The sequence below is a fragment of the Leuresthes tenuis genome, unplaced genomic scaffold (assembly GCF_036924035.1).
Source record: "Leuresthes tenuis unplaced genomic scaffold, fLeuTen1.0.hap1 SCAF_24, whole genome shotgun sequence".
NCBI classification, from domain to species: Eukaryota; Metazoa; Chordata; class Actinopteri; order Atheriniformes; family Atherinopsidae; genus Leuresthes; species Leuresthes tenuis.
Window position 1 is genome coordinate 21,807,628 of NW_027325378.1, and position 72,089 is coordinate 21,879,716.

Below are 72,089 nucleotides of genomic sequence, written 5' to 3' on the forward strand. Positions count from 1 at the left end.
ATGCAGAGGCCACAGCCTCGCAAACAAACTTTAATAATCTATTATCAAAATCCCCTGAATTTCAAATATAAAAATACAGATATTAATGTAACTCTGGCGAGACTGAAACTGATTAAGCAGAAATACAGTGTCAGTGAGCTGTCACAGCAGCCAGCTGGAGCGGAGCTCTCCACAGAGCCCATGCGTCTTTTGCACGCTGTCATCATATGCAAAAGTAATAATTGCAATTACAGATATCACGGCTACTGCACAGGACACAGTTGCGAGCACTCTGCCTTGCCTTGCCAATAGGAGAAGAGAGAAATGACAGCATAGAACGTATAAAACACAACAAAATTCAGTAAAAACGTTTATTCATGTTATTCACGTGATTTATGAGTACTCACTCCAATTTTTGGAAGCGTGGATGGGCTTTGCGCATTTGGCACAAACACACAGCCGCAACGGTTGTAGCTTTATACAGCCTGTTGATATCTTAAGGACCTAACTGGTCACACAATGTCATGTAGAGATTGTTTTTACATGACATTACAGCTGAACATATAGCTTTCATCCACAAACCAACGTGGGAGAGCCCGAAGACGCATGTGCCAGACGCACATAGGCATGCGTAAAACCAATTTTGACCACTTCATACTGTTTATTTGCTTTCTTTTAGTTAACTTTCGTTTCTTTTGGATTCTTGTGCGTGTTATGGAGCCGTTTTGGTCCATGTTTGTAAGCCTTTTTTTCCTGGATTAAATTTTCGGAAGTTGAAACAAGTGGCATTGGAGTGTGTGATTGAAAACCACCGCGGACTGCTTCTCCTCCTCCAGTTGCCGAGACTTTGTGTTTTTAATAACGCTTGTCTATAAACATGTGTTAAACATATAAATTGCATGAACAGAAAGAAGGGACTCACCTGTTGAGTAACACACATTTCCTTATACGGAAAGCCTTGTCGGAATGGTGGGACATTTGAACGTCAGAATAGCGGGATGTCGCAATGGTGGGATGTCGGAATGGTGGGACGTTTGCATGTCGGAATGGTGGTATGTCGGAATGGTGGGATGTCGGAATAGCGGGATGTCGGAATGGCGGGATTTCGGAATGGGTGTTGCCACCCCCTTCATCATATACACTTTTATTTATACATCACCTTCCACCATGAAGCGTTGTCCCTTTTTGTTTCTCTCTTTGTTCTTAAAATGCTGTTATGCATGTCTAAACCAATCCATTAAATTAGATCATTTTGGCAGTAAAGCGATCTACAATGTGCTTGGTCGCAAAGCTGCTCATCTGTGGTAAACAGCTCTTCAGAAAGGCATTCTTCAATTGATTTCACTAATTCTATGTAATAATTTTGTGATTTCCTACAAAACTACACTTCTTCTCCCATCTGTCTGAGTATTTAATATTGTCTGGGTCCCGTTAAAACATGTATTTTTCCCATCTAATTCCTTGTTTGCTTTAAAACAAGTATTCCCCATTTTCTATCCCTTCAGTAGCCAACCAGTTTGTATGGAGTACACTGGAGCAACTTGACTGATCAGTAAAACACTGCTTTTGTTGTCACCGCAAGGCTTCCCCCGTCGGTTGTTTCACTGAGACACTACTGAGTAACTATAACTCAACACAGTTTATACACATAACATTCCTATACATACTAACAAACAAACAAACAATTATTTATCGCAATTTTTTCATCTCTGTTTGAACGTACACCCAGGTAAATATTCCTGTAGTCTTCTCATACCGACTATGGACCCATTCATTGTTTAACTTCACTGTTTTGCAAATCCTAATTGAATATTACACATTGACATTGAACTTTACTTGATAAGCAGGTCTTCATTGCATTCAGCAGCCTATATGTGAGCATCTATGTGTAAGCTGTTCTTCTTTGCATTTATCAGCAGCAAGCAATTCTTCATTGCACATGCATATGAAAATAGTAAAACAATTCCAATGCGTTAGCGAAACCTTCTATATCAGGAGTGTCCATCATGATGCTGGGAATAGAACCTCTTTCCCAGAATAGTTCAACCTTCATTACTCAACTGATCATAACTCCGCAATGAGCACATTTCAAAGTATCATTCCTCTACATATATTCAAAAATCTATGTGTAAATGTTTAATATTTCTTATATTTGTTGATGTCATTCTGTGTGCATGTGGCCTGAACCCAATCTCTGTGTGGCAATTTTAATTTAAACAAGTTGAACTCTGCCTCTGATCATTTAAAAAAGGTGTGTACCAATATCAACCTTTCTCAGGTAATTACTGATCCTACAAAACCAAAGAGATCCTTCAAGGTTGTCCCTGATTGGCTCAATCTTAACAAATCAAAGGTAGAAAATCCGCAGTATCTGAACTTGGTGTTAGTTATCACTGCTCAATAGCCTGTATCAGAATTGCAAAAATGAAAACATTAGGTCCACGCTTGGTATCCAGATCCTGAAACATCTCCATGAGCAGGCTTTTTTTTAACTGATCTGTTGAATAGTTATATGACACTGTTAAAATCCCAGATGAAGATCTAGCACTTGACCATTTTTGTAAATCTTCTAATTCCATAGTTGATAAACACGCCCCTTTTAAAAAGTATAGAACTTAGAACAGGTCTATCCCTGGCTTTCGGCAGAACTGTCTTCTTTACTTTTTTTTCCCCTTGTCCTGTTCAGCATTATGTCAGAAGAATTGTAGTCTGAATACCTTTGATGCCAAACAGATTTGTTTTGCCAAGGGAAGTTTTATAAATGTAAAGCTCCCCTTGATGCCCATTTATTTATTTCTGTTTACAATATATGACATGAACTGAACTGAACCGGACCGGGGGACAAGGAAAGAAGAAGAGGAAAGAAGAGGAAACAGAACAAAAATAGAAACAAAAACCAGACAACCAGCTGCTACACCTGTAAAAAACAAAACAGACAACAATCCATGGCCTATGAGGGGAATCCAGCCTTAGCGCCACCAGGAGCACCTGAAAGCAGACAAGCAGAGAAAAAACAAACACACAAACAAACAAAAACAAGCACAAGAAGCGGCAATCGCATACAACACAGCTGTGGATATAGATGACCTGAGACGACATGATAATACATCAACTGCTTAGTGACCATGCTACTGGACTAATGAATGTGTGTGTGTGTGTGTGAGAACATGCAACACCCATGGCACAGGACCTACATGATAACCGTGCTTAGTTATGAGTGTATAAGCGTACAGGGCCACAATCCACAGCCCCCCCCCCAAGCAATCAGAAGCAGGCAGAGAGGGCCACAAGACCCAGGCCACCAGCAGCCCCCACAGAGCACAGAACCCAGGCAGCCCACCGCAGGGGCAACCACGCATCCACCCAGAAGACTGCAGAGGAAGCCCCCGGAAAGAGCCCCCATAAGCATAGGGCAGAGGCACTCCGGAAACCAGGGGTAACAGCCCACCGACCCCGCCAGGCCCCAGCCGCCCAGACATGGGCCGTGCACTGGACCTGGGCCCCAGGAGCCCGAGCGCCCCCAAACCCCCCGGCAGAGGCCCCACCCAATACCCAGGAGGGCCAAGCGCCCCAGACAGCCACAAAGTGGGTCAGCGCCTGCCCCAGCGCCCCTGGCCAAGTGCCCTGGGAGTCAAGACGTGCCCACAGGTGGGTGAAGTCGCGAGCAGTGGGGAGAGGCAACGCTGATGCCCCATCGGGAGAAACACAGGCAGGCCAGGCGACAGCAAGTCCCAGATCCAGGCCCAATCATTACCACACACACTTTCACGTCCCATACATCCACACATCCACACATCCTACCTCCCTCGACTCTGCTGGGGTGTAGTGCAGCGGGCACACCAGGAGGCCAGCAACCCCCCAGCCACCACAGACCCCGAACCAGCAGAACAATTAATTAATCCTCCTGGCCCCTCCTGCCCCGAGCAGACACCAGGAAGCAGGGGTGTGCGAAGAAGACCCCTCCCCTCACCCTTCTGGCTCTTCAATATTTTCTAATAGTGAGCAATTAAAATTGAGGGGCAGCCAAACTTGTAGAACTGGGAGCGCGGCCCTCTGGGCAGCCTACATACCCAAAGAGCCCCGCCCACCAGATGCCACTCAGTGTAACCACCCCCCAAGACCTAATGTGTGTGTGTGAGTGTGTTTGATAAGTAGTAATGTCTAAGGTGAAATTAAAACAGGGGCAGGGAACTGCAGAGTGCAACCAAAGGGGACCACCTACGTGGCCCCATCCACTACACCCCACCGAACACACACGCCCCCAAAACCCTTCATGTGTGAGTGTGTGCTGTGTACAGGAGCCAGAAGGGAGAGGGGTATGGGGATATATACCGGGGGAGCTACTCTCCCCCAGAGAGGGCAGCCAGGGACTGGCTGCAATAGGCATCCCCGCTACCTGGGAGCCAACAATGGGCAGGAGGGCCTGATGTCCACCAGGCTCGGGGCCTGCAGCGACCATATTCCGGGAGCTACTGTACCCCCAGAAGGTACCCATCCCGCCCCACCCCACTCAACCCAACCCCACCCAGGAGGACCTCAACAAAAAACAAACAAACAACATCAAAAAACAAACAAACAAACCACCCGGTCACACCAGTCGCAGCAGCCCGGGCCTGAGACCCACCATCACCCAGCAACCCACCATCACCACTATGTGATAAAACTAATCAGAGGGGACCAGAGAGAATGAAATCCAGCCAATTGATGTTTTGAGGAGGCAGACATTGTTTCCATGCTTATATAATCTAAAAGAAAATTTCTAAACTGGTTAATACACAATTGTTCTTCGCTTTCCAGTTCATGAGAATAGTTTTCTTTGCGATACATAACACTGTGACAACCATGTGTGCTGAGTTAATTTCCATGTTGATGTTGTCTAAGTCACCCAGTATGCACAGTGTGGGGCATGCAGGGATGCTACACTTTAGCCATGTTGATAGGTCCTCACAGACTTCAAGCCAGAACTTCTGGACAGGCGCAGAAAACCACAAAGCGTGTGGATAATCATCAGGTGTGTTATCTGTGCAATGTGAGCAGATGTTTGAGTGTGTTAGACCCATCCTGAACATCCTTTGTCCTGTATAGTGTGTTCTATGAAGGATTTTGTATTGTATGAGCTGTAAATTAGGATTTCGAGTCTTTATGAAGGTGTTCAAACATATTTGTGGTTAGAAGCTATGACCAGAACTGATGGATAAATCTGCCTCCCATTTTGAGGATGGAAGAGACATTGTGTCATCTATCTTAGACAATAATTTATATATTTTTGATAGTAGTTTTGGGGTACAGATGCTTAGAAATTCTGCTACCCTAGTCGGGGGTTGTAAGTCTGGTTGGTGGAGGATATATACATCCATCCATCCATCATCTGCCGCTTATCCGGGGGTCGGGTCGCGGGGGCAGGAGCTTGAGCAGAGAAACCCAGACGTCTCTGTCCCCGGCCACTTCCTCCAGCTCTTCCGGGGGGACCCCGAGGCGTTCCCAGGCCAGCCGAGAGACATAGTCTCTCCAACGTGTCCTGGGTCTCCCCCGGGGTCTCCTCCCAGTGGGACGTGCCCGGAACACCTCCCCAGGGAGGCGCCCAGGGGGCATCCTAACCAGATGCCCGAGCCACCTCATCTGACTCCTCTCAATGCGGAGCAGCAGCGGTTCTACTCCGAGCCCCTCCCGGATGACTGAGCTTCTCACCCTATCTCTAAGGGAGAGCCCAGACACCCTGCGGAGGAAACCCATTTCGGCCGCTTGTATTCGCGATCTTGTTCTTTCGGTCACTACCCACAACTCGTGACCATAGGTGAGGATGGGAACGTAGATTGACCAGTAAGTAGAGAGCTTCGCCTTCTGGCTCAGCTCCCTCTTCACAACGACGGGTCGGTGCAGAGCCTGCAACACTGCAGGCGCCGCACCGATCCGCCCGTCAATCTCCCGCTCCATTCGTCCGTCACTCGTGAACAAGACCCCGAGATACTTGAACTCCTCCTCTTGGGGAAGGATCTCATTCCCGACCCGGAGAGAGCATTCCACCCTTTTCCGGCTGAGAACCATAGTCTCGGATTTGGAGGTGCTGATTCTCATCCCAGCCGCTTCACACTCGGCTGTGAATCACTCCAGTGAGAGCTGAAGGTCACGGCCTGACGACGCTAACAGAACCACATCATCTGCAAAAAAGCAGAGACCCGATTCTGAGGTCGCCAAATGGGACACCCTCAACGCCCTGGCTCCGCCTAGAAATTCTGTCCATAAAAGTTAGGAACAGAATCGGTGACAAAGGGCAGCCCTGACGGAGTCCAACTCTCACCGGAAACGTATCCGACTTACTGCCGGCAATGCGGACCAAACTCTGGCACCGGTCATACAGAGACCGAACGGCCCCTATCAAGGGGTCCGGCACTCCATATTCCCGGAGCACCCCCCACAGGACTCCACGAGGGACACGGTCGAACGCTTTCTCCAAGTCCACAAAACACATGTAGACTGGTTGGGCGAACTCCCATGCACCCTCCAGGATCCTGCTGAGGGTATAGAGCTGGTCCACTGTTCCACGGCCAGGACGAAAGCCACACTGCATCTCCTGAATCCGAGGCTCGATTATCCGACGGATCCTCCTCTCCAATACCCCCGAATAGACCTTACCAGGGAGGCTGAGGAGTGTGATACCCCTATAGTTGGAACACACCCTCCGGTCCCCCTTTTATAAGAGGGGGACCACCACCCCAATCTGCCAGTCCAGAGGCACTGTCCCCGATGTCCACGCGATACTGCAGAGGCGTGTCAGCCAAGACAGCCCTACAACATCCAGAGCCTTGAGAAACTCAGGACGGACCTCTTCCACCCCCGGGGCCTTGCCACCGAGGAGCTTTTTAACCACCTCGGCAACCTCAGCCCCAGAAATGGGAGGCCCCGTCTCCGAGCTCTCCGACTCTGCCTCTTCCGAGCATGTGTTGGTAGGATTGAGGAGTTCCTCGAAGTACTCCCCCCACCGACTCACAACATCCCTAGTTGAGGTCAGCAAAGCCCCGTCCCCACTGTAAACAGTGTTGACTGTGAGCCGCTCCCCCCCCCCGAGACGCCGGATGGTGGACCAGAATCTTTTCGAGGCCGTCCGGAAATCGTTCTCCATGGTCTCACCGAACTCCTCCCAGGCCCGAGTTTTTGCCTCAGCAACCGCCGAAGCCGTGGCCCGTCTGGCCCGTCGGTACCTATCAGCTTCTTCCAGGGTCCCACTGGCCAAAAAGGCCCGATAGGACTCCTTCTTCAGCTTGACGGCTTCCCTCACCACTGGTGTCCACCAGCAGGTTCGAGGGTTGCCGCCACGACAGGCACCGACCACCTTACGGCCACAACTCCGACCAGCTGCCTCGGCAATGGAGTCACGGAACATGGCCCATTCGGACTCAATATCCCCCACCTCAAATATGGTTGAAGATCTGCCGGAGGTGGGAGTTAAAGCTCCTTCTGACGGGGGATTCTGACAAACGCTCCCAGCAGACCCTCACAATACGTTTGGGCCTGCCAGGTCTGATTGGCATCCTCCCCCACCAGCGGAGCCAACTCACCACCAGGTGGTGATCAGTTGACAGCTCCGCCCCTCTCTTCACCCGAGTGTCCAGGACATACGGCCGCAAGTCCGATGATACAACCACAAAGTCGATCATCGAACTGCGGCCAAGGGTGTCCTGGTGCCAAGTGCACATATGGACACCCTTATGCCTGAACATGGTGTTCGTTATGGACAGTCTATGACTGGCACAGAAGTCCAACAACATAACACCACTCTGATTCAGATTGGGGGGGCCGTTCCTCCCAATCACACCCCTCCAGGTCTCACTGTCATTGCCCACGTGAGCATTGAAGTCCCCCAGCAGAATGAGGGAGTCTCCGGTAGGAGCATTCTCCAGTGCCTCCCCCAGAGACTCCAAAAAGGGTAGGTACTCTGAACTGCTGTTTGGCGCATAGGCACAAACAACAGTCAGGACTCGTCCCCCCACCCAAGGCGGAGGGAGGCTACCCTCTCGTTCACTGGGGTAAACCCCAATGTACTGGCACACAGCCGGGGGGCAATAAGTATGCCCACACCTGCTCTGCGCCTCTCACCACGGGCAACTCCAGAGTGGAAGAGAGTCCAACCCCTCTCAAGAGTACTGGTTCCAGATCCCAAGCCGTGCGTCGAGGTGAGTCCGACTATATCTAACGGTCTGATGAAGTTTCAACAATAAACAACAAACTTTGTATTATGAGAAAGAACCAGACTCATTCTTCAGGAATCCGAAAATAAGCTCTATTTTACGAGTTATGCACGAATTCGGATTCTCCTATAAAACGAATTCCTTAACTCAAACCAAGTTAAGACTGCTTTGTCCTTCATATTTATTCATGTCTAATCAAGTTTCAATGATAAACAACGTTGTACTTTGTAGAATGAGAAAGAACTTCTTCAGCAATAAGCATCTCTCGACAAATGACGAAATACAGATTTTGCTATAAAATTAATTGCTATCAGCCTGACTTAAAACTGTTTGTCTTCCTTATTTATCCACTTCAAATCAAGTTTCAACAATTAAAAAAATTTTGTAGTTTGAGAAAGAACAACTTAAACTTGAGCAATTAGTATAAAAAGAGGGTGGGCAAAGGTGCGAATGTCAAACCATACATGATCAAAACAGGGAGCGGAGGTGTTTGGCTGAGACAAGGTGTGAATGTCCACCCATAATTAATGAAAAGCGGGCAACAAGTAGGTTCGAATGCCCAACCATACATCATCAAAAGCAGGAGTGGATATGTTCGGCTACAAGAAGGTTTGAACGTCTGACCATAGTTTGTAAAAAGCGGGTAAGAAAAGGTTCGAATGCCCGAACATACACCATCAAAGGAGGGAGCGGAGGTGTTCCGCTGTAAGAAGGTGTGAATGTCCGACCATAGTGGGTAAAAAGCGGGTAAGAAAAGGTTAAAATACCCGACTGTACACAATCAATAGCGGGAGCGGAGTTGTTCGGCTACTAAAAGATGTGAAAGTCCGACTATGGTTTGTAAAAAGCGGGTAAGAAAAGGTTCAAATGCCTGACTATACACCATCAAAAGCGGGAGCGGAGGTGTTCCGCTGTAAGAAGGTGTAAATGTCCGACCATAGTTGGTAAAAAGCGGGTAAGAAAAGGTTAAAATACCCGACTGTACACAATCAATAGCGGGAGAGGAGGTGTTCAGCTGCAAGAAGGTGTGAATGTCCACCCATAATTACTGAAAAATGGGTAAGAAAAGGTGCGAATGCCCAACCATACATTATCAAAAGCAGGTGTGAATGTCAGATCATAATTTGCAAAAAGCTGATGAGAAAGGGTGAGAATGCCCGACTATACACCATCAAATGCGGGAGCGGAGTTGTTCGGCTGTGAGTAAGTGTGAATCTCCGACCATAATTGCTGAAAAATGTGTTAGAAAAGGTAAGAATGCCGGTCCATACATCATCAAAAGCGGGAGAGGTGGTGTTCAGCTGCAAGTAGGTGTGAATGTCCAGCCATAATTACTAACAAACGGGTAAGAAAAGGTAGTATTGCCAGACCATACATGATCAAAACAGGGAGCGGAGGTGGTTCAGCTGCAAGAAGGTGTGAATGTCCGACTAAAGTTCAAATATATTAACAAAAGCGGGAGGAGAGGTCTTCGGATGAGAGTGGTTGAGAATTTCCAACCATAATCTATAAAATGCGGTGAAAAAAAAGGTGTTATAGAACACTAAAAGGTGGAGCGGAAGTGTTCGGCTGCAAGAAGGTGTGAATGTCCGACTATATTTGGTGAAAAGCAGGTGAAGCAAGGTCTGAATGCCCAACCTTACATCATCAAAAGCGAGATCAGAGGTGTTTGGCTGCATGAAGGCCATAGTTTGCCAAAAGCGGGTAAGCTGCGAATGACCGACTAAATATCAACAAAAGGTCTTCGGATGCAAGTGGGTGTGAATATCCCACCATACAAGTATGGTGGAGAGGAAGCTGTGAACAGCCGACCATAGTTGGCAAAAAGCGGGTGAGAAAAGGTGCGAATGTCCAACCATACATGATCAAAACAGGGAGCGGAGGTGTTTGGCTGTGACAAGGTGTGAATGTCCGACCATAGTTGGTAAAAAGTGGGTAAGAAAAGGTTAAAATACCCGACTGTACACAATCAATAGCGGGAGCGGATGTGTTTGGCTACAAGAATGTGTGACAGTCCGACCATGGTTTGTAAAAAACGGGTAAGAAAAGGTGCGAATGCCCGACAATGTATGATCAAAAGAGGGAGCGGAGGTTTTCGGCTACAAGAAGGTTTGAATGTCCGACCATAGTTTGTAAAAAGCTGCTAAGAAAAGGTTCGAATGCCTGAATATATACCATCAAAAGCGGAAGCGGAGGTGTTCAGCTACAAGAAGGTGTGAAAGTTCAACCATGGTTTGTAAAAAGCTGCTAAGAAAAGGTTCGAATGCCCGAATATATACCATCAAAAGCTGAAGCGGAGGTGTTCGGCTGCAAGAAGGTGTGAACGTCCGACCAAAGTTTGCAAAAAGCAGTTAAGAAATGGTTGGAATGCCCGAATATATACCATCAAAAGCGGGAGCAGAGCTGTTCGACTGCAAGTAGGTGTGAATGTCCAGCCATAATTACTCACAAACGGGTAAGAAAAGGTAGTATTGCCAGACCATACATGATCAAAACAGGGAGCTGAGGTGGTTCAGCTGCAAGGTGTGAATGTCTGACTATAGTTTGTAAAAAGCGGGTAAGACAAGGTGCGAATGCCCGACAATGTATGATCAAAAGAGGGAGTGGAGGTCTTCGGCTGCAAGGTCTGAATGTCCAACCATAATTTCTAAAAACCGGGTAAGAAAAGGCTCGAAAGCCCGACTATACACAATCAAAAGCGGGAGCGGGAGGTTTTCAGCTGCAAATCCTTCACTCAAACCAAGTGAAAACTGCTTTGTCCTTCATATTTATCAATGTCTAGATTTACTTCAACAAAGAACAACATTGTATTTTGCAGTAGTAGAAAGAGCAACACTTGAAGGAACAGGAATCCGAGAATAAGCTTATTTTCATACGTTCTGCTTGATTTGGGATTTTGCTATAAAATTAATTCCTTCACTCAAACAAAGTGGAAACTGCTTTGTCCTTCATATTTATCAATGTCTATATCGATTTCAACAAAGAACAAGGCTGTATTTTGCAGTATAGGAAAGAGCAACACTGGAGGATCAGGAATCCGAGAATAAGCTTACTTTCATGAGTCCTGCACGATTTGGGATTTTCCTATAAAATGAATTGCTTTGCTCAAACCAAGTTAAAATTGCTTTGTCCTTCATAGTTATCCATGTCTAAAATGTATCAAGCATAAAGTTCCTCATATTACCCTGAATGAGAAAGAAGCATCCCTTTGGTTGAGCAATACGTTCCTTTTGCGGAGTTATGCATGATTTCGGATTTTGCTATACAATTCATTCCTTCACACCTTTTTTTTTCACCGCATTTTATAGATTATGGTTGGAAATTTCAACCACTCTAATCCGAAGACCTCTCCTCCCGCTTTTGTTAATATATTTGAACTTTAGTTGGACATTCACCCCTTTTTGCAGCTAAACCACCTCAGCTCCCTGTTTTGATCATGTATGGTCTGGCAATACTACATTTTCTTACCCGTTTGTGAGTAATTATGGCTGGATATTCACACCTACTTGCAGCTGAACACAATCTCTCTCGCTTTTAATTATGTTTGGATATTCGAACCTTTTCTTTACTGCTTTTTGCCAACTTTGGTCGGACGTTCACACCTTCTTGCAGCCGAACACCTCCGCATCCGCTTTTGATGGTATATATTCGGGCATTCGAACCTTTTCTTACCAGCTTTTTACAAACCATGGTTGGACTTTCACACCTTCTTGTAGCCGAACAACTCCGCTCCCCCTATTGATTGTGTACAGTCGGGTATTTTAACCTTTTCTTACCCACTTTTTACCAACTATGGTCGGACATTCACACCTTCTTACAGCGGAACACCTCCGCTCCCTCTTTTGATGGTGTATGTTTGGGCATTCGAACCTTTTCTTACCAACTTTTTACAAACGATGGTTGGACTTTCACACCTTCTTGTAGCCGAACAACTCCGCTCCCGCTATTGATTGTGTACAGTCGGGTATTTTAACCTTTCCTTACCCGCTTTTTACCAACTATGGTCGGACATTCACACCGTCTTACAGCGGAACATCTCCGCTCCCGCTTTTGATGGTGTATAGTCAAGCATTTGAACCTTTTCTTACCCGCTTTTTACAAACTATGGTCGGACATTCAAACCTTCTTGTAGCCGAAAACCTCTGCTCCCTCTTTTGATTATACATTGCCGGGCATTCGCACCTTATCTTACCCGCTTTTTACAAACTATAGTCAGACATTCACACCTTGGTGCTGAACCACCTCAGCTCCCTGTTTTGATCATGTATGGTCTGGCAATACTACCTTTTCTTACCCGTTTGTGAGTAATTATGGCTGGACATTCACACCTACTTGCAGTCGAACAGCTCTGCTCCCGCTTTTGATTATGTTTGGTTGGATATTCGAACCTTTTCTTAACTGCTTTTTACAAACTTTGGTCAGGTGTTCACACCTTCTTGCAGCCGAACACCTCCGCTTCCGCTTTTGATGGTATATATTCGGGCATTCGAACCTTTTCTTACCAGCTTTTTACAAACCATGGTTGGACTTTCACACCTTCTTGTAGCCGAACAACTCCGCTCCCCCTATTGATTGTGTACAGTCGGGTATTTTAACCTTTTCTTACCCACTTTTTACCAACTATGGTCGGACATTCACACCTTCTTACAGCGGAACACCTCCGCTCCCTCTTTTGATGGTGTATGTTTGGGCATTCGAACCTTTTCTTACCCGCTTTTTACAAACTATGCTCGGACATTCAAACCTTCTTGTAGCCGAACACATCCACTCCTTCTTTTGATGATGTATGCTTGGGCATTCAAACCTACTTTTTGCCCGCTTTTCATTAATTTTGGGTGGACATTCACACCTTGTCACAGCCAAACACCTCCGCTCCCTGTTTTGATCATGTATGGTTGGACATTTGCACCTTGTCTCACCCGCTTTTTGCAAACTATGGTCGGCTGTTCACAGTTTCCTCTCCACCATACTTGTATGGTGGGATGTTCACACCCAGTTGCATCCGAAGACCTCCGCCCCCACTTTTGTTGATATTTAGTTGGTCATTCGCAGCTTACCCGCTTTTGGCAAACTATGGCCTTCTTGCAGCCAAACACCTCTGATCTCGCTTTTGATAATGTAAGGTTGGGCATTCAGACCTTGCTTCACCTGCTTTTCACCAAATATAGTCGGACATTCACACCTTCTTGCAGCCGAACACTTCCGCTCCACCTTTTAGTGTTCTATCACACCTTTTTTTCACCGAATTTTATAGATTATGGTTGGAAATTCTCAACCACTCTCATCCGAAGACCTCTCCTCCCGCTTTTGTTAATATATTTGAACTTTAGTCGGACATTCACACCTTCTTGCAGCTGAACCACCTCCGCTCCCTGTTTTGATCATGTATGGTCTGGCAATACTACCTTTTCTTACCCGTTTGTGAGTAATTATGGCTGGACATTCACACCTACTTGCAGCCGAACACCACCTCTCTCGCTTTTGATGATGTATGGACCGGCATTCTTACCTTTTCTAACACATTTTTCAGAAATTACGGTCGGAGATTCACACCTACTCACAGCCGAACAACTCCGCTCCCGCATTTGATGGTGTGCAGTCGGACATTCTCACCCTTTCTCATCAGCTTTTTGCAAATTATGATCTGACATTCACACCTACTTGCAGTCGAAAAGCTATGCTCCCGCTTTTGATTATGTTTGGTTGGATATTCAAACCTTTTCTTAACTGCTTTTTACAAACTTTGGTTGGACGTTCACACCTTCTTGTAACCGAACACATCCACTCCTGCTTTTGATGATGTATGGTTGGGCATTCGCACCTTTTTTTTACCCATTTGTCCGGAATAATGGGTGGACATTCACACCTTCTTGCAGCTGAACACCTCCTCTCCCACTTATGATCATGTGCGGTTTGATTTTCGAAAATTTTCTTTCATGTTTTCTAGCAATTATTGATGGACATTTAGACCTTCTTGCAGCTGAACACCTCCGCTCCTGCTTTTGATCATACCTTGTCAGGCATTCGCACCATGTCTTACCCGCTTTTTACAAACTTTAGTCGAACATTTACACCTTTTTGCAGCCGAACACCACCTCTCTCGCTTTTGATGATGTATGGTCCGGCATTCTTTCCTTTTCTAACACATTTTTCAGCAATTATGGTCGGACATTCACACCTACTCAGAGCCGAACACCTCCGCTCCCGCATTTGATGGTGTATAGTCGGGCATTCTCACCCTTTCTCATCAGCTTTTTGCAAATTATGATCTGACATTCACACCTGCTTTTGATAATGTATGGTTGGGCATTCGCACCTTTTTTTACCCATTTTTCAGGAATTATGGGTGGACATTCACACCTTCTTGCAGCTGAACACCTCCTCTCCCGCTTATGATCATGTGCGGTTTAATATTCGAAAATTTTCATTCCTGTTTTAAAGCAATTATTGATGGACATTCAAACCTTCTTGTAGCCGAAAACATCCACTCCTGCTTTTGATGATGTATGGTTGGGCATTCGGACCCTTTTTTTACCCATTTTTCAGGAATTATGGGTAGACATTCAGAACTTCTTGCAGCCGAAAACCTCCGCTCACTCTTTTGATCATACATTGTCAGGCATTCGCACCTTGTCTTATCCGCTTTTTACAAACTTTAGTCGGACATTCACACCTTCTTGCAGCTGAACCACCTCCGCTCCCTGTTTTGATCATGTATGGTCTGGCAATACTACCTTTTCTTACCCGTTTGTGAGTAATTATGGCTGGACATTCACACCTACTTGCAGCCGAACACCACCTTTCTCGCTTTTGATGATGTATGGACCGGCATTCTTACCTTTTCTAACACATTTTTCAGCAATTATGGTCGGAGATTCACACCTACTCACAGCCGAAAAACCGTTCCCGCATTTGATGGTGTATAGTCAGGCATTCATACCTTTTCTTACCCGCTTTTTACAAACCATTTTTCAGTAATTATGGGTGGACATTCACACCTTCTTGCAGCTGAACACCTCCTCTCCCGCTTATGATCATGTGCGGTTTGATATTAGAAAATTTTCTTTCATGTTTTCTAGCAATTATTGATGGACATTCAGACCTTCTTGCAGCTGAACACCTCCGCTCCCTCTTTTGATCATACATTGTCGGGCATTCGCACCTTTTCTTACCCGCTTTTTACAAACCCTGGTCGGACTTTCACACCTTTTAGTAGCCGAACAACTCCGCTCCCGCTATTGATTGTGTACAGTCGGGTATTTTAACCTTTTCTTACCCGCTTTTTACCAACTATGGTCGGACATTCACACCTTCTTACAGCGGAACCCCTCCGCTCCCTCTTTTGATGGTGTATGTTCGGGCATTCAAACCTTTTCTTACCCGCTTTTTACAAACTATGGTCGGATATTCAAACCTTCTTGTAGCCGAACACATCCACTCCTGCTTTTGATGATGTATGGTTGGGCATTCGAACCTACTTGTTGCCCGCTTTTCATTAATTATGGGTGGACATTCACACCTTGTCGCAGCCAAACACCTCCGCTCACTGTTTTGATCATGTATGGTTTGACATTCGCACCTTCTCTCACCCGCTTTCTACTATGGTCGGCCATTCACAGCTTCCTCTACACCATACTTGTATGGTGGGATATTCACACCCACTTGCATCCGAAGACCTCCGCCCCCACTTTTGTTGATATTTAGTCGGTCATTCGCACCTTACCCGCTTTTGGCAAACTATGGCCTTCTTGCAGCCAAACACCTCTGATCTCGCTTTTGATGATGTAAGGTTGGGCATTCAGACGTTGCTTCACCTGCTTTTCACCAAATATAGTCGGACATTCACACCTTCTTGCAGCCGAACACTTCCGCTCCACCTTTTAGTGTTCTATGGGGTATTCACACCTTTTTTTTCACCGCATTTTATAGATTATGGTTGGAAATTCTCACCCACTCTCATCCGAAGATCTCTCCTTCCGCTTTTGTTAATATATAGTCGGGCATTCGAACCTTTTCTTACCCGCTTTTTACAAATTATGGTCGAACAGTCACACCTACTTGCAGCCGAATACTTCCGCTCCACCTTTTAGTGATGTATGGTTGGCATTTGCACCTTTTCTTACCCTCTTTTTATACTGATAGCTGAAGATTAAGTTGTTCTTTCTCAAACTACAAAATTTTTTTAATTTTTGAAATTTGATTTGAAGTGGATAAATAAGGAGGACAAACAGTTTTAAGTCAGGCTGATAGAAGGAATTAATTTTATAGCAAAATCTGTATTTCGTCATATGTCGAGAGATGCTTATTGCTGAAGAAGTTCTTTCTCATTCTACAAAGTACAACGTTGTTTATTGTTGAAACTTGATTAGACATGAATAAATATGAAGGACAAAGCAGTCTTAACTTGGTTTGAGTTAAGGAATTTGTTTTATAGGAGAATCCGAATTTGTGCATAACTCGTGAAATAGAGCTTATTTTCGGATTCCTGAAGAATAAGTCTGGTTCTTTCTCATAATACAAAGTTTGTTGTTTATTGTTGAAACTTCATCAGAAATGAAGAAATAAGAACAAACCGTTTTAAGTCAGTTTGATAGAAGTATTTCATTTTATAGCAAAATCTGTATTCCTTCATATCTCCTCGAGAGAAGCTAATTGCTGAAAATTAGGTCTGGTTCTTTTTCATACTACAAAATACAGTGTTGTTTATTGTTGAAACTAGATTAGAAGTAGATAAATATGAAGGACAAAGCAGTTTGAACTTGGTTTGAGAGAAGGAATTAATTTTATTGCAAAATCCGAATTCATGCATAACTCGTCAAATAGATAGTGATGTGTCGTTCGTGAGCGATTCGTTCGATATAAACTAATTTTTTATATGACTCGGGAGTAACGAGTTGTCTCAGTGAGTGATTCGTTCATTTTCATGCAGTACCCTTCCTCACCACATGGCAGGCGGCAGCTTCATAAGCTCAGTCAGCAGGACAGGAAACAGTATTGATTCGTTCACGACTCAACTCCTCGGGAGACGGGTCCTCGCACAGGAAACAGTATTGATTCGTTCATGACTCAACTCCTCGGCTGACGGGTCCTTGCACAGGAAACAGTATTGATTTGTTTACGACTCAACTCCTTGGGTCTTCGTTCATTTGTCACGTTTCAAATTATACATTTCATTTGACAGGCTGAAGAGCAGTAGGCACAACGGTTCATTCACAAACCGGATCATTAATCTCAAAGACTATTCTACCATCAACAACTTGGAAGCCACAATCGACTCTATAGATGCAGAAAAAGCATTTGATGGAGTGAACTGGAAACTTTTATTCGCAGCATTAAACAAATTCGGGTTTGGGTCACACTTCATCAACTGGATAAGGATATTATATAGCTCCCCAAATGCAAGTGTCAGGACAAATGATCAAACTTCTCCAAGCTTCAGTCTGCAGAGAGGTACAAGACAAGGTTGCCCACTTTCTCCCTCACTTTTTGCTATTTTCATCAAACCTTTAGCAGCTTCTATCAGACAAGATAGAAATATTAAAGGCATCCAATCCCAAAATATTGAGCATAAAATAAGTCTTTATGCTGGTGATGTATTACTTTTCCTTCAGAACTCACAGACGTCTCTCACTCACACGATCACACTCATAAATAAATTCTCAGCACTTTCTGACTACTCTATCAACTGGTCTAAGACCAAAGTCCTGCCCATTAACTGCAGGGTCCAGAATATACCTGTGATCACTTTACAGTCAGGAAATATTAGATATTTAGGCATAAACATTTCCTCCAGGCTCTCAGAGCTAACAAAGCTAAATTATGTGCAATTATTAAAGAGAGTAGAGGACGATCTCTCTCGTTGGAAGTCCTCACCTATATCACTTATGGGGAGAGTTACAACCATTAAAATGATGATACTACCAAATGTTAACTATTTGTTCTCAATGATCCCCATAAAACCATCTGCTACTTGGTTTAAGTCACTAGATTCATGCATCTCCAAATTTCTGTGGAAAAACAAACCACCACGTATTAGTTTAAAAACCCTATAGAAGACCAAGGACAGTGGTGGATTAGATTTACCTCATTTTCAGCACTATTCCTTAGCCAATAGGTTACAATATATATCAAAATGGTTTAAACCTTGTTGTTGTCACAGTTCCCAGAGACGTTGTAATTGTTGAGGATTCTATATTCACCCCCTCATTAGAGGCACGTGTTGCAGATTGATGACACTGAATCTTCTTCTCTGTTCATTGCTGGCATCATTCCCAGCATCGTAAGTGTTCGTGGCATTGTTAGCCTCTTCTTCTGGATCTTGATATCGAGCATCCTTTTGTATTTCTGGTTTGTCAGTCCTCTCTCTTCGTTCACCGGAGTCTTCGTCTCTTTGTCCTTGAGTTTGGTGATTTTTTCTTCTTTTGATGCCTTGAGACAGTGTGACAGGTGATACCACGTGGGAGATCCTTTAACTTGGACTGCTGTCCCTGTGCTGCGAAATGGCTGTGCTGCTCAAATGGTCTCTCCTTCATCATATACACAGTTATTTATACATCACCTTCCACCATGAAGCGTTGTCCCTTTTTGTTTCTCTCTTTGTTCTTAAAATGCTGTTATGCATGTCTAAACCAATCCATTAAATTAGATCATTTTGGCAGTAAAGCGATCTACAATGTGCTTGGTCGCAAAGCTGCTCATCTGTGGTAAACAGCTCTTCAGAAAGGCATTCTTCAATTGATTTCACTAATTTTATGTAATAATTTTGTGATTTCCTACAAAACTACACTTCTTCTCCCATCTGTCTGAGTATTTAATATTGTCTGGGTCCCGTTAAAACATGTATTTTTCCCATCTAATTCCTTGTTTGCTTTAAAACAAGTATTCCCCATTTTCTATCCCTTCAGTAGCCAACCAGTTTGTATGGAGTACACTGGAAAACTTGACTGATCAGTAAAACACTGCTTTTGTTGTCACCGCAAGGCTTCCCCCGTCGGTTGTTTCACTGAGACACCACTGAGTAACTATAACCCAACACAGTTTATACACATAACATTCATATACATACTAACAAACAAACAATTATTTATCGTAATTTTTTCATCTCTGTTTGAACGTACACCCAGGTAAATGTTCCTGTAGTCTTCTCATACCGACTATGGACCCATTCATTGTTTAACTTCACTGTTTTGCAAATCCTAATTGAATATTACACATTGACATTGAACTTTACTGGATAAGCAGGTCTTCATTGCATTCAGCAGCCTATATGTGAGCATCTATGTGTAAGCTGTTCTTCTTTGCATTTATTAGCAACAAGCAATTCTTCATTGCACATGCATATGAAAATAGTAAAACAATTCCAATGCGTTAGCGAAACCTTCTATATCAGGAGTGTCCATCATGATGCTGGGAATAGAACCTCTTTCCCAGAATAGTTCAACCTTCATTACTCAACTGAGCATAACTCCGCAATGAGCACATTTCAAAGTATCATTCCTCTACATGTATTCAAAAATCCATGTGTAAATGTTTAATATTTCTTATATTTGTTGAGGTCATTCTGTGTGCATGTGGCCTAAACCCAATCTCTGTGTGGCAATTTTAATTTAAACAAGTTGAACTCTGCCTCTGATCATTTAAAAAAGGTGTGTACCAATATCAACCTTTCTCAGGTAATTACTGATCCTACTAAACCAAACTTAAGAGATCCTTCAAGGTTGTCCCTGATTGGCTCAATCTTAACAAATCAAAGGTAGAAAATCCGCAGTATCTGAACTTGGTGTTAGTTATCACTGCTCAATAGCTTGTATCAGAATTGCAAAAATGAAAACATTAGGTCCACGGTTGGTATCCAGATCCTGAAACATCTCCATGAGCAGGCTTTTTTTTAACTGATCTGTTGAATAGTTCATGACACTGTTAAAATCCCAGATGAAGATCTAGCACTTGACCATTTTTGTAAATCTTCTAATTCTATAGTTGATAAACACGCCCCTTTTAAAAAGTATAGAACTTAGAACAGGTCTAGTCCCTGGCTTTCGGCAGAACTGTCTTCTTTACTTTTTTTTTTTTTTCCCCTTGTCCTGTTCAGCATTATGGCAGCAGAATTGTAGTCTGAATACCTTCGATGCCAAACAGATTTGCTTTGCCAAGGGAAGTTTTATAAATGTAAAGCTCCCCTTGATGCCCATTTATTTATTTCTGTTTACAATATATGACATGTAATAGAACTGAACCGGACCGGGGGACAAGGAAAGAAGAAGAGGAAAGAGAACAAAAATAGAAACAAAAACCAGACAACCAGCTGCTACACCTGTAAAAAACAAAACAGACAACAATCCATGGCCTCTGAGGGGATTCCAGCCTTAGCGCCACCAGGAGCACCTGAAAGCAGACAAGCAGAGAAAAAACAAACACACAAACAAACAAAAACAAGCACAAGAAGCGGCAATCGCATACAACACAGCTGTGGATATAGATGACCTGAGACGACATGATAATACATCAACTGCTTAGCGACCATGCTACTGGACTAATGAATGTGTGTGTGTGTGTGCGAGAACATGCAACACCCATGGCACAGGACCTACATGATAACCGTGCTTAGTTATGAGTGTATAAGCGTACAGGGCCACAATCCACAGCCCCCCCAAACAATCAGAAGCAGGCAGAGAGGGCCACAAGACCCAGGCCACCAGCAGCCCCCACAGAGCACAGAACCCAGGAAGCCCACCGCAGGGGCAACCATGCATTCACCCAGAAGACTGCAGAGGAATCCCCCGGAAAGAGCCCCCATAAGCATAGGGCAGAGGCCCTCCGGGAGCCTTTTCCTTCAGAACTCACAGACGTCTCTCACTCACACGATCACACTCATAAATAAATTCTCAGCACTTTCTGACTACTCTATCAACTGGTCTAAGACCAAAGTTCTGCCCATTAACTGCAGGGTCCAGAATATACCTGTGATCACTTTACAGTCAGGAAATATTAGATATTTAGGCATAAACATTTCCTCCAGGCTCTCAGAGCTAACAAAGCTAAATTATGTGCAATTATTAAAGAGAGTAGAGGACGATCTCTCTCGTTGGAAGTCCTCACCTATATCACTTATGGGGAGAGTTACAACCATTAAAATGATGATACTACCAAAAGTTAACTATTTGTTCTCAATGATCCCCATAAAACCATCTGCTACTTGGTTTAAGTCACTAGATTCATGCATCTCCAAATTTCTGTGGAAAAACAAACCACCACGTATTAGTTTAAAAACCCTATAGAAGACCAAGGACAGTGGTGGATTAGATTTACCTCATTTTCAGCACTATTCCTTAGCCAATAGGTTACAATATATATCAAAATGGTTTAAACCTTGTTGTTGTCACAGTTCCCAGAGACGTTGTAATTGTTGAGGATTCTATATTCACCCCCTCATTAGAGGCACGTGTTGCAGATTGATGACACTGAATCTTCTTCTCTGTTCATTGCTGGCATCATTCCCAGCATCGTAAGTGTTCGTGGCATTGTTAGCCTCTTCTTCTGGATCTTGATATCGAGCATCCTTTTGTATTTCTGGTTTGTCAGTCCTCTCTCTTCGTTCACCGGAGTCTTCGTCTCTTTGTCCTTGAGTTTGGTGATTTTTTCTTCTTTTGATGCCTTGAGACAGTGTGACAGGTGATACCACGTGGGAGATCCTTTAACTTGGACTGCTGTCCCTGTGCTGCGAAATGGCTGTGCTGCTCAAATGGTCTCTCCTTCATCATATACACAGTTATTTATACATCACCTTCCACCATGAAGCGTTGTCCCTTTTTGTTTCTCTCTTTGTTCTTAAAATGCTGTTATGCATGTCTAAACCAATCCATTAAATTAGATCATTTTGGCAGTAAAGCGATCTACAATGTGCTTGGTCGCAAAGCTGCTCATCTGTGGTAAACAGCTCTTCAGAAAGGCATTCTTCAATTGATTTCACTAATTTTATGTAATAATTTTGTGATTTGCTACAAAACTACACTTCTTCTCCCATCTGTCTGAGTATTTAATATTGTCTGGGTCCCGTTAAAACATGTATTTTTCCCATCTAATTCCTTGTTTGCTTTAAAACAAGTATTCCCCATTTTCTATCCCTTCAGTAGCCAACCAGTTTGTATGGAGTACACTGGAAAACTTGACTGATCAGTAAAACACTGCTTTTGTTGTCACCGCAAGGCTTCCCCCGTCGGTTGTTTCACTGAGACACCACTGAGTAACTATAACCCAACACAGTTTATACACATAACATTCATATACATACTAACAAACAAACAATTATTTATCGCAATTTTTTCATCTCTGTTTGAACGTACACCCAGGTAAATATTCCTGTAGTCTTCTCATACCGACTATGGACCCATTCATTGTTTAACTTCACTGTTTTGCAAATCCTAATTGAATATTACACATTGACATTGAACTTTACTGGATAAGCAGGTCTTCATTGCATTCAGCAGCCTATATGTGAGCATCTATGTGTAAGCTGTTCTTCTTTGCATTTATCAGCAACAAGCAATTCTTCATTGCACATGCATATGAAAATAGTAAAACAATTCCAATGCGTTAGCGAAACCTTCTATATCAGGAGTGTCCATTATGACGCTGGGAATAGAACCTCTTTCCCAGAATAGTTCAACCTTCATTACTCAACTGAGCATAACTCCGCAATGAGCACATTTCAAAGTATCATTCCTCTACATGTATTCAAAAATCCATGTGTAAATGTTTAATATTTCTTATATTTGTTGAGGTCTTTCTGTGTGCATGTGGCCTAAACCCAATCTCTGTGTGGCAATTTTAATTTAAACAAGTTGAACTCTGCCTCTGATCATTTAAAAAAGGTGTGTACCAATATCAACCTTTCTCAGGTAATTACTGATCCTACTAAACCAAACTTAAGAGATCCTTCAAGGTTGTCCCTGATTGGCTCAATCTTAACAAATCAAAGGTAGAAAATCCGCAGTATCTGAACTTGGTGTTAGTTATCACTGCTCAATAGCTTGTATCAGAATTGCAAAAATGAAAACATTAGGTCCACGGTTGGTATCCAGATCCTGAAACATCTCCATGAGCAGGCTTTTTTTTAACTGATCTGTTGAATAGTTCATGACACTGTTAAAATCCCAGATGAAGATCTAGCACTTGACCATTTTTGTAAATCTTCTAATTCTATAGTTGATAAACACGCCCCTTTTAAAAAGTATAGAACTTAGAACAGGTCTAGTCCCTGGCTTTCGGCAGAACTGTCTTCTTTACTTTTTTTTTTTTTTCCCCTTGTCCTGTTCAGCATTATGGCAGCAGAATTGTAGTCTGAATACCTTCGATGCCAAACAGATTTGCTTTGCCAAGGGAAGTTTTATAAATGTAAAGCTCCCCTTGATGCCCATTTATTTATTTCTGTTTACAATATATGACATGTAATAGAACTGAACCGGACCGGGGGACAAGGAAAGAAGAAGAGGAAAGAAGAGGAAAGAGAACAAAAATAGAAACAAAAACCAGACAACCAGCTGCTACACCTGTAAAAAACAAAACAGACAACAATCCATGGCCTCTGAGGGGATTCCAGGATTAGCGCCACCAGGAGCACCTGAAAGCAGACAAGCAGAGAAAAAACAAACACACAAACAAACAAAAACAAGCACAAGAAGCGGCAATCGCATACAACACAGCTATGGATATAGATGACCTGAGACGACATGATAATACATCAACTGCTTAGCGACCATGCTACTGGACTAATGAATGTGTGTGTGTGTGTGCGAGAACATGCAACACCCATGGCACAGGACCTACATGATAACCGTGCTTAGTTATGAGTGTATAAGCGTACAGGGCCACAATCCACTGCCCCCCCAAGCAATCAGAAGCAGGCAGAGAGGGCCACAAGACCCAGGCCACCAGCAGCCCCCACAGAGCACAGAACCCAGGAAGCCCACCGCAGGGGCAACCATGCATTCACCCAGAAGACTGCAGAGGAATCCCCCGGAAAGAGCCCCCATAAGCATAGGGCAGAGGCCCTCCGGGAGCCTTTTCCTTCAGAACTCACAGACGTCTCTCACTCACACGATCACACTCATAAATACATTCTCAGCACTTTCTGACTACTCTATCAACTGGTCTAAGACCAAAGTTCTGCCCATTAACTGCAGGGTCCAGAATATACCTGTGATCACTTTACAGTCAGGAAATATTAGATAATTAGGCATAAACATTTCCTCCAGGCTCTCAGAGCTAACAAAGCTAAATTATGTGCAATTATTAAAGAGAGTAGAGGACGATCTCTCTCGTTGGAAGTCCTCACCTATATCACTTATGGGGAGAGTTACAACCATTAAAATGATGATACTACCAAAAGTTAACTATTTGTTCTCAATGATCCCCATAAAACCATCTGCTACTTGGTTTAAGTCACTAGATTCATGCATCTCCAAATTTCTGTGGAAAAACAAACCACCACGTATTAGTTTAAAAACTCTATAGAAGACCAAGGACAGTGGTGGATTAGATTTACCTCATTTTCAGCACTATTCGTTAGCCAATAGGTTACAATATATATAAAAATGGTTTAAACCTTGTTGTTGTCACAGTTCCCAGAGACGTTGTAATTGTTGAGGATTCTATATTCACCCCCTCATTAGAGGCACGTGTTGCAGATTGATGACACTGAATCTTCTTCTCTGTTCATTGCTGGCATCATTCCCAGCATCGTAAGTGTTCGTGGCATTGTTAGCCTCTTCTTCTGGATCTTGATATCGAGCATCCTTTTGTATTTCTGGTTTGTCAGTCCTCTCTCTTCGTTCACCGGAGTCTTCGTCTCTTTGTCCTTGAGTTTGGTGATTTTTTTCTTCTTTTGATGCCTTGAGACAGTGTGACAGGTGATACCACGTGGGAGATCCTTTAACTTGGACTGCTGTCCCTGTGCTGCGAAATGGCTGTGCTGCTCAAATGGTCTCTCCTTCATCATATACACAGTTATTTATACATCACCTTCCACCATGAAGCGTTGTCCCTTTTTGTTTCTCTCTTTGTTCTTAAAATGCTGTTATGCATGTCTAAACCAATCCATTAAATTAGATCATTTTGGCAGTAAAGCGATCTACAATGTGCTTGGTCGCAAAGCTGCTCATCTGTGGTAAACAGCTCTTCAGAAAGGCATTCTTCAATTGATTTCACTAATTTTATGTAATAATTTTGTGATTTCCTACAAAACTACACTTCTTCTCCCATCTGTCTGAGTATTTAATATTGTCTGGGTCCCGTTAAAACATGTATTTTTCCCATCTAATTCCTTGTTTGCTTTAAAACAAGTATTCCCCATTTTCTATCCCTTCAGTAGCCAACCAGTTTGTATGGAGTACACTGGAAAACTTGACTGATCAGTAAAACACTGCTTTTGTTGTCACCGCAAGGCTTCCCCCGTCGGTTGTTTCACTGAGAAACCACTGAGTAACTATAACCCAACACAGTTTATACACATAACATTCATATACATACTAACAAACAAACAATTATTTATCGCAATTTTTTCATCTCTGTTTGAACGTACACCCAGGTAAATATTCCTGTAGTCTTCTCATACCGACTATGGACCCATTCATTGTTTAACTTCACTGTTTTGCAAATCCTAATTGAATATTACACATTGACATTGAACTTTACTGGATAAGCAGGTCTTCATTGCATTCAGCAGCCTATATGTGAGCATCTATGTGTAAGCTGTTCTTCTTTGCATTTATCAGCAACAAGCAATTCTTCATTGCACATGCATATGAAAATAGTAAAACAATTCCAATGCGTTAGCGAAACCTTCTATATCAGGAGTGTCCATCATGATGCTGGGAATAGAACCTCTTTCCCAGAATAGTTCAACCTTCATAACTCAACTGAGCATAACTCCGCAATGAGCACATTTCAAAGTATCATTCCTCTACATGTATTCAAAAATCCATGTGTAAATGTTTAATATTTCTTATATTTGTTGAGGTCATTCTGTGTGCATGTGGCCTAAACCCAATCTCTGTGTGGCAATTTTAATTTAAACAAGTTGAACTCTGCCTCTGATCATTTAAAAAAGGTGTGTACCAATATCAACCTTTCTCAGGTAATTACTGATCCTACTAAACCAAACTTAAGAGATCCTTCAAGGTTGTCCCTGATTGGCTCAATCTTAACAAATCAAAGGTAGAAAATCCGCAGTATCTGAACTTGGTGTTAGTTATCACTGCTCAATAGCTTGTATCAGAATTGCAAAAATGAAAACATTAGGTCCACGGTTGGTATCCAGATCCTGAAACATCTCCATGAGCAGGCTTTTTTTTAACTGATCTGTTGAATAGTTCATGACACTGTTAAAATCCCAGATGAAGATCTAGCACTTGACCATTTTTGTAAATCTTCTAATTCTATAGTTGATAAACACGCCCCTTTTAAAAAGTATAGAACTTAGAACAGGTCTAGTCCCTGGCTTTCGGCAGAACTGTCTTCTTTACTTTTTTTTTTTTTCCCCTTGTCCTGTTCAGCATTATGGCAGCAGAATTGTAGTCTGAATACCTTTGATGCCAAACAGATTTGCTTTGCCAAGGGAAGTTTTATAAATGTAAAGCTCCCCTTGATGCCCATTTATTTATTTCTGTTTACAATATATGACATGTAATAGAACTGAACCGGACCGGGGGACAAGGAAAGAAGAAGAGGAAAGAGAACAAAAATAGAAACAAAAACCAGACAACCAGCTGCTACACCTGTAAAAAACAAAACAGACAACAATCCATGGCCTCTGAGGGGATTCCAGCCTTAGCGCCACCAGGAGCACCTGAAAGCAGACAAGCAGAAAAAAAACAAACACACAAAGAAACAAAAACAAGCACAAGAAGCGGCAATCGCATACAACACAGCTGTGGATATAGATGACCTGAGACGACATGATAATACATCAACTGCTTAGCGACCATGCTACTGGACTAATGAATGTGTGTGTGTGTGTGCGAGAACATGCAACACCCATGGCACAGGACCTACATGATAACCGTGCTTAGTTATGAGTGTATAAGCGTACAGGGCCACAATCCACAGCCCCCCCAAGCAATCAGAAGCAGGCAGAGAGGGCCACAAGACCCAGGCCACCAGCAGCCCCCACAGAGCACAGAACCCAGGAAGCCCACCGCAGGGGCAACCACACATTCACCCAGAAGACTGCAGAGGAATCCCCCGGAAAGAGCCCCCATAAGCATAGGGCAGAGGCCCTCCGGGAGCCTTTTCCTTCAGAACTCACAGACGTCTCTCACTCACACGATCACACTCATAAATAAATTCTCAGCACTTTCTGACTACTCTATCAACTGGTCTAAGACCAAAGTTCTGCCCATTAACTGCAGGGTCCAGAATATACCTGTGATCACTTTACAGTCAGGAAATATTAGATATTTAGGCATAAACATTTCCTCCAGGCTCTCAGAGCTAACAAAGCTAAATTATGTGCAATTATTAAAGAGAGTAGAGGACGATCTCTCTCGTTGGAAGTCCTCACCTATATCACTTATGGGGAGAGTTACAACCATTAAAATGATGATACTACCAAAAGTTAACTATTTGTTCTCAATGATCCCCATAAAACCATCTGCTACTTGGTTTAAGTCACTAGATTCATGCATCTCCAAATTTCTGTGGAAAAACAAACCACCACGTATTAGTTTAAAAACCCTATAGAAGACCAAGGACAGTGGTGGATTAGATTTACCTCATTTTTAGCACTATTCCTTAGCCAATAGGTTATGTGAGTGGGGATAGCCTTATAAGGAAATATCATGTATAACCGGCTTGCTCATTTCTGTGCTTGCACAGCAGCTTTATAAGGAGATAGCTCTGAGAAAGACATGTTGTGAAACTAGGACCGCACTCACAACGGTCTTCTGAAAGTAACGCCTTATACAGGCACACACACGCACACACATAGAGGAAGAGACAAGATATTGACGCACACACATCTCATAAGGTGGAGACTGAACTCAAGTCTATATAACATCACACCCCTAGACAAAGACAGAGCTTTTCCGTACTTTGTGCTGTTCGCATGTGGTGTACTGAACTGCTCTCCGCACTTTGCAAACTGCGCAAATAAAACTGTGTTGATTCTTATATCGTCTCCTCTGTCTTCCTCCTTCACTGCATCAACGGACTCGGAAAGAGGTACAGGTTGACCTCAACAGAAGACTACAGGAATATTTACCTGGGTGTACGTTCAAACAGAGATGAAAAAAATTGCGATAAATAATTGTTTGTTTGTTAGTATGTATGTATATGAATGTTATGTGTATAAACTGTGTTGGGTTATAGTTACTCAGTGGTGTCTCAGTGAAACAACCGACGGGGGAAGCCTTGCGGTGACAACAAAAGCAGTGTTTTACTGATCAGTCAAATTTTCCAGTGTACTCCATACAAACTGGTTGGCTACTGAAGGGATAGAAAATGGGGAATACTTGTTTTAAAGCAAACAAGGAATTAGATGGGAAAAATACATGTTTTAACGGGACCCAGACAATATTAAATACTCAGACAGATGGGAGAAGAAGTGTAGTTTTGTAGGAAATCACAAAATTATTACATAAAATTAGTGAAATCAATTGAAGAATGCCTTTCTGAAGAGCTGTTTACCACAGATGAGCAGCTTTGCAACCAAGCACATTGTAGATCGCTTTACTGCCAAAATGATCTAATTTAATGGATTGGTTTAGACATGCATAACAGCATTTTAAGAACAAAGAGAGAAACAAAAAGGGACAACGCTTCATGGTGGAAGGTGATGTATAAATAACTGTGTATATGATGAAGGAGAGACCATTTGAGCAGCACAGCCATTTCGCAGCACAGGGACAGCAGTCCAAGTTAAAGGATCTCCCACGTGGTATCACCTGTCACACTGTCTCAAGGCATCAAAAGAAAAAAAAATCACCAAACTCAAGGACAAAGAGACGAAGACTCCGGTGAACGAAGAGAGAGGACTGACAAACCAGAAATACAAAAGGATGCTCGATATCAAGATCCAGAAGAAGAGGCTAACAATGCCACGAACACTTACGATGCTGGGAATGATGCCAGCAATGAACAGAGAAGAAGATTCAGTGTCATCAATCTGCAACACGTGCCTCTAATGAGGGGGTGAATATAGAATCCTCAACGATTACAACGTCTCTGGGAACTGTGACAAAAACAAGGTTTAAACCATTTTGATATATATTGTAACCTATTGGCTAAGGAATAGTGCTGAAAATGAGGTAAATCTAATCCACCATTGTCCTTGGTCTTCTGTAGGGTTTTTAAACTAATACGTGGTGGTTTGTTTTTCCACAGAAATTTGGAGATGCATGAATCTAGTTACTTAAACCAAGTAGCAGATGGTTTTATGGGGATCATTGAGAACAAATAGTTAACTTTTGGTAGTATCATCATTTTAATGGATGTAATTCTCCCCATAAGTGATATAGGTAAGGACTTCCAACGAGAGAGATCGTCCTCTACTGTCTTTAATAATTGCACATAATTTAGCTTTGTTAGCTCTGAGAGCCTGGAGGAAATGTTTATGCCTAAATATCTAATATTTCCTGACTGTAAAGTGATCGCAGGTATATTATGGACCCTACAGTTAATGGGCAGAACTGTGGTCTTAGACCAGTTGATAGAGTAGTCAGAAAGTGTTGAGAATTTATTTATGAGTGTGATCGTGTGAGTGAGAGACGTCTGTGAGTTCTGAAGGAAAAGTAATACATCATCAGCATAAAGACTCAGGTCATCTATATCCACAGCTGTGTTGTATTTGATTGCCGCTTCTTGTGCTTGTTTTTGTTTGTTTGTGTGTTTGTTTTTTCTCTGCTTGTCTGCTTTCAGGTGCTCCTGGTGGCGCTAAGGCTGGATTCCCCTCATAGGCCATGGATTGTTGTCTGTTTTGTTTTTTACAGGTGTAGCAGCTGGTTGTCTGGTTTTTGTTTCTATTTTTGTTCTGTTTCCTCTTCTTTCCTCTTCTTCTTTCCTTGTCCCCCGGTCCGGTTCAGTTCAGTTCATGTCATATATTGTAAACAGAAATAAATAAATGGGCATCAAGGGGAGCTTTACATTTATAAAACTTCCCTTGGCAAAACAAATCTGTTTGGCATCAAAGGTATTCAGACTACAATTCTTCTGACATAATGCTGAACAGGACAAGGGGAAAAAAAAGGAAAGAAGACAGTTCTGCCGAAAGCCAGGGATAGACCTGTTCTAAGTTCTATACTTTTTAAAAGGGGCGTGTTTATCAACTATGGAATTAGAAGATTTACAAAAATGGTCAAGTGCTAGATCTTCATCTGGGATTTTAACAGTGTCATATAACTATTCAACAGATCAGTTAAAAAAAAAGCCTGCTCATGGAGATGTTTCAGGATCTGGATACCAAGCGTGGACCTAATGTTTTCATTTTTGCAATTCTGATACAGGCTATTGAGCAGTGATAACTAACACCAAGTTCAGATACTGCGGATTTTCTACCTTTGATTTGTTAAGATTGAGCCAATCAGGGACAACCTTGAAGGATCTCTTTGGTTTTTTAGGATCTGTAATTACCTGAGAAAGGTTGATATTGGTACACACCTTTTTTAAATGATCAGAGGCAGAGTTCAACTTGTTTAAATTAAAATTGCCACACAGAGATTGGGTTTAGGCCACATGCACACAGAATGACATCAACAAATATAAGAAATATTAAACATTTACACATAGATTTTTGAATATATGTAGAGGAATGATACTTTGAAATGTGCTCATTGCGGAGTTATGATCAGTTGAGTAATGAAGGTTGAACTATTCTGGGAAAGAGGTTCTATTCCCAGCATCATGATGGACACTCCTGATATAGAAGGTTTCGCTAACGCATTGGAATTGTTTTACTATTTTCATATGCATGTGCAATGAAGAATTGCTTGCTGCTGATAAATGCAAAGAAGAACAGCTTACACATAGATGCTCACATATAGGCTGCTGAATGCAATGAAGACCTGCTTATCAAGTAAAGTTCAATGTCAATGTGTAATATTCAATTAGGATTTGCAAAACAGTGAAGTTAAACAATGAATGGGTCCATAGTCGGTATGAGAAGACTACAGGAATATTTACCTGGGTGTACGTTCAAACAGAGATGAGAAAATTGCGATAAATAATTGTTTGTTTGTTTGTTAGTATGTATATGAATGTTATGTGTATAAACTGTGTTGAGTTATAGTTACTCAGTAGTGTCTCAGTGAAACAACCGACGGGGGAAGCCTTGCGGTGACAACAAAAGCAGTGTTTTACTGATCAGTCAAGTTGCTCCAGTGTACTCCATACAAACTGGTTGGCTACTGAAGGGATAGAAAATGGGGAATACTTGTTTTAAAGCAAACAAGGAATTGGGAAAAATACATGTTTTAACGGGACCCAGACAATATTAAATACTCAGACAGATGGGAGAAGAAGTGTAGTTTTGTAGGAAATCACAAAATTATTACATAGAATTAGTGAAATCAATTGAAGAATGCCTTTCTGAAGAGCTGTTTACCACAGATGAGCAGCTTTGCGACCAAGCACATTGTAGATCGCTTTACTGCCAAAATGATCTAATTTAATGGATTGCTTTAGACATGCATAACAGCATTTTAAGAACAAAGAGAGAAACAGAAAGGGACAACGCTTCATGGTGGAAGGTGATGTATAAATAACTGTATATGATGAAGGGGGTGGCAACACCCATTCCGAAATCCCGCCATTCCGACATCCCGCTATTCCGACATCCCACCATTCCGACATCCCACCATTCCGACATACCACCATTCCGACATGCAAACGTCCCACCATTCCGACATCCCACCATTGCGACATCCCGCTATTCTGACGTTCAAATGTCCCACCATTCCGACAAGGCTTTCCGTATAAGGAAATGTGTGTTACTCAACAGGTGAGTCCCTTCTTTCTGTTCATGCAATTTATATGTTTAACACATGTTTATAGACAAGCGTTATTAAAAACACAAAGTCTCGGCAACTGGAGGAGGAGAAGCAGTCCGCGGTGGTTTTCAATCACACACTCCAATGCCACTTGTTTCAACTTCCGAAAATTTAATCCAGGAAAAAAAGGCTTACAAACATGGACCAAAACGGCTCCATAACACGCACAAGAATCCAAAAGAAACGAAAGTTAACTAAAAGAAAGCAAATAAACAGTATGAAGTGGTCAAAATTGGTTTTACGCATGCCTATGTGCGTCTGGCACATGCGTCTTCGGGCTCTCCCACGTTGGTTTGTGGATGAAAGCTATATGTTCAGCTGTAATGTCATGTAAAAACAATCTCTACATGACATTTACTCCCAGGTGTGACCAGTTAGGTCCTTAAGATATCAACAGGCTGTATAAAGCTACAACCGTTGCGGCTGTGTGTTTGTGCCAAATGCGCAAAACCCATCCGCGTTTCCCAAAATTGGAGTGAGTACTCATAAATCACGTGAATAACATGAATAAACGTTTTTACTGCATTTTGTTGTGTTTTATACGTTCTATGCTGTCATTTCTCTCTTCTCCTATTGGCAAGGCAAGGCAGAGTGCTCGCAACTGTGTCCTGTGCCGTAGCCGTGATATCTGTTATTGCAATTATTACTTTTGCATATGATGACAGCGTGCAAAAGACGCATGGGCTCTGTGGAGAGCTCCGCTCCAGCTGGCTGCTGTGACAGCTCACTGACAATGTATTTCTGCTTAATCAGTTTCAGTCTCGCCAGAGTTACATTAATATCTGTATTTTTATATTTGAAATTCAGGGGATTTTGATAATAGATTATTAAAGTTTGTTTGCGAGGCTGTGGCCTCTGCATGTGCAGAGCTTGTGCGCCAAACTTCAGGGCGTATTTGCGCCGGCATATCATTAGTGCAAAATGTTTTGGGTAAAAAATAGGCTATTAAAAGGAACTGTCGGAATGGCGGTATGTTAAAAAAAAAAAAACATACCGCCATTCCGACCATAGGAGGAAAAAAGTGTCGGAATGGTGGGACGTTTGATAAAAAATTAAGTGTCGCCATTCCGACAATTGGAGACCCATGACGGAATGGCGAGATGTCGGAATAGCAGCATGTAACCATGATGAAGGAGAGACCATTTGAGCAGCACAGCCATTTCGCAGCACAGGGACAGCAGTCCAAGTTAAAGGATCTCCCACGTGGTATCACCTGTCACACTGTCTCAAGGCATCAAAAGAAGAAAAAATCACCAAACTCAAGGACAAAGAGACGAAGACTCCGGTGAACGAAGAGAGAGGACTGACAAACCAGAAATACAAAAGGATGCTCGATATCAAGATCCAGAAGAAGAGGCTAACAATGCCACGAACACTTACGATGCTGGGAATGATGCCAGCAATGAACAGAGAAGAAGATTCAGTGTCATCAATCTGCAACACGTGCCTCTAATGAGGGGGTGAATATAGAATCCTCAACGATTACAACGTCTCTGGGAACTGTGACAAAAACAAGGTTTAAACCATTTTGATATATATTGTAACCTATTGGCTAAGGAATAGTGCTGAAAATGAGGTAAATCTAATCCACCATTGTCCTTGGTCTTCTGTAGGGTTTTTAAACTAATACGTGGTGGTTTGTTTTTCCACAGAAATTTGGAGATGCATGAATCTAGTTACTTAAACCAAGTAGCAGATGGTTTTATGGGGATCATTGAGAACAAATAGTTAACTTTTGGTAGTATCATCATTTTAATGGATGTAATTCTCCCCATAAGTGATATAGGTAAGGACTTCCAACGAGAGAGATCGTCCTCTACTGTCTTTAATAATTGCACATAATTTAGCTTTGTTAGCTCTGAGAGCCTGGAGGAAATGTTTATGCCTAAATATCTAATATTTCCTGACTGTAAAGTGATCGCAGGTATATTATGGACCCTGCAGTTAATGGGCAGAACTTTGGTCTTAGACCAGTTGATAGAGTAGTCAGAAAGTGCTGAGAATTTATTTATGAGTGTGATCGTGTGAGTGAGAGACGTCTGTGAGTTCTGAAGGAAAAGGCTCCCGGAGGGCCTCTGCCCTATGCTTATGGGGGCTCTTTCCGGGGGATTCCTCTGCAGTCTTCTGGGTGAATGCATGGTTGCCCCTGCGGTGGGCTTCCTGGGTTCTGTGCTCTGTGGGGGCTGCTGGTGGCCTGGGTCTTGTGGCCCTCTCTGCCTGCTTCTGATTGCTTGGGGGGGCAGTGGATTGTGGCCCTGTACGCTTATACACTCATAACTAAGCACGGTTATCATGTAGGTCCTGTGCCATGGGTGTTGCATGTTCTCGCACACACACACACACATTCATTAGTCCAGTAGCATGGTCGCTAAGCAGTTGATGTATTATCATATCGTCTCAGGTCATCTATATCCACAGCTGTGTTGTATGCGATTGCCGCTTCTTGTGCTTGTTTTTGTTTGTTTGTGTGTTTGTTTTTTCTCTGCTTGTCTGCTTTCAGGTGCTCCTGGTGGCGCTAAGCCTGGAATCCCCTCAGAGGCCATGGATTGTTGTCTGTTTTGTTTTTTACAGGTGTAGCAGCTGGTTGTCTGGTTTTTGTTTCTATTTTTGTTCTGTTTCCTCTTCTTTCCTCTTCTTCTTTCCTTGTCCCCCGGTCCGGTTCAGTTCAGTTCATGTCATATATTGTAAACAGAAATAAATAAATGGGCATCAAGGGGAGCTTTACATTTATAAAACTTCCCTTGGCAAAACAAATCTGTTTGGCATCAAAGGTATTCAGACTACAATTCTTCTGACATAATGCTGAACAGGACAAGGGGAAAAAAAAGTAAAGAAGACAGTTCTGCCGAAAGCCAGGGATAGACCTGTTCTAAGTTCTATACTTTTTAAAAGGGGCGTGTTTATCAACTATGGAATTAGAAGATTTACAAAAATGGTCAAGTGCTAGATCTTCATCTGGGATTTTAACAGTGTCATATAACTATTCAACAGATCAGTTAAAAAAAAGCCTGCTCATGGAGATGTTTCAGGATCTGGATACCAAGCGTGGACCTAATGTTTTCATTTTTGCAATTCTGATACAGGCTATTGAGCAGTGATAACTAACACCAAGTTCAGATACTGCGGATTTTCTACCTTTGATTTGTTAAGATTGAGCCAATCAGGGACAACCTTGAAGGATCTCTTTGGTTTTGTAGGATCTGTAATTACCTGAGAAAGGTTGATATTGGTACACACCTTTTTTAAATGATCAGAGGCAGAGTTCAACTTGTTTAAATTAAAATTGCCACACAGAGATTGGGTTTAGGCCACATGCACACAGAATGACCTCAACAAATATAAGAAATATTAAACATTTACACATGGATTTTTGAATACATGTAGAGGAATGATACTTTGAAATGTGCTCATTGCGGAGTTATGCTCAGTTGAGTAATGAAGGTTGAACTATTCTGGGAAAGAGGTTGTATTCCCAGCATCATGATGGACACTCCTGATATAGAAGGTTTCGCTAACGCATTGGAATTGTTTTACTATTTTCATATGCATGTGCAATGAAGAATGGCTTGTTGCTGATAAATGCAAAGAAGAACAGCTTACACATAGATGCTCACATATAGGCTGATGAATGCAATGAAGACCTGCTTATCCAGTAAAGTTCAATGTCAATGTGTAATATTCAATTAGGATTTGCAAAACAGTGAAGTTAAACAATGAATGGGTCCATAGTCGGTATGAGAAGACTACAGGAATATTTACCTGGGTGTACGTTCAAACAGATATGAAAAAATTGCGATAAATAATTGTTTGTTTGTTAGTATGTATATGAATGTTATGTGTATAAACTGTGTTGGGTTATAGTTACTCAGTAGTGTCTCAGTGAAACAACCGACGGGGGAAGCCTTGCGGTGACAACAAAAGCAGTGTTTTACTGATCAGTCAAGTTTTCCAGTGTACTCCATACAAACTGGTTGGCTACTGAAGGGATAGAAAATGGGGAATACTTGTTTTAAAGCAAACAAGGAATTAGATGGGAAAAATACATGTTTTAACGGGACCCAGACAATATTAAATACTCAGACAGATGGGAGAAGAAGTGTAGTTTTGTAGGAAATCACAAAATTATTACATAAAATTAGTGAAATCAATTGAAGAATGCCTTTCTGAAGAGCTGTTTACCACAGATGAGCAGCTTTGCAACCAAGCACATTGTAGATCGCTTTACTGCCAAAATGATCTAATTTAATGGATTGGTTTAGACATGCATAACAGCATTTTAAGAACAAAGAGAGAAACAAAAAGGGACAACGCTTCATGGTGGAAGGTGATGTATAAATAACTGTGTATATGATGAAGGAGAGACCATTTGAGCAGCACAGCCATTTCGCAGCACAGGGACAGCAGTCCAAGTTAAAGGATCTCCCACGTGGTATCACCTGTCACACTGTCTCAAGGCATCAAAAGAAGAAAAAATCACCAAACTCAAGGACAAAGAGACGAAGACTCCGGTGAACGAAGAGAGAGGACTGACAAACCAGAAATACAAAAGGATGCTCGATATCAAGATCCAGAAGAAGAGGCTAACAATGCCACGAACACTTACGATGCTGGGAATGATGCCAGCAATGAACAGAGAAGAAGATTCAGTGTCATCAATCTGCAACACGTGCCTCTAATGAGGGGGTGAATATAGAATCCTCAACAATTACAACGTCTCTGGGAACTGTGACAACAACAAGGTTTAAACCATTTTGATATATATTGTAACCTATTGTCTAAGGAATAGTGCTGAAAATGAGGTCAATCTAATCCACCACTGTCCTTGGTCTTCTGTAGGGTTTTTAAACTAATACGTGGTGGTTTGTTTTTCCACAGAAATTTGGAGATGCATGAATCTAGTGACTTAAACCAAGTAGCAGATGGTTTTATGGGGATCATTGAGAACAAATAGTTAACTTTTGGTAGTATCATCATTTTAATGGATGTAACTCTCCCCATAAGTGATATAGGTAAGGACTTCCAACGAGAGATCGTCCTCTACTGTCTTTAATAATTGCACATAATTTAGCTTTGTTAGCTCTGAGAGCCTGGAGGAAATGTTTATGCCTAAATATCTAATATTTCCTGACTGTAAAGTGATCGCAGGTATATTATGGACCCTACAGTTAATGGGCAGAACTGTGGTCTTAGACCAGTTGATAGAGTAGTCAGAAAGTGCTGAGAATTTATTTATGAGTGTGATCGTGTGACTGAGAGACGTCTGTGAGTTCTGAAGGAAAAGTAATACATCATCAGCATAAAGACTTATTTTATGCTCAATATTTTGGGATTAATTACTCACAAACGGGTAAGAAAAGGTAGTATTGCCAGACCATACATGATCAAAACAGGGAGCGGAGGTGGTTCAGCTGCAAGGTGTGAATGTCTGACTATAGTTTGTAAAAAGCGGGTAAGATAAGGTGCGAATGCCCGACAATGTATAATCAAAAGAGGGAGCGGAGGGTTTTGGCTACAAGAAGGTTTGAATATCCGACCATAGTTTGTAAAAAGCGGGTAAGAAAAGGTTACCATACATCATCAAAAGCAGGAGTGGATGTGTTCGGCTACAAGAAGATTTGAATGTCCATCAATAATTGCTTTAAAACATGAAAGAAAATTTTCGAATATCAAACCGCACATGATCATAAGCGGGAGAGGAGTTGTTCAGCTGCAAGAAGGTGTGAATGTCCACCCATAATTGCTGAAAAATGGGTAAGAAAAGGTGAAAATGCCCAACCACACATCATCAAAAGCAGGAGTGGATGTGTTCGGCTACAAGAAAGTTTGAATGTCCGACCATAGTTTGTAAAAAGCGGGTAAGAAAAGGTTCGAATGCCCGAACATAGACCATCAAAAGAGGGAGCGGAGGTGTTCCGCTGTAAGAAGGTATAAATGTCCGACCATAGTTGGTAAAAAACGGGTAAGAAAAGGTTAAAATACCCGACTGTACACAATCAATAGGGGGAGCGGAGTTGTTTGGCTACAAGAAGGTGTGAAAGTCCGACCACGGTTTGTAAAAAACGGGTAAGAAAAGGTTCGAATGCCCGAATATATACCATCAAAAGTGGAAGTGGATGTGTTCGGCTGCAAGAAGGTGTGAACGTCCGACCAAAGTTTGTAAAAAGCAGTTAAGAAAAGGTTCGAATATCCAACCAAACATAATCAAAAGCGGGAGCAGAGCTGTTCGACTGCAAGTAGGTGTGAATGTCAGATCATAATTTGCAAAAAGCTGATGAGAAAAGGTGAGAATGCCCGGCTATACACCATCAAATGCGGGAGCGGAAGTGTTCGGCTGTGAGTAGGTGTGAATGTCCAACCATAATTGCTGAAAAATGTGTTAGAAGAGACTAGAATGCCGGACAAGACATCATCAAATGCGGGAGCGGAGTTGTTCGGCTGTGAGTAGGTGTGAATCTCCGAGCATAGTTTGTAAAAAGGGGGTAAGAATAGGTTCGAATGCCCGAACATACACTATCAAAACAGGGAGCTGAGGTGGCTCAGCTGCAAGGTGTGAATGTCTGACTATAGTTTGTAAATAAGGTGCGAATGCCCAACAATGTATAATCAAAAGAGGGAGCGGAGGTTTTCGGCTACAAGAAGGTTTGAATGTCCGACCATAGTTTGTAAAAAGCGGGTAAGAAAAGGTTCAAATGCCTGACTATACACCATCAAAAGCGGGAGCAGAGGTGTTCCGCTGTAAGACGGTGTGAATGTCCGACCATATTTGGTAAAAAGCGGGTAAGAAAAGGTTAAAATACCCGACTGTACACAATCAATAGCGGGAGAGGAGGTGTTCAGCTGCAAGAAGGTGTGAATGTCCACCCATAATTACTGAAAAATGGGTAAGAAAAGGTGCGAATGCCAAACCATACATTATCAAAAGCAGGTGTGAATGTCAGATCATAATTTGCAAAAAGCTGATGAGAAAGGGTGAGAATGCCCGACTATACACCATCAAATGCGGGAGCGGAGTTGTTCGGCTGTGAGTAAGTGTGAATCTCCGACCATAATTGCTGAAAAATGTGTTAGAAAAGGTAAGAATGCCGGTCCATACATCATCAAAAGCGGGAGAGGTGGTGTTCGGCTGCAAGTAGGTGTGAATGTCCAGCCATAATTACTAACAAACGGGTAAGAAAAGGTAGTATTGCCAGACCATACATGATCAAAACAGGGAGCGGAGGTGGTTCAGCTGCAAGAAGGTGTGAATGTCCGACTAAAGTTCAAATATATTAACAAAAGCGGGAGGAGAGGTCTTCGGATGAGAGTGGTTGAGAATTTCCAACCATAATCTATAAAATGCGGTGAAAAAAAAGGTGTGATAGAACACTAAAAGGTGGAGCGGAAGTGTTCGGCTGCAAGAAGGTGTGAATGTCCGACTATATTTGGTGAAAAGCAGGTGAAGCAAGGTCTGAATGCCCAACCTTACATCATCAAAAGCGAGATCAGAGGTGTTTGGCTGCATGAAGGCCATAGTTTGCCAAAAGCGGGTAAGCTGCGAATGACCGACTAAATATCAACAAAAGGTCTTCGGATGCAAGTGGGTGTGAATATCCCACCATACAAGTATGGTGGAGAGGAAGCTGTGAACAGCCGACCATAGTTGGCAAAAAGCGGGTGAGAAAAGGTGCGAATGTCCAACCATACATGATCAAAACAGGGAGCGGAGGTGTTTGGCTGTGACAAGGTGTGAATGTCCACCCAAAATTAATGAAAAGCGGGCAACAAGTAGGTTTGAATGCCCAACCATACATCATCAAAAGCAGGAGTGGATGTGTTCGGCTAGAAGAAGGTTTGAATGTCCGACCATAGTTTGTAAAAAGCGGGTAAGAAAAGGTTCGAATGCCCAAACATAGACCATCAAAAGAGGGAGCGGAGGTGTTCCGCTGTAAGAAGGTGTAAATGTCCGACCATAGTTGGTAAAAAGCGGGTAAGAAAAGGTTAAAATACCCGACTGTACACAATCAATAGCGGGAGCGGAGTTGTTCGGCTACAAGAAGGTGTGAAAGTCCGACCACGGTTTGTAAAAAGCGGGTAAGAAAAGGTTCGAATGCCCGAATATATACCATCAAAAGTGGAAGTGGAGGTGTTCGGCTGCAAGAAGGTGTGAACGTCCGACCAAAGTTTGTAAAAAGCAGTTAAGAAAAGGTTCGAATATCCAACCAAACATAATCAAAAGCGGGAGCAGAGCTGTTCGACTGCAAGTAGGTGTGAATGTGAGATCATAATTTGCAAAAAGCTGATGAGAAAGGGTGAGAATGCCCGGCTATACACCATCAAATGCGGGAGCGGAAGTGTTCGGCTGTGAGTAGGTGTGAATGTCCGACCATAATTGCTGAAAAATGTGTTAGAAGAGACTAGAATGCCGGACAATACATCATCAAAAGCGGGAGAGGTGGTGTTCGGCTGCAAGTAGGTGTGAATGTCCAGCCATAATTACTCACAAATGGGTAAGAAAAGGTAGTATTGCCAGACCATACATGATCAAAACAGGGAGCGGAGGTGGTTCAGCTGCAAGGTGTGAATGTCTGACTAAAATTTGTAAAAAGCGGGTAAGACAAGGTGCGAATGCCCGACAATGTATGATCAAAAGAGGGAGCAGAGGTGTTCAGCTGCAAGAAGGTCTGAATGTCCACCAATAATTACTGAAAAATGGGTAAGAAAAGGTGCGAATGCCCAACCATACATCATCAAAAGCAGGAGTGGATGTGTTCGGCTACAAGAAGGTTTGAATGTCCGACCAAAGTTTGTAAAAAGCAGGTAAGAAAAGGTGAAAATACCCGACTGTACACAATCAAAAGAGGGAGCGGAGTTGTTCAGCAACAAAGAGTGAAAGTCTGACCATGGTTTGTAAAAAGTGGGTAAGAAAAGGTTTGTATGCCCGAATATACAACATCAAAAGCAGAAGCGGAGGTGTTCGGCTGCTTGAAAGTTTGAACGTCCTACCAAAGTTTGTAAAAAGCAGTTAAGAAAAGTTTCGAATATCCAACCAAACATATTCAAAAAGCGGGAACAGAGTGGTTCAGCTGCAAGAAGGTCTGAATGTCCATCAATAATTGCTTTAAAACATGAAAGAAAATTTTCGAATATCATCCGCACATGATCATAAGAAGGAGAGGTGTTCAGCTGCAAGAAGGTGTGAATGTCCACCCATAATTCCTGAAAAATGGGTAAAAAAAAGGTGCGAATGCCCAACCATACATCATCAAAAGCAGGAGTGGATGTGTTCGGCTACAAGAAGGTGTGAACGTCCAACCAAAGTTTGTAAAAAGCAGTTAAGAAAAGGTTTGAATATCCAACCAAACATAATCAAAAGCGGGAGCATAGCTTTTCGACTGCAAGTAGGTGTGAATGTCAGATCATAATTTGCAAAAAGCTGATGAGAAAGGGTGAGAATGTCCGACTGCACACCATCAAATGCGGGAGCGGAGTTGTTCGGCTGTGAGTAAGTGTGACTCTCTGACCATAATTGCTGAAAAATGTGTTAGAAAAGGTAAGAATGCCGGTCCATACATCATCAAAAGCGAGAGAGGTGGTGTTCGGCTGCAAGTAAGTGTGAATGTCCAGCCATAATTACTCACAAACGGGTAAGAAAAGGTAGTATTGCCAGACCATACATGATCAAAACAGGGAGCGGAGGTGGTTCAGCTGCAAGAAGGTGTGAATGTCCGACTAAAGTTCAAATATATTAACAAAAGCGGGAGGAGAGGTCTTCGGATGAGAGTGGTTGAGAATTTCCAACCATAATCTATAAAATTCGGTGAAAAAAAGGTGTTATAGAACACTAAAAGGTGGAGCGGAAGTGTTCGGCTGCAAGAAAGGTGTGAATGTCCGACTATATTTGATGAAAAGCAGGTGAAGCAAGGTCTGAATGCCCAACCTTACATCATCAAAAGCGAGATCAGAGGTGTTTGGCTGCAAGAAGGCCATAGTTTGCCAAAAGCGGGTAAGCTGCGAATGACCAACTAAATATCAACAAAAGTGGGGGCGGAGGTCTTCGGATGCAACTGGGTGTGAACATCCCAACATACAAGTATGGTGGAGAGGAAGCTGTGAACAGCCAACCATAGTTTGCAAAAAGCGGGTGAGAAAAGGTGCGAATGTCCAACCATACATGATCAAAACAGGGAGCGGAGGTGTTTGGCTGTGACAAGGTGTGAATGTCCACCCAAAATTAATGAAAAGCGGGCAAAAAATTAGGTTTGAATGCCCAAGCATACATCATCAAAAGAAGGAGTGGATGTGTTCGGCTAGAAGAAGGTTTGAATGTCCGAGCATAGTTTGTAAAAAGCGGGTAAGAAAAGGTTCGAATGCCCAAACATACACCATCAAAAGAGGGAGCGGAGGTGTTCCGCTGTAAGAAGGTATGAATGTCCGACCATAGTTGGTAAAAAGTGGGTAAGAAAAGGTTAAAATACCCGACTGTACACAATCAATAGCGGGAGCGGATGTGTTTGGCTACAAGAATGTGTGAAAGTCCGACCATGGTTTGTAAAAAACGGGTAAGAAAAGGTGCGAATAACCGACAATGTATGATCAAAAGAGGGAGCGGAGGTTTTTGGCTACAAGAAGGTTTGAATGTCCGACCATAGTTTGTAAAAAGTGGGTAAGAAAAGGTTCAAATGCCTGACTATACACCATCAAAAGCGGGAGCGGAGGTGTTCCGCTGTAAGACAGTGTGAATGTCCGACCATAGTTGGTAAAAAGCGGGTAAGAAAAGGTTAAAATACCCGACTGTACACAATCAATAGGGGGAGCGGAGTTGTTCGGCTACAAGAAGGTGTGAAAGTCCAACCATGGTTTGTAAAAAGCTGGTAAGAAAAGGTTCGAATGCCCGAATATATACCATCAAAAGCGGAAGCGGAGGTGTTCGGCTGCAAGAAGGTGTGAACGTCCGACCAAAGTTTGTAAAAAGCAGTTAAGAAAAGGTTCGAATATCCAACCAAACATAATCAAAAGCGGGAGCAGAGCTGTTCGACTGCAAGTAGGTGTGAATGTCCAGCCATAATTACTCACAAACGGGTAAGAAAAGGTAGTATTGCCAGACCATACATGATCAAAACAGGGAGCTGAGGTGGTTCAGCACCAAGGTGTGAATGTCTGACTATAGTTTGTACAAATCGTGTAAGATAAGGTGCGAATGCCCGACAATGTATAATCAAAAGAGGGAGCAGAGGTTTTCGGCTACAAGAAGGTTTGAATGTCCGACCATAGTTTGTAAAAAGCGGGTAAGAAAAGGTTCAAATGCCTGACTATACACCATCAAAAGAGGGAGCGGAGATGTTCCGCTGTAAGACGGTGTGAATGTCCGACCATAGTTGGTAAAAAGCGGGTTAGAAATGGTTAAAATACCCGACTGTACACAATCAATAGCGGGAGCGGAGTTGTTCGGCTACAAGAAGGTGTGAAAGTCCAACCATGGTTTGTAAAAAGCTGGTAAGAAAAGGTTCGAATGCCCGAATATATACCATCAAAAGCGGAAGCGGAGGTGTTCGGCTGCAAGAAGGTGTGAACGTCCGACCAAAGTTGGCAAAAAGCAGTAAAGAAAAGGTTCGAATATCCAAACATAATTAAAAGCGAGAGAGATTGTGTTCAGCTGCAAGTAGGTGTGAATATCCAGCCATAATTACTCACAAACGGGTAAGAAAATGTAGTATTGCCAGACCATACCTGATCAAAACAGGGAGCGGAGGTGGTTTAGCTGCAAAAAGGGGTGAATGTCCAACTAAAGTTCAAATATATTAACAAAAGCGGGAGGAGAGGTCTTCGGATTAGAGTGGTTGAGAATTTCCAACCATAATCTATAAAATGTGGTGAAAAAAAAAGGTGTGAAGAAATGTATTTTATAGCAAAATCCGAAATCATGCATAACTCCGCGTATTGCTCAACCAAAGGGATGCTTCTTTCTCATTCAGGGTAATATGAGGAACTTTATGCTTGATACATTTTAGACATGGATAACTATGAAGGACAAAGCAATTTTAACTTGGTTTGAGCAAAGCAATTCATTTTATAGGAAAATCCGAAATCGTGCAGGACTCATGAAAGTAAGCTTTTTCTCGGATTCCTGATCCTCCAGTGTTGCTCTTTCCTATAATGAAAAATACAGCCTTGTTCTTTGTTGAAATTTATATAGACATTGATAAATATGAAGAACAAAGCAGTTTCCACTTTGTTTGAGTGAAGGAATTAATTTTATAGCAAAATCCCAAATCAAGCAGAACGGATTCCAAGTTTTCGGATTCCTGATCCTTCAGTGTTGCTATTTCTTCTACTGCAAAATACAATGTTGTTCTTTGTTGAAGTCAATCTAGACATTGATAAATATGAAGGACAAAGCAGTTTTAACATAGTTTGAGTAAAGGAATTCATTTTATACATAAAATCCCAAATCATGCAGAACGTATGAAAATAAGCTTATTCTCGGATTCCTGATCCTTCAGTGTTGCTCTTTCTACTACTGCAAAATACAATGTTGTTCTTTGTTGAAGTAAATCTAGACATTGATAAATATGAAGGACAAAGCAGTTTTCACTTGGTTTGAGTGAAGGAATTCATTTTATACATAAAATCCCAAATCATGCAAAACGTATGAAAAGAAGCTTATTCTCGGATTCCTGATCCTTCAGTGTTGCTTTTTCTTCTACTGCAAAATACAATGTTGTTCTTTGTTGAAGTCGATCTAGACATTGATAAATATGAAGGACAAAGCAGTTTTAACTTGGTTTGAGTGAAGGAATTCATTTTATACATAAAATCCCAAATCATGCAGAACGTATGAAAATAAGCTTATTCTCGGATTACTGATCCTTCAGTGTTGCTCTTTCTTCTACTGCAAAATCCAGTGTTGTTCTTTGTTGAAGTCAATCTAGACATTGATAAATATGAAGGACAAAGCAGTTTTAACATAGTTTGAGTGAAGGCGTTTATTTATAGTAAAATCAATAATCGTGCAGAACTCATGAAAATAAGCTTATTCTCGGATTCCTAAAACTTTTGATTTTGCTCTTTCTTTACTACAAAGTACAATGTTGTTCTTTGTTGAAGTCGATCTAGTCATTGATAAATATGAAGGACAAAGCAGTTTTCACTTGGTTTGAGTGAAGGATTTGCAGCTGAAAACCTCCCGCTCCCGCTTTTGATTGTGTATAGTCGGGCTTTCGAGCCTTTTCTTACCCGGTTTTTAGAAATTATGGTTGGACATTCAGACCTTGCAGCCGAAGACCTCCACTCCCTCTTTTGATCATACATTGTCGGGCATTCGCACCTTGTCTTACCCGCTTTTTACAAACTATAGTCAGACATTCACACCTTGCAGCTGAACCACCTCAGCTCCCTGTTTTGATCATGTATGGTCTGGCAATACTACCTTTTCTTACCCGTTTGTGAGTAATTATGGCTGGACATTCACACCTACTTGCAGTCGAACAGCTCTGCTCCCGCTTTTGATGGTATATATTCGGGCATTCGAACCTTTTCTTAACTGCTTTTTGCAAACTTTGGTCGGGCGTTCACACCTTCTTGCAGCCGAACACCTCCGCTTCCGCTTTTGATGGTATATATTCGGGCATTCGAACCTTTACTTAGCAGCTTTTTACAAACCATGGTTGAACTTTCACACCTTCTTGTAGCCGAACAACTCCGCTCCCGCTATTGATTGTGTACAGTCAGGTATTTTAACCTTTTCTTACCCGCTTTTTACACACAATGGTCGGATATTCACACCGTCTTACAGCGGAACACCTCCGCTCCCTCTTTTGATGGTGTATGTTTGGGCATTCGAACCTTTTCTTACCCGCTTTTTACAAACTATGCTCGGACATTCAAACCTTGTAGCCGAACACATCCACTTCTGCTTTTGATGATGTATGGTTGGGCATTCAAACCTACTTGTTGCCCGCTTTTCATTAATTTTGGGTGGACATTCACACCTTGTCACAGCCAAACACCTCCGCTCCCTGTTTTGATCATGTATGGTTGGACATTCGCACCTTTTCTCACCCGCTTTTTGCCAACTATGGTCGGCTGTTCACAGCTTCCTCTCCACCATACTTGTATGGTGGGATATTCACACCCACTTGCATCCGAAGACCTTTTGTTGATATTTAGTCGGTCATTCGCAGCTTACCCGCTTTTGGCAAACTATGGCCTTCATGCAGCCAAACACCTCTGATCTCGCTTTTGATTATGTAAGGTTGGGCATTCAGACCTTGCTTCACCTGCTTTTCACCAAATATAGTCGGACATTCACACCTTCTTGCAGCCGAACACTTCCGCTCCACCTTTTAGTGTTCTATCACACCTTTTTTTTCACCGCATTTTATAGATTATGGTTGGAAATTCTCAACCACTCTCATCCGAAGACCTCTCAACCCGCTTTTGTTAATATATTTGAACTTTAGTCGGACATTCACACCTTCTTGCAGCTGAACCACCTCCGCTCCCTGTTTTGATCATGTATGGTCTGGCAATACTACCTTTTCTTACCCGTTTGTTAGTAATTATGGCTGGACATTCACACCTACTTGCAGCCGAACACCACCTCTCCCGCTTTTGATGATGTATGGACCGGCATTCTTACCTTTTCTAACACATTTTTCAGCAATTATGGTCGGAGATTCACACTTACTCACAGCCGAACAACTCCGCTCCCGCATTTGATGGTGTATAGTCGGGCATTCTCACCCTTTCTCATCAGCTTTTTTCAAATTATGATCTGACATTCACACCTGCTTTTGGTAATGTATGGTTGGGCATTCGCACCTTTTCTTACCCATTTTTCAGGAATTATGGTTGGACATTCACACCTTCTTGCAGCTGAACACCTCCTCTCCCGCTATTGATTGTGTACAGTCGGGTATTTTAACCTTTTCTTACCCGCTTTTTACCAAATATGGTCGGACATTCACACCGTCTTACAGCGGAACACCTCTGCTCCCGCTTTTGATGGTGTATAGTCATGCATTTTAACTTTTTCTTACCCGCTTTTTACAAACTATGGTCGGACATTCAAACCTTCTTGTAGCCGAAAACCTCCGCTCCCTCTTTTGATTATACATTGTTGGGCATTCGCACCTTATTTACAAACTATAGTCAGACATTCACACCTTGCAGCTGAGCCACCTCAGCTCCCTGTTTTGATAGTGTATGTTCGGGCATTCGAACCTATTCTTACCCCCTTTTTACAAACTATGCTCGGAGATTCACACCTACTCACAGCCGAACAACTCCGCTCCCGCATTTGATGATGTATTGTCCGGCATTCTAGTCTCTTCTAACACATTTTTCAGCAATTATGGTCGGACATTCACACCTACTCACAGCCGAACACTTCCGCTCCCGCATTTGATGGTGTATAGCCGGGCATTCTCACCCTTTCTCATCAGCTTTTTGCAAATTATGATCTGACATTCACACCTACTTGCAGTCGAACAGCTCTGCTCCCGCTTTTGATTATGTTTGGTTGGATATTCGAACCTTTTCTTAACTGCTTTTTACAAACTTTGGTCGGACGTTCACACCTTCTTGCAGCCGAACCCATCCACTTCCACTTTTGATGGTATATATTCGGGCATTCGAACCTTTTCTTACCCGCTTTTTACAAACCGTGGTCGGACTTTCACACCTTCTTGTAGCCAAACAACTCCGCTCCCGCTATTGATTGTGTACAGTCGGGTATTTGAACCTTTTCTTACCCGCTTTTTACCAACTATGGTCGGACATTCACACCGTCTTACAGCGGAACACCTCTGCTCCCGCTTTTGATGGTGTATAGTCAGGCATTTGAACCTTTTCTTACCCGCTTTTTACAAACTATGGTCGGACATTCAAACCTTCTTGTAGCCGAACACATCCACTCCTGCTTTTGATGATGTATGGTTGGGCATTTTCACCTTTTCTTACCCATTTTTCAGTAATTATGGGTGGACATTCACACCTTCTTGCAGCTGAACAACTCCTCTCCCGCTTATGATCATGTGCGGTTTGATATTCGAAAATTTTCTTTCATGTTTTAAAGCAATTATTGCTGGACATTCAAATCTTCTTGTAGCCAAACACATCCACTCCTGCTTTTGATGATGTATGGTTTGGCATTCGCACCCTTTTTTTACCCATTTTTCAGGAATTTTGGGTGGACATTCAGACCTTCTTGCAGCCGAAAACCTCCGCTCCTTCTTTTGATCATACATTGTCGGGCATTCGCACCTTATCTTACCCGCTTTTTACAAACTATAGTCAGACATTCACACCTTGCAGCTGAACCACCTCCGCTCCCTGTTTTGATCATGTATGGTCTGGCAATACTACCTTTTCTTACCCGTTTGTGAGTAATTAATCCCAAAATATTGAGCATAAAATAAGTCTTTATGCTGATGATGTATTACTTTTCCTTCAGAACTCACAGACGTCTCTCAGTCACACGATCACACTCATAAATAAATTCTCAGCACTTTCTGACTACTCTATCAACTGGTCTAAGACCACAGTTCTGCCCATTAACTGTAGGGTCCATAATATACCTGCGATCACTTTACAGTCAGGAAATATTAGATATTTAGGCATAAACATTTCCTCCAGGCTCTCAGAGCTAACAAAGCTAAATTATGTGCAATTATTAAAGACAGTAGAGGACGATCTCTCGTTGGAAGTCCTTACCTATATCACTTATGGGGAGAGTTACATCCATTAAAATGATGATACTACCAAAAGTTAACTATTTGTTCTCAATGATCCCCATAAAACCATCTGCTACTTGGTTTAAGTCACTAGATTCATGCATCTCCAAATTTCTGTGGAAAAACAAACCACCACGTATTAGTTTAAAAACCCTACAGAAGACCAAGGACAGTGGTGGATTAGATTTACCTCATTTTCGGCACTATTCCTTAGACAATAGGTTACAATATATATCAAAATGGTTTAAACCTTGTTGTTGTCACAGTTCCCAGAGACGTTGTAATCGTTGAGGATTCTATATTCACCCCCTCATTAGAGGCAAGTAATGCAGATTGATGACACTGAATCTTCTTCTCTGTTCATTGCTGGCATCATTCCCAGCATCGTAAGTGTTCTTGGCATTGTTAGCCTCTTCTTCTGGATCTTGATATCGAGAATCCTTTTGTATTTCTGGTTTGTCAGTCCTCTGTCTTCATTCACCGGAGTCTTTGTCTTTTTGTCCTTGAGTTTGGTGATTTTTTCTTCTTTTGATGCCTTGACACAATGTGACAGGTGATACCACGTGGGAGATCCTGTAACTTGGACTGCTGTCCCTGTGCTGCGAAATGGCTGTGCTGCTCAAATGGTCTCTCCTTCATCATGGTTACATGCTGCCATTCCGACATCTCGCCATTCCGACATGGGTCTCCAATTGTCGGAATGGCGACACTTAATTTTTTATCAAACGTCCCACCATTCCGACACTTTTTTCCTCCTATGGTCGGAATGGCGGTATGTTTTTTGTTTTTTTTAACATACCGCCATTCCGACAGTTCCTTTTAATAGCCTATTTTTTACCCAAAACATTTTGCACTAATGATATGCCGGCGCAAATACGCCCTAAAGTTTGGCGCACAAGCTTTGCACATGCAGAGGCCACAGCCTCGCAAACAAACTTTAATAATCTATTATCAAAATCCCCTGAATTTCAAATGTAAAAATACAGATATTAATGTAACTCTGGCGAGACTGAAACTGATTAAGCAGAAATACAGTGTCAGTGAGCTGTCACAGCAGCCAGCTGGAGCGGAGCTCTCCACAGAGCCCATGCGTCTTTTGCACGCTGTCATCATATGCAAAAGTAATAATTGCAATTACAGATATCACGGCTACTGCACAGGACACAGTTGCGAGCACTCTGCCTTGCCTTGCCAATAGGAGAAGATAGAAATGACAGCATAGAACGTATAAAACACAACAAAATGCAGTAAAAACGTTTATTCATGTTATTCACGTGATTTATGAGTACTCACTCCAATTTTGGGAAGCGCGGATGGGTTTTGCGCATTTGGCACAAACACACAGCCGCAACGGTTGTAGCTTTATACAGCCTGTTGATATCTTAAGGACCTAACTGGTCACACCTGGGACTAAATGTCATGTAGAGATTGTTTTTACATGACATTACAGCTGAACATATAGCTTTCATCCACAAACCAACGTGGGAGAGCCCGAAGACGCATGTGCCAGACGCACATAGGCATGCGTAAAACCAATTTTGACCACTTCATACTGTTTATTTGCTTTCTTTTAGTTAACTTTCGTTTCTTTTGGATTCTTGTGCGTGTTATGGAGCCGTTTTGGTCCATGTTTGTAAGCCTTTTTTTCCTGGATTAAATTTTCGGAAGTTGAAACAAGTGGCATTGGAGTGTGTGATTGAAAACCACCGCGGACTGCTTCTCCTCCTCCAGTTGCCGAGACTTTGTGTTTTTAATAACGCTTGTCTATAAACATGTTAAACATATAAATTGCATGAACAGAAAGAAGGGACTCACCTGTTGAGTAATACACATTTCCTTATACGGAAAGCCTTGTCGGAATGGTGGGACATTTGAACGTCAGAATAGCGGGATGTCGCAATGGTGGGATGTCGGAATGGTGGGACGTTTGCATGTCGGAATGGTGGTTTGTCAGAATGGTGGTATGTCGGAATGGTGGGATGTCGGAATAGCGGGATGTCGGAATGGCGGGATTTCGGAATGGGTGTTGCCACCCCCTTCATCATATACACAGTTATTTATACATCACCTTCCACCATGAAGCGTTGTCCCTTTTTGTTTCTCTCTTTGTTCTTAAAATGCTGTTATGCATGTCTAAACCAATCCATTAAATTAGATCATTTTGGCAGTAAAGCGATCTACAATGTGCTTGGTCGCAAAGCTGCTCATCTGTGGTAAACAGCTCTTCAGAAAGGCATTCTTAAATTGATTTCACTAATTCTATGTAATAATTTTGTGATTTCCTACAAAACTACACTTCTTCTCCCATCTGTCTGAGTATTTAATATTGTCTGGGTCCCGTTAAAACATGTATTTTTCCCATCTAATTCCTTGTTTGCTTTAAAACAAGTATTCCCCATTTTCTATCCCTTCAGTAGCCAACCAGTTTGTATGGAGTACACTGGAGCAACTTGACTGATCAGTAAAACACTGCTTTTGTTGTCACCGCAAGGCTTCCCCCGTCGGTTGTTTCACTGAGACACTACTGAGTAACTATAACTCAACACAGTTTATACACATAACATTCCTATACATACTAACAAACAAACAAACAATTATTTATCGCAATTTTCTCATCTCTGTTTGAACGTACACCCAGGTAAATATTCCTGTAGTCTTCTCATACCGACTATGGACCCATTCATTGTTTAACTTCACTGTTTTGCAAATCCTAATTGAATAGTACACATTGACATTGAACTTTACTTGATAAGCAGGTCTTCATTGCATTCAGCAACCTATATGTGAGCATCTATGTGTAAGCTGTTCTTCTTTGCATTTATCAGCAGCAAGCAATTCTTCATTGCACATGCATATGAAAATAGTAAAACAATTCCAATGCGTTAGCGAAACCTTCTATATCAGGGGTGTCCATCATGATGCTGGGAATAGAACCTCTTTCCTAGAATAGTTCAACCTTCATTACTCAACTGATCATAACTCCGCAATGAGCACATTTCAAAGTATCATTCCTCTACATGTATTCAAAAATCTATGTGTAAATGTTTAATATTTCTTATATTTGTTTATGTCATTCTGTGTGCATGTGGCCTAAACCCAATCTCTGTGTGGCAATTTTAATTTAAACAAGTTGAACTCTGCCTCTGATCATTTAAAAAAGGTGTGTACCAATATCAACCTTTCTCAGGTAATTACTGATCCTACAAAACCAAAGAGATCCTTCAAGGTTGTCCCTGATTGGCTCAATCTTAACAAATCAAAGGTAGAAAATCCGCAGTATCTGAACTTGGTGTTAGTTATCACTGCTCAATAGCCTGTATCAGAATTGCAAAAATGAAAACATTAGGTCCACGCTTGGTATCCAGATCCTGAAACATCTCCATGAGCAGGCTTTTTTTTAACTGATCTGTTGAATAGTTATATGACACTGTTAAAATCCCAGATGAAGATCTAGCACTTGACCATTTTTGTAAATCTTCTAATTCCATAGTTGATAAACACGCCCCTTTTAAAAAGTATAGAACTTAGAACAGGTCTATCCCTGGCTTTCGGCAGAACTGTCTTCTTTACTTTTTTTTCCCCTTGTCCAGTTCAGCATTATGTCAGAAGAATTGTAGTCTGAATACCTTTGATGCCAAACAGATTTGTTTTGCCAAGGGAAGTTTTATAAATGTAAAGCTCCCCTTGATGGTGTATAGTCGGGCATTCTCACCCTTTCTCATCAGCTTTTTGCAAATTATGATCTGACATTCACACCTGCTTTTGATAATGTATGGTTTGGCATTCGCACCTTTTCTTACCCATTTTTCAGTAATTATGGGTGGACATTCACACCTTCTTGCAGCTGAACACCTCCTCTCCCGCTATTGATTGTGTACAGTCGGGTATTTTAACCTTTTCTTACCCGCTTTTTACCAAATATGGTCGGACATTCACACCGTCTTACAGCGGAACACCTCTGCTCCCGCTTTTGATGGTGTATAGTCAGGCATTTGAACCTTTTCTTACCCGCTTTTTACAAACTATGGTTGGACATTCAAACCTTCTTGTAGCCGAAAACCTCCGCTCCCTCTTTTGATTATACATTGTTGGGCATTCGCACCTTATTTACAAACTATAGTCAGACATTCACACCTTGCAGCTGAGCCACCTCAGCTCCCTGTTTTGATAGTGTATGTTCGGGCATTCGAACCTATTCTTACCCCCTTTTTACAAACTATGCTCGGAGATTCACACCTACTCACAGCCGAACAACTCCGCTCCCGCATTTGATGATGTCTTGTCCGGCATTCTAGTCTCTTCTAACACATTTTTCAGCAATTATGGTTGGACATTCACACCTACTCACAGCCGAACACTTCCGCTCCCGCATTTGATGGTGTATAGCCGGGCATTCTCACCCTTTCTCATCAGCTTTTTGCAAATTATGATCTGACATTCACACCTACTTGCAGTCAAACAGCTCTGCTCCCGCTTTTGATTATGTTTGGTTGGATATTCGAACCTTTTCTTAACTGCTTTTTACAAACTTTGGTCGGACGTTCACACCTTCTTGCAGCCGAACACATCCACTTCCACTTTTGATGGTATATATTCGGGCATTCGAACCTTTTCTTACCCGCTTTTTACAAACCGTGGTCGGACTTTCACACCTTCTTGTAGCCAAACAACTCCGCTCCCCCTATTGATTGTGTACAGTCGGGTATTTTAACCTTTTCTTACCCGCTTTTTACAAACTATGGTCGGATATTCAAACCTTCTTGTAGCCAAAACCCTCCGCTCCCTCTTTTGATCATACATTGTCGGGCATTCGCACCTTATCTTACCCGCTTTTTACAAACTATAGTCAGACATTCACACCTTGCAGCTGAACCACCTCCGCTCCCTGTTTTGATCATGTATGGTCTGGCAATACTACCTTTTCTTACCCGTTTGTGAGTAATTAATCCCAAAATATTGAGCATAAAATAAGTCTTTATGCTGATGATGTATTACTTTTCCTTCAGAACTCACAGACGTCTCTCAGTCACACGATCACACTCATAAATAAATTCTCAGCACTTTCTGACTACTCTATCAACTGGTCTAAGACCACAGTTCTGCCCATTAACTGTAGGGTCCATAATATACCTGCGATCACTTTACAGTCAGGAAATATTAGATGTTTAGGCATAAACATTTCCTCCAGGCTCTCAGAGCTAACAAATCTAAATTATGTGCAATTATTAAAGACAGTAGAGGACGATCTCTCGTTGGAAGTCCTTACCTATATCACTCATGGGGAGAGTTACATCCATTAAAATGATGATACTACCAAAAGTTAACTATTTGTTCTCAATGATCCCCATAAAACCATCTGCTACTTGGTTTAAGTCACTAGATTCATGCATCTCCAAATTTCTGTGGAAAAACAAACCACCACGTATTAGTTTAAAAACCCTACAGAAGACCAAGGACAGTGGTGGATTAGATTTACCTCATTTTCGGCACTATTCCTTAGACAATAGGTTACAATATATATCAAAATGGTTTAAACCTTGTTGTTGTCACAGTTCCCAGAGACGTTGTAATCGTTGAGGATTCTATATTCACCCCCTCATTAGAGGCAAGTAATGCAGATTGATGACACTGAATCTTCTTCTCTGTTCATTGCTGGCATCATTCCCAGCATCGTAAGTGTTCTTGGCATTGTTAGCCTCTTCTTCTGGATCTTGATATCGAGAATCCTTTTGTATTTCTGGTTTGTCAGTCCTCTGTCTTCATTCACCGGAGTCTTTGTCTTTTTGTCCTTGAGTTTGGTGATTTTTTCTTCTTTTGATGCCTTGACACAATGTGACAGGTGATACCACGTGGGAGATCCTGTAACTTGGACTGCTGTCCCTGTGCTGCGAAATGGCTGTGCTGCTCAAATGGTCTCTCCTTCATCATGGTTACATGCTGCCATTCCGACATCTCGCCATTCCGACATGGGTCTCCAATTGTCGGAATGGCGACACTTAATTTTTTATCAAACGTCCCACCATTCCGACACTTTTTTCCTCCTATGGTCGGAATGGCGGTATGTTTTTTGTTTTTTTTAACATACCGCCATTCCGACAGTTCCTTTTAATAGCCTATTTTTTACCCAAAACATTTTGCACTAATGATATGCCGGCGCAAATACGCCCTAAAGTTTGGCGCACAAGCTTTGCACATGCAGAGGCCACAGCCTCGCAAACAAACTTTAATAATCTATTATCAAAATCCCCTGAATTTCAAATGTAAAAATACAGATATTAATGTAACTCTGGCGAGACTGAAACTGATTAAGCAGAAATACAGTGTCAGTGAGCTGTCACAGCAGCCAGCTGGAGCGGAGCTCTCCACAGAGCCCATGCGTCTTTTGCACGCTGTCATCATATGCAAAAGTAATAATTGCAATTACAGATATCACGGCTACTGCACAGGACACAGTTGCGAGCACTCTGCCTTGCCTTGCCAATAGGAGAAGATAGAAATGACAGCATAGAACGTATAAAACACAACAAAATGCAGTAAAAACGTTTATTCATGTTATTCACGTGATTTATGAGTACTCACTCCAATTTTGGGAAGCGCGGATGGGTTTTGCGCATTTGGCACAAACACACAGCCGCAACGGTTGTAGCTTTATACAGCCTGTTGATATCTTAAGGACCTAACTGGTCACACCTGGGACTAAATGTCATGTAGAGATTGTTTTTACATGACATTACAGCTGAACATATAGCTTTCATCCACAAACCAACGTGGGAGAGCCCGAAGACGCATGTGCCAGACGCACATAGGCATGCGTAAAACCAATTTTGACCACTTCATACTGTTTATTTGCTTTCTTTTAGTTAACTTTCGTTTCTTTTGGATTCTTGTGCGTGTTATGGAGCCGTTTTGGTCCATGTTTGTAAGCCTTTTTTTCCTGGATTAAATTTTCGGAAGTTGAAACAAGTGGCATTGGAGTGTGTGATTGAAAACCACCGCGGACTGCTTCTCCTCCTCCAGTTGCCGAGACTTTGTGTTTTTAATAACGCTTGTCTATAAACATGTTAAACATATAAATTGCATGAACAGAAAGAAGGGACTCACCTGTTGAGTAATACACATTTCCTTATACGGAAAGCCTTGTCGGAATGGTGGGACATTTGAACGTCAGAATAGCGGGATGTCGCAATGGTGGGATGTCGGAATGGTGGGACGTTTGCATGTCGGAATGGTGGTTTGTCAGAATGGTGGTATGTCGGAATGGTGGGATGTCGGAATAGCGGGATGTCGGAATGGCGGGATTTCGGAATGGGTGTTGCCACCCCCTTCATCATATACACAGTTATTTATACATCACCTTCCACCATGAAGCGTTGTCCCTTTTTGTTTCTCTCTTTGTTCTTAAAATGCTGTTATGCATGTCTAAACCAATCCATTAAATTAGATCATTTTGGCAGTAAAGCGATCTACAATGTGCTTGGTCGCAAAGCTGCTCATCTGTGGTAAACAGCTCTTCAGAAAGGCATTCTTAAATTGATTTCACTAATTCTATGTAATAATTTTGTGATTTCCTACAAAACTACACTTCTTCTCCCATCTGTCTGAGTATTTAATATTGTCTGGGTCCCGTTAAAACATGTATTTTTCCCATCTAATTCCTTGTTTGCTTTAAAACAAGTATTCCCCATTTTCTATCCCTTCAGTAGCCAACCAGTTTGTATGGAGTACACTGGAGCAACTTGACTGATCAGTAAAACACTGCTTTTGTTGTCACCGCAAGGCTTCCCCCGTCGGTTGTTTCACTGAGACACTACTGAGTAACTATAACTCAACACAGTTTATACACATAACATTCCTATACATACTAACAAACAAACAAACAATTATTTATCGCAATTTTCTCATCTCTGTTTGAACGTACACCCAGGTAAATATTCCTGTAGTCTTCTCATACCGACTATGGACCCATTCATTGTTTAACTTCACTGTTTTGCAAATCCTAATTGAATAGTACACATTGACATTGAACTTTACTTGATAAGCAGGTCTTCATTGCATTCAGCAACCTATATGTGAGCATCTATGTGTAAGCTGTTCTTCTTTGCATTTATCAGCAGCAAGCAATTCTTCATTGCACATGCATATGAAAATAGTAAAACAATTCCAATGCGTTAGCGAAACCTTCTATATCAGGAGTGTCCATCATGATGCTGGGAATAGAACCTCTTTCCTAGAATAGTTCAACCTTCATTACTCAACTGATCATAACTCCGCAATGAGCACATTTCAAAGTATCATTCCTCTACATGTATTCAAAAATCTATGTGTAAATGTTTAATATTTCTTATATTTGTTTATGTCATTCTGTGTGCATGTGGCCTAAACCCAATCTCTGTGTGGCAATTTTAATTTAAACAAGTTGAACTCTGCCTCTGATCATTTAAAAAAGGTGTGTACCAATATCAACCTTTCTCAGGTAATTACTGATCCTACAAAACCAAAGAGATCCTTCAAGGTTGTCCCTGATTGGCTCAATCTTAACAAATCAAAGGTAGAAAATCCGCAGTATCTGAACTTGGTGTTAGTTATCACTGCTCAATAGCCTGTATCAGAATTGCAAAAATGAAAACATTAGGTCCACGCTTGGTATCCAGATCCTGAAACATCTCCATTAGCAGGCTTTTTTTTAACTGATCTGTTGAATAGTTCATGACACTGTTAAAATCCCAGATGAAGATCTAGCACTTGACCATTTTTGTAAATCTTCTAATTCCATAGTTGATAAACACGCCCCTTTTAAAAAGTATAGAACTTAGAACAGGTCTATCCCTGGCTTTCGGCAGAACTGTCTTCTTTACTTTTTTTTCCCCTTGTCCTGTTCAGCATTATGTCAGAAGAATTGTAGTCTGAATACCTTTGATGCCAAACAGATTTGTTTTGCCAAGGGAAGTTTTATAAATGTAAAGCTCCCCTTGATGCCCATTTATTTATTTCTGTTTACAATATATGACATGAACTGAACTGAACCGGACCGGGGGACAAGGAAAGAAGAAGAGGAAAGAAGAGGAAACAGAACAAAAATAGAAACAAAAACCAGACAACCAGCTGCTACACCTGTAAAAAACAAAACAGACAACAATCCATGGCCTATGAGGGGAATCCAGCCTTAGCGCCACCAGGAGCACCTGAAAGCAGACAAGCAGAGAAAAAACAAACACACAAACAAACAAAAACAAGCACAAGAAGCGGCAATCAAATACAACACAGCTGTGGATATAGATGACCTGAGACGACATGATAATACATCATCTGCTTAGTGACCATGCTACTGGACTAATGAATGTGTGTGTGTGTGTGTGTGAGAACATGCAACACCCGTGGCACAGGACCTACATGATAACCGTGCTTAGTTATGAGTGTATAAGCGTACAGGGCCACAATCCACAGCCCCCCCCCCCCCAAGCAATCAGAAGCAGGCAGAGAGGGCCACAAGACCCAGGCCACCAGCAGCCCCCACAGAGCACAGAACCCAGGCAGCCCACCGCAGGGGCAACCACGCATCCACCCAGAAGACTGCAGAGGAAGCCCCCGGAAAGAGCTCCCATAAGCATAGGGCAGAGGCACTCCGGGAACCAGGGGTAACAGCCCACCGACCCCGCCAGGCCCCAGCCGCCCAGACACTTCATACTGTTTATTTGCTTTCTTTTAGTTAACTTTCGTTTCTTTTGGATTCTTGTGCGTGTTATGGAGCCGTTTTGGTCCATGTTTGTAAGCCTTTTTTTCCTGGATTAAATTTTCGGAAGTTGAAACAAGTGGCATTGGAGTGTGTGATTGAAAACCACCGCGGACTGCTTCTCCTCCTCCAGTTGCCGAGACTTTGTGTTTTTAATAACGCTTGTCTATAAACATGTTAAACATATAAATTGCATGAACAGAAAGAAGGGACTCACCTGTTGAGTAATACACATTTCCTTATACGGAAAGCCTTGTCGGAATGGTGGGACATTTGAACGTCAGAATAGCGGGATGTCGCAATGGTGGGATGTCGGAATGGTGGGACGTTTGCATGTCGGAATGGTGGTTTGTCAGAATGGTGGTATGTCGGAATGGTGGGATGTCGGAATAGCGGGATGTCGGAATGGCGGGATTTCGGAATGGGTGTTGCCACCCCCTTCATCATATACACAGTTATTTATACATCACCTTCCACCATGAAGCGTTGTCCCTTTTTGTTTCTCTCTTTGTTCTTAAAATGCTGTTATGCATGTCTAAACCAATCCATTAAATTAGATCATTTTGGCAGTAAAGCGATCTACAATGTGCTTGGTCGCAAAGCTGCTCATCTGTGGTAAACAGCTCTTCAGAAAGGCATTCTTAAATTGATTTCACTAATTCTATGTAATAATTTTGTGATTTCCTACAAAACTACACTTCTTCTCCCATCTGTCTGAGTATTTAATATTGTCTGGGTCCCGTTAAAACATGTATTTTTCCCATCTAATTCCTTGTTTGCTTTAAAACAAGTATTCCCCATTTTCTATCCCTTCAGTAGCCAACCAGTTTGTATGGAGTACACTGGAGCAACTTGACTGATCAGTAAAACACTGCTTTTGTTGTCACCGCAAGGCTTCCCCCGTCAGTTGTTTCACTGAGACACTACTGAGTAACTATAACTCAACACAGTTTATACACATAACATTCCTATACATACTAACAAACAAACAAACAATTATTTATCGCAATTTTCTCATCTCTGTTTGAACGTACACCCAGGTAAATATTCCTGTAGTCTTCTCATACCGACTATGGACCCATTCATTGTTTAACTTCACTGTTTTGCAAATCCTAATTGAATATTACACATTGACATTGAACTTTACTTGATAAGCAGGTCTTCATTGCATTCAGCAACCTATATGTGAGCATCTATGTGTAAGCTGTTCTTCTTTGCATTTATCAGCAGCAAGCAATTCTTCATTGCAAATGCATTTGAAAATAGTAAAACAATTCCAATGCGTTAGCGAAACCTTCTATATCAGGAGTGTCCATCATGATGCTGGGAATAGAACCTCTTTCCTAGAATAGTTCAACCTTCATTACTCAACTGATCATAACTCCGCAATGAGCACATTTCAAAGTATCATTCCTCTACATGTATTCAAAAATCTATGTGTAAATGTTTAATATTTCTTATATTTGTTTATGTCATTCTGTGTGCATGTGGCCTAAACCCAATCTCTGTGTGGCAATTTTAATTTAAACAAGTTGAACTCTGCCTCTGATCATTTAAAAAAGGTGTGTACCAATATCAACCTTTCTCAGGTAATTACTGATCCTACAAAACCAAAGAGATCCTTCAAGGTTGTCCCTGATTGGCTCAATCTTAACAAATCAAAGGTAGAAAATCCGCAGTATCTGAACTTGGTGTTAGTTATCACTGCTCAATAGCCTGTATCAGAATTGCAAAAATGAAAACATTAGGTCCACGCTTGGTATCCAAATCCTGAAACATCTCCATGAGCAGGCTTTTTTTTAACTGATCTGTTGAATAGTTATATGACACTGTTAAAATCCCAGATGAAGATCTAGCACTTGACCATTTTTGTAAATCTTCTAATTCCATAGTTGATAAACACGCCCCTTTTAAAAAGTATAGAACTTAGAACAGGTCTATCCCTGGCTTTCGGCAGAACTGTCTTCTTTACTTTTTTTTCCCCTTGTCCTGTTCAGCATTATGTCAGAAGAATTGTAGTCTGAATACCTTTGATGCCAAACAGATTTGTTTTGCCAAGGGAAGTTTTATAAATGTAAAGCTCCCCTTGATGGTGTATAGTCGGGCATTCTCACCCTTTCTCATCAGCTTTTTGCAAATTATGATCTGACATTCACACCTGCTTTTGATAATGTATGGTTTGGCATTCGCACCTTTTCTTACCCATTTTTCAGTAATTATGGGTGGACATTCACACCTTCTTGCAGCTGAACACCTCCTCTCCCGCTATTGATTGTGTACAGTCGGGTATTTTAACCTTTTCTTACCCGCTTTTTACCAAATATGGTCGGACATTCACACCGTCTTACAGCGGAACACCTCTGCTCCCGCTTTTGATGGTGTATAGTCAGGCATTTGAACCTTTTCTTACCCGCTTTTTACAAACTATGGTCGGACATTCAAACCTTCTTGTAGCCGAAAACCTCCGCTCCCTCTTTTGATTATACATTGTTGGGCATTCGCACCTTATTTACAAACTATAGTCAGACATTCACACCTTGCAGCTGAGCCACCTCAGCTCCCTGTTTTGATAGTGTATGTTCGGGCATTCGAACCTATTCTTACCCCCTTTTTACAAACTATGCTCGGAGATTCACACCTACTCACAGCCGAACAACTCCGCTCCCGTATTTGATGATGTCTTGTCCGGCATTCTAGTCTCTTCTAACACATTTTTCAGCAATTATGGTTGGACATTCACACCTACTCACAGCCGAACACTTCCGCTCCCGCATTTGATGGTGTATAGCCGGGCATTCTCACCCTTTCTCATCAGCTTTTTGCAAATTATGATCTGACATTCACACCTACTTGCAGTCGAACAGCTCTGCTCCCGCTTTTGATTATGTTTGGTTGGATATTCGAACCTTTTCTTAACTGCTTTTTACAAACTTTGGTCGGACGTTCACACCTTCTTGCAGCCGAACACATCCACTTCCACTTTTGATGGTATATATTCGGGCATTCGAACCTTTTCTTACCCGCTTTTTACAAACCGTGGTCGGACTTTCACACCTTCTTGTAGCCAAACAACTCCGCTCCCCCTATTGATTGTGTACAGTCGGGTATTTTAACCTTTTCTTACCCGTTTTTTACCAACTATGGTCGGACATTTACACCTTCTTACAGCGGAACACCTCCGCTCCCTCTTTTGATGGTCTATGTTCGGGCATTCGAACCTTTTCTTACCCGCTTTTTACAAACTATGGTCGGACATTCAAACTTTCTTGTAGCCGAACACATCCACTCCTGCTTTTGATGATGTATGGTTGGGCATTTTCACCTTTTCTTACCCATTTTTCAGTAATTATGGGTGGACATTCACACCTTCTTGCAGCTCAACAACTCCTCTCCCGCTTATGATCATGTGCGGTTTGATATTCGAAAATTTTCTTTCATGTTTTAAAGCAATTATTGATGGACATTCAAATCTTCTTGTAGCCGAACACATCCACTCCTGCTTTTGATGATGTATGGTAACCTTTTCTTACCCGCTTTTTACAAACTATGGTCGGATATTCAAACCTTCTTGTAGCCAAAACCCTCCGCTCCCTCTTTTGATCATACATTGTCGGGCATTCGCACCTTATCTTACCCGCTTTTTACAAACTATAGTCAGACATTCACACCTTGCAGCTGAACCACCTCCGCTCCCTGTTTTGATCATGTATGGTCTGGCAATACTACCTTTTCTTACCCGTTTGTGAGTAATTAATCCCAAAATATTGAGCATAAAATAAGTCTTTATGCTGATGATGTATTACTTTTCCTTCAGAACTCACAGACGTCTCTCAGTCACACGATCACACTCATAAATAAATTCTCAGCACTTTCTGACTACTCTATCAACTGGTCTAAGACCACAGTTCTGCCCATTAACTGTAGGGTCCATAATATACCTGCGATCACTTTACAGTCAGGAAATATTAGATATTTAGGCATAAACATTTCCTCCAGGCTCTCAGAGCTAACAAAGCTAAATTATGTGCAATTATTAAAGACAGTAGAGGACGATCTCTCGTTGGAAGTCCTTACCTATATCACTCATGGGGAGAGTTACATCCATTAAAATGATGATACTACCAAAAGTTAACTATTTGTTCTCAATGATCCCCATAAAACCATCTGCTACTTGGTTTAAGTCACTAGATTCATGCATCTCCAAATTTCTGTGGAAAAACAAACCACCACGTATTAGTTTAAAAACCCTACAGAAGACCAAGGACAGTGGTGGATTAGATTTACCTCATTTTCAGCACTATTCCTTAGACAATAGGTTACAATATATATCAAAATGGTTTAAACCTTGTTGTTGTCACAGTTCCCAGAGACGTTGTAATCGTTGAGGATTCTATATTCACCCCCTCATTAGAGGCACGTAATGCAGATTGATGACACTGAATCTTCTTCTCTGTTCATTGCTGGCATCATTCCCAGCATCGTAAGTGTTCGTGGCATTGTTAGCCTCTTCTTCTGGATCTTGATATCGAGAATCCTTTTGTATTTCTGGTTTGTCAGTCCTCTGTCTTCGTTCACCGGAGTCTTTGTCTTTTTGTCCTTGAGTTTGGTGATTTTTTCTTCTTTTGATGCCTTGACACAATGTGACAGGTGATACCACGTGGGAGATCCTGTAACTTGGATTGCTGTCCCTGTGCTGCGAAATGGCTGTGCTGCTCAAATGGTCTCTCCTTCATCATGGTTACATACTGCCATTCCGACATCTCGCCATTCCGACATGGGTCTCCAATTGTCGGAATGGCGACACTTAATTTTTTATCAAACGTCCCACACTTTTCCGACACTTTTTTCCTCCTATGGTTGGAATGGCGGTATGTTTTTTGTTTTTTTTTAACATACCGCCATTCCGACAGTTCCTTTTAATAGCCTATTTTTTACCCAAAACATTTTGCACTAATGATATGCCGGCGCAAATACGCCCTAAAGTTTGGCGCACAAGCTTTGCACATGCAGAGGCCACAGCCTCGCAAACAAACTTTAATAATCTATTATCAAAATCCCCTGAATTTCAAATATAAAAATACAGATATTAATGTAACTCTGGCGAGACTGAAACTGATTAAGCAGAAATACAGTGTCAGTGAGCTGTCACAGCAGCCAGCTAGAGCGGAGCTCTCCACAGAGCCCATGCGTCTTTTGCACGCTGTCATCATATGCAAAAGTAATAATTGCAATTACAGATATCACGGCTACTGCACAGGACACAGTTGCGAGCACTCTGCCTTGCCTTGCCAATAGGAGAAGAGAGAAATGACAGCATAGAACGTATAAAACACAACAAAATGCAGTAAAAACGTTTATTCATGATATTCACGTGATTTATGAGTACTCACTCCAATTTTGGGAAGCGCGGATGGGTTTTGCGCATTTGGCACAAACACACAGCCGCAACGGTTGTAGCTTTATACAGCCTGTTGATATCTTAAGGACCTAACTGGTCACACCTGGGACTAAATGTCATGTAGAGATTGATTTTACATGACATTACAGCTGAACATATAGCTTTCATCCACAAACCAACGTGGGAGAGCCCGAAGACGCATGTGCCAGACGCACATAGGCATGCGTAAAACCAATTTTGACCACTTCATACTGTTTATTTGCTTTCTTTTAGTTAACTTTCGTTTCTTTTGGATTCTTGTGCGTGTTATGGAGCCGTTTTGGTCCATGTTTGTAAGCCTTTTTTTCCTGGATTAAATTTTCGGAAGTTGAAACAAGTGGCATTGGAGTGTGTGATTGAAAACCACCGCGGACTGCTTCTCCTCCTCCAGTTGCCGAGACTTTGTGTTTTTAATAACGCTTGTCTATAAACATGTTAAACATATAAATTGCATGAACAGAAAGAAGGGACTCACCTGTTGAGTAACACACATTTCCTTATACGGAAAGCCTTGTCGGAATGGTGGGACATTTGAACGTCAGAATAGCGGGATGTCGCAATGGTGGGATGTCGGAATGGTGGGACGTTTGCATGTCGGAATGGTGGTATGTCGGAATGGTGGTATGTCGGAATGGTGGGATGTCGGAATAGCGGGATGTCGGAATGGCGGGATTTCGGAATGGGTGTTGCCACCCCCTTCATCATATACACAGTTATTTATACATCACCTTCCACCATGAAGCGTTGTCCCTTTTTGTTTCTCTCTTTGTTCTTAAAATGCTGTTATGCATGTCTAAACCAATCCATTAAATTAGATCATTTTGGCAGTAAAGCGATCTACAATGTGCTTGGTCGCAAAGCTGCTCATCTGTGGTAAACAGCTCTTCAGAAAGGCATTCTTCAATTGATTTCACTAATTCTATGTAATAATTTTGTGATTTCCTACAAAACTACACTTCTTCTCCCATCTGTCTGAGTATTTAATATTGTCTAGGTCCCGTTAAAACATGTATTTTTCCCATCTAATTCCTTGTTTGCTTTAAAACAAGAATTTCCCATTTTCTATCCCTTCAGTAGCCAACCAGTTTGTATGGAGTACACTGGAGCAACTTGACTGATCAGTAAAACACTGCTTTTGTTGTCACCGCAAGGCTTCCCCCGTCGGTTGTTTCACTGAGACACTACTGAGTAACTATAACTCAACACAGTTTATACACATAACATTCATATACATACTAACAAACAAACAAACAATTATTTATCGCAATTTTCTCATCTCTGTTTGAACGTACACCCAGGTAAATATTCCTGTAGTCTTCTCATACCGACTATGGACCCATTCATTGTTTAACTTCACTGTTTTGCAAATCCTAATTGAATATTACACATTGACATTGAACTTTACTTGATAAGCAGGTCTTCATTGCATTCAGCAGCCTATATGTGAGCATCTATGTGTAAGCTGTTCTTCTTTGCATTTATCAGCAGCAAGCAATTCTTCATTGCACATGCATATGAAAATAGTAAAACAATTCCAATGCGTTAGCGAAACATTCTATATCAGGAGTGTCCATCATGATGCTGGGAATAGAACCTCTTTCCCAGAATAGTTCAACCTTCATTACTCAACTGATCATAACTCCGCAATGAGCACATTTCAAAGTATCATTCCTCTACATATATTCAAAAATCTATGTGTAAATGTTTAATATTTCTTATATTTGTTGATATCATTCTTTGTGCATGTGGCCTAAACCCAATCTCTGTGTGGCAATTTTAATTTAAACAAGTTGAACTCTGCCTCTGATCATTTAAAAAAGGTGTGTACCAATATCAACCTTTCTCAGGTAATTACAGATCCTACAAAACCAAAGAGATCCTTCAAGGTTGTCCCTGATTGGCTCAATCTTAACAAATCAAAGGTAGAAAATCCGCAGTATCTGAACTTGGTGTTAGTTATCACTGCTCAATAGCCTGTATCAGAATTGCAAAAATGAAAACATTAGGTCCACGCTTGGTATCCAGATCCTGAAACATCTCCATGAGCAGGCTTTTTTTTAACTGATCTGTTGAATAGTTATATGACACTGTTAAAATCCCAGATGAAGATCTAGCACTTGACCATTTTTGTAAATCTTCTAATTTCATAGTTGATAAACACGCCCCTTTTAAAAAGTATAGAACTTAGAACAGGTCTATCCCTGGCTTTCGGCAGAACTGTCTTCTTTAATTTTTTTTCCCCTTGTCCTGTTCAGCATTATGTCAGAAGAATTGTAGTCTGAATACCTTTGATGCCAAACAGATTTGTTTTGCCAAGGGAAGTTTTATAAATGTAAAGCTCCCCTTGATGCCCATTTATTTATTTCTGTTTACAATATATGACATGAACTGAACTGAGCCGGACCGGGGGACAAGGAAAGAAGAAGAGGAAAGAAGAGGAAACAGAACAAAAATAGAAACAAAAACCAGACAACCAGCTGCTACACCTGTAAAAAACAAAACAGACAACAATCCATGGCCTTTGAGGGAAATCTAGCCTTAGCGCCACCAGGAGCACCTGAAAGCAGACAAGCAGAGAAAAAACAAACACACAAACAAACAAAAACAAGCACAAGAAGCGGCAATCGCATACAACACAGCTGTGGATATAGATGACCTGAGACGACATGATAATACATCAACTGCTTAGTGACCATGCTACTGGACTAATGAATGTGTGTGTGTGTGTGTGTGTGAGAACATGCAACACCCATGGCACAGGAGCTACATGATAACCGTGCTTAGTTATGAGTGTATAAGCGTACAGGGCCACAATCCACAGCCCCCCCCCAAGCAATCAGAAGCAGGCAGAGAGGGCCACAAGACCCAGGCCACCAGCAGCCCCCACAGAGCACAGAACCCAGGCAGCCCACCGCAGGGGCAACCACGCATCCACCCAGAAGACTGCAGAGGAAGCCCCCGGAAAGAGCCCCCATAAGCATAGGGCAGAGGCACTCCGGGAACCAGGGGCAACAGCCCACCGACCCCGCAAGGCCCCAGCCGCCCAGACATGGGCCGTGCACTGGACCTGGGCCCCAGGAGCCCGAGCGCCCCCAAACCCCCCGGCAGAGGCCCCACCCAATACCCAGGAGGGCCAAGCGCCCCAGACAGCCACAAAGTGGGTCAGCGCCTGCCCCAGCGCCCCTGGCCAAGTGCCCTGGGAGTCAAGACGTGCCCACAGGTGGGTGAAGTCGCGAGCAGTGGGGAGAGGCAACGCTGATGCCCCATCGGGAGAAACACAGGCAGGCCAGGCGACAGCAAGTCCCAGATCCAGGCCCAATCATTACCACACACACTTTCACGTCCCATACATCCACACATCCACACATCCTACCTCCCTCGACTCTGCTGGGGTGTATTGCAGCGGGCACACCAGGAGGCCAGCAACCCCCCAGCCACCACAGACCCCGAACCAGCAGAACAATTAATTAATCCTCCTGGCCCCTCCTGCCCCGAGCAGACACCAGGAAGCAGGGGTGTGCGAAGAAGACCCCTCCCCTCACCCTTCTGGCTCTTCAATATTTTCTAATAGTGAGCAATTAAAATTGAGGGGCAGCCAAACTTGTAGAACTGGGAGCGCGGCACTCTGGGCAGCCTACATACCCAAAGAGCCCCGCCCACCAGATGCCACTCAGTGTAACCACCCCCCAAGACCTAATGTGTGTTTCTGAGTGTGTTTGATAAGTAGTAATGTCTAAGGTGTAATTAAAACAGGGGCAGGGAACTGCAGAGTGCAACCAAAGGGGACCACCTACGTGGCCCCATCCACTACACCCCACCGAACACACACGCCCCCAAAACCCTTCATGTGTGAGTGTGTGCTGTGTACAGGAGCCAGAAGGGAGAGGGGTATGGGGATATATACCGGGGGAGCTACTCTCCCCCAGAGAGGGCAGCCAGGGACTGGCTGCAATAGGCATCCCCGCTACCTGGGAGCCAACAATGGGCAGGAGGGCCTGATGTCCACCAGGCTCGGGGCCTGCAGCGACCATATTCCGGGAGCTACTGTACCCCCAGAAGGTACCCATCCCGCCCCACCCCACTCAACCCAACCCCACCCAGGAAGACCTCTACAAAAAACAAACAAACAAACCACCCAGTCACACCAGTCGCGGTAGCCCGGGCCTGAGACCCACCATCACCCAGCAACCCACCACCACCACTATGTGATAAAACTAATCAGAGGGGACCAGAGAGAATGAAATTCAGCCAATTGATGTTTTGAGGAGGCAGACATTGTTTCCATGCTAATATAATCTAAAAGAAAATTTCTAAACTGGTTAATACACAGATTGTTTTTCGCTTTCCAGTTCATGAGAATAGTTTTCTTTGCGATACATAACACTGTGACAACCATGTGTGCTGAGTTAATTTCCATGTTGATGTTGTCTAAGTCACCCAGTATGCACAGTGTGGGGCATGCAGGGATGCTACACTTTAGCCATGTTGATAGGTCCTCACAGACTTCAAGCCAGAACTTCTGGACAGGCGCAGAAAACCACAAAGTGTGTGCATAATCATCAGGTGTGTTATCTGTGCAATGTGAGCAGATGTTTGAGTGTGTTAGACCCATCCTGAACATCCTTTGTCCTGTATAGTGTGTTCTATGAAGGATTTTGTATTGTATGAGCTGTAAATTAGGATTTCGAGTCTTTATGAAGGTGTTCAAACATATTTGTGGTTAGAAGCTATGACCAGAACTGATGGATAAATCTGCCTCCCATTTTGAGGATGGAAGAGACATTGTGTCATCTATCTTAGACAATAATTTATATATTTTTGATAGTAGTTTTGGGGTACAGCTGCTTAGAAATTCTGCTACCCTAGTCGGGGGTTGTAAGTCTGGTTGGTGGAGGATATATCCATCCATCCATCCATCATCTGCCGCTTATCCGGGGGTCGGGTCGCGGGGGCAGCAGCTTGAGCAGAGAAACCCAGACGTCTCTGTCCCCGGCCACTTCCTCCAGCTCTTCCGGGGGGACCCCCAGGCCAGCCGAGAGACATAGTCTCTCCAACGTGTCCTGGGTCTCCCCCGGGGTCTCCTCCCAGTGGGACGTGCCCGGAACACCTCCCCAGGGAGGCGCCCAGGGGGCATCCTAACCAGATGCCCGAGCCACCTCATCTGACTCCTCTCAATGCGGAGGAGCAGCGGTTCTACTCCGAGCCCCTCCCGGATGACTGAGCTTCTCACCCTATCTCTAAGGGAGAGCACAGACACCCTGCGGAGGAAACCCATTTTGGCCGCTTGTATTCGCGATCTTGTTCTTTCGGTCACTACCCACAACTCGTGACCATAGGTGAGGATGGGAACGTAGATTGACCAGTAAGTAGAGAGCTTCGCCTTCTGGCTCAGCTCCCTCTTCACAACGACGGGTCGGTGCAGAGCCTGCAACACTGCACGCGCCGCACCGATCCGCCCGTCAATCTCCCGCTCCATTCGTCCGTCACTCGTGAACAAGACCCCGAGATACTTGAACTCCTCCTCTTGGGGAAGGATCTCATTCCCGACCCGGAGAGAGCATTCCACCCTTTTCCGGCTGAGAACCATAGTCTCGGATTTGGAGGTGCTGATTCTCATCCCAGCCGCTTCACACTCGGCTGCGAATCACTCCAGTGAGAGCTGAAGGTCACGGCCTGACGACGCTAACAGAACCACATCATCTGCAAAAAGCAGAGACCCGATTCTGAGGTCGCCAAATGGGACACCCTCAACGCCCTGGCTCCGCCTAGAAATTCTGTCCATAAAAGTTAGGAACAGAATCGGTGACAAAGGGCAGCCCTGACGGAGTCCAACTCTCACCGGAAACGTATCCGACTTACTGCCGGCAATGCGGACCAAACTCTGGCACCGGTCATACAGAGACCGAACGGCCCCTATCAAGGGGTCCGGCACTCCATATTCCCGGAGCACCCCCCACAGGACTCCACGAGGGACACGGTCGAACGCTTTCTCCAAGTCCACAAAACACATGTAGACTGGTTGGGCGAACTCCCATGCACCCTCCAGGATCCTGCCAAGGGTATAGAGCTGGTCCACTGTTCCACGGCCAGGACGAAAGCCACACTGCATCTCCTGAATCCGAGGCTCGATTATCCGACGGATCCTCCTCTCCAATACCCCCGAATAGACCTTACCAGGGAGGCTGAGGAGTGTGATACCCCTATAGTTGGAACACACCCTCCGGTCCCCCTTTTTAAAGAGGGGGACCACCACCCCAATCTGCCAGTCCAGAGGCACTGTCCCCGATGTCCACGCGATACTGCAGAGGCGTGTCAGCCAAGACAGCCCTACAACATCCAGAGCCTTGAGAAACTCAGGACGGACCTCATCCACCCCCGGGGCCTTGCCACCGAGGAACTTTTTAACCACCTCGGCAACCTCAGCCCCAGAAATGGGAGGCCCCGTCTCCGAGCTCTCCGACTCTGCCTCTTCCGAGCACGTGTTGGTAGGATTGAGGAGTTCCTCGAAGTACTCCCCCCACCAACTCACAACATCCCTAGTTGAGGTCAGCAAAGCCCCGTCCGCACTGTAAACAGTGTTGACTGTGAGCCGCTTCCCCCCCCTGAGATGCCGGATGGTGGACCAGAATCTTTTCGAGGCCGTCCGGAAATCGTTCTCCATGGTCTCACCGAACTCCTCCCAGGCCCGAGTTTTTGCCTCAGCAACCGCCAAAGCCGCGGCCCGTCTGGCCCGTCGGTACATATCAGCTTCTTCCAGGGTCCCACTGGCCAAAAAGGCCCGAAAGGACTCCTTCTTCAGCTTGACGGCTTCCCTCACCACTGGTGTCCACCAGCAGGTTCGAGGGTTGCCGCCACGACAGGCACCGACCACCTTACGGCCACAACTCCGACCAGCTGCCTCGGCTTGGGCCACAATACGTTTGGGCCTGCCAGGTCTGATCGGCATCCTCCCCCACCAGCGGAGCCAACTCACCACCAGGTGGTGATCAGTTGACAGCTCCGCCCCTCTCTTCACCCGAGTGTCCAGGACATACGGCCGCAAGTCCGATGATACAACCACAAAGTCGATCATCGAACTGCGGCCAAGGGTGTCCTGGTGCCAAGTGCACATATGGACACCCTTATGCCTGAACATGGTGTTCGTTATGGACAGTCTATGACTGGCACAGAAGTCCAACAACATAACACCACTCTGATTCAGATCGGGGGGGCCGTTCCTCCCAATCACACCCCTCCAGGTCTCACTGTCATTGCCCACGTGAGCATTGAAGTCCCCCAGCAGAATGAGGGAGTCTCCGGTAGGAGCATTCTCCAGTGCCTCCCCCAGAGACTCCAAAAAGGGTAGGTACTCTGAACTGCTGTTTGGCGCATAGGCACAAACAACAGTCAGGACTCGTCCCCCCACCCAAGGCGGAGGGAGGCTACCCTCTCGTTCACTGGGGTAAACCCCAATGTACTGGCACACAGCCGGGGGGCAATAAGTATGCCCACACCTGCTCTGCGCCTCTCACCACGGGCAACTCCAGAGTGGAAGAGAGTCCAACCCCTCTCAAGAGTACTGGTTCCAGATCCCAAGCCGTGCGTCGAGGTGAGTCCGACTATATCTAACGGTCTGATCAAGTTTCAACAATAAACAACAAACTTTGTATTATGAGAAAGAACCAGACTCATTCTTTAGGAATCCGAAAATAAGCTCTATTTTACGAGTTATGCACGAATTCGGATTCTCCTATAAAACGAATTCCTTAACTCAAACCAAGTTAAGACTGCTTTGTCCTTCATATTTATTCATGTCTAATCAAGTTTCAATGATAAACAACGTTGTACTTTGTAGAATGAGAAAGAACTTCTTCAGCAATAAGCATCTCTCGACAAATGACGAAATACAGATTTTGCTATAAAATTAATTGCTATCAGCCTGACTTAAAACTGTTTGTCTTCCTTATTTATCCACTTCAAATCAAGTTTCAACAATTAAAAAAATTTTGTAGTTTGAGAAGCTCTCTC